General features: G+C 32.6%; 5 protein-coding genes and 1 pseudogene across 11 annotated transcripts; 4 read left to right on the forward strand and 2 right to left on the reverse strand.

Annotated features, from left to right (window-relative positions):
* Nucleotides 1–10,792: 10,792 nt before the first annotated feature.
* On the forward strand, nucleotides 10,793–11,401 carry LOC107899956 (CENP-B homolog protein 1-like). Its single transcript, XM_016825691.2, has one exon. The coding sequence runs from the start codon at nucleotides 10,793–10,795 to the stop codon at nucleotides 11,399–11,401; it is 609 nt and encodes a 202-aa protein (XP_016681180.2).
* A 2,637-nt stretch (nucleotides 11,402–14,038) lies between these two features.
* Nucleotides 14,039–16,867, forward strand: LOC107901110 (cytokinin dehydrogenase 3). Its single transcript, XM_016826986.2, has 5 exons — nucleotides 14,039–14,770; nucleotides 15,333–15,460; nucleotides 15,550–15,825; nucleotides 15,916–16,184; nucleotides 16,355–16,867. The coding sequence occupies exons 1-5, from the start codon at nucleotides 14,173–14,175 to the stop codon at nucleotides 16,650–16,652; spliced, it is 1,569 nt and encodes a 522-aa protein (XP_016682475.2). The 5' UTR covers nucleotides 14,039–14,172; the 3' UTR covers nucleotides 16,653–16,867.
* A 1,561-nt stretch (nucleotides 16,868–18,428) lies between these two features.
* LOC107901105 (CRM-domain containing factor CFM3A, chloroplastic/mitochondrial) lies at nucleotides 18,429–51,251 on the forward strand. 3 transcript variants are annotated; one of them, XM_016826980.2, is made up of 9 exons: nucleotides 18,429–19,511; nucleotides 19,700–20,162; nucleotides 20,252–20,382; nucleotides 20,588–20,938; nucleotides 21,046–21,202; nucleotides 21,281–21,573; nucleotides 21,662–21,721; nucleotides 21,826–21,918; nucleotides 22,327–22,810. In XM_016826980.2, the coding sequence occupies exons 1-9, from the start codon at nucleotides 18,552–18,554 to the stop codon at nucleotides 22,414–22,416; spliced, it is 2,598 nt and encodes an 865-aa protein (XP_016682469.2). In that variant the 5' UTR covers nucleotides 18,429–18,551; the 3' UTR covers nucleotides 22,417–22,810. The 3 variants fall into 3 exon arrangements, with proteins under 3 accessions (XP_016682469.2, XP_040951657.1, XP_040951658.1); XM_041095723.1 differs by lacking the exon at nucleotides 22,327–22,810 and adding an exon at nucleotides 51,060–51,251 and having other exon boundaries at nucleotides 18,476–19,511; XM_041095724.1 differs by lacking the exon at nucleotides 22,327–22,810 and having other exon boundaries at nucleotides 18,476–19,511; nucleotides 21,830–21,919.
* Nucleotides 22,730–25,733, reverse strand: LOC121202967 (uncharacterized). Of its 4 annotated transcripts, none has more exons than XM_041095727.1 (8): nucleotides 25,569–25,733; nucleotides 25,382–25,478; nucleotides 25,140–25,244; nucleotides 24,936–25,018; nucleotides 24,466–24,587; nucleotides 23,881–24,045; nucleotides 23,380–23,473; nucleotides 22,730–23,225 (listed from the first exon to the last, which is right to left on the reverse strand). In XM_041095727.1, the coding sequence occupies exons 3-8, from the start codon at nucleotides 25,239–25,241 to the stop codon at nucleotides 23,024–23,026; spliced, it is 768 nt and encodes a 255-aa protein (XP_040951661.1). In that variant the 5' UTR covers nucleotides 25,242–25,244; nucleotides 25,382–25,478; nucleotides 25,569–25,733; the 3' UTR covers nucleotides 22,730–23,023. The 4 variants fall into 4 exon arrangements, with proteins under 4 accessions (XP_040951661.1, XP_040951660.1, XP_040951662.1 ...); XM_041095726.1 differs by having other exon boundaries at nucleotides 25,140–25,258; XM_041095729.1 differs by having other exon boundaries at nucleotides 23,086–23,293; nucleotides 25,140–25,258.
* On the forward strand, nucleotides 35,285–37,308 carry LOC107901107 (CRM-domain containing factor CFM3B, chloroplastic-like; annotated as a pseudogene).
* Nucleotides 51,252–51,471: 220 nt separating the features above from the next.
* On the reverse strand, nucleotides 51,472–54,480 carry LOC121203139 (uncharacterized). Of its 2 annotated transcripts, XM_016826981.2 has the most exons (7): nucleotides 54,149–54,480; nucleotides 53,886–54,004; nucleotides 53,676–53,758; nucleotides 53,206–53,327; nucleotides 52,620–52,784; nucleotides 52,118–52,211; nucleotides 51,472–51,962 (listed from the first exon to the last, which is right to left on the reverse strand). In XM_016826981.2, exons 1-7 carry the CDS (start codon nucleotides 54,330–54,332, stop codon nucleotides 51,761–51,763), a joined length of 969 nt encoding a protein of 322 aa, XP_016682470.2. In that variant the 5' UTR covers nucleotides 54,333–54,480; the 3' UTR covers nucleotides 51,472–51,760. The 2 variants fall into 2 exon arrangements, with proteins under 2 accessions (XP_016682470.2, XP_040951659.1); XM_041095725.1 differs by lacking the exon at nucleotides 52,620–52,784.
* Nucleotides 54,481–72,089: the final 17,609 nt, after the last annotated feature.

Raw genomic sequence — 72,089 nt, forward strand, 5'->3', positions numbered from 1 at the left:
ATATGAGATGTCATACTTATTTGTATATCATAGTCTACTTAAGATATCAAGGAACATGGAATGGACTATGCAAGTGTGACTATTCCATGACTTGTGTCCAATCCAGAGATAAATGACTTAAGGATTATTGCATAAAAGGTTAATTATAAAAGGTTATGTCAAATCATGATTTCTTGTGACTTAGGTAGCAATGATGCATTGCTACATGCCACTCATTGTTTGTAACATTGGAATTGTTCTAGTATTACTGCTAACGTTACAGGAACCTACAGGGTCACACCCTATAGTTGAAATGAACGGAATAAAACATAATTAGTATTGTGTTTGGTTGTCACATGAATTAAATTAATTATAGAATTAATTTAATTGGGTAATCAAATATCGAACACATTATATGTACAAGGTTGTTGTACACATAATGAGAATATGATTTTTTGGTTCGTATTTAAATAAATATATGGTTTACCGAAATTATATTATAATTAATGTAATTATAATTTTCAGTTTAAAATATTATTATATTTATTTAATTTCTAAAACCCTAAAAAAATAGATATATAAGAATCCCGTTTTTCCTTTGACTGGGTCTAGCAGCCGTCAAAGAAAATTCTTTTCAAAACTGTTTTGGGGATTCCTTCAGTTCATAACCAACTGGGTGGATTACGTAGAGGCCGGGGTCAGATAGATTGCGGCTAGGTTCGACAGCAGATCAAACTACTCGTTGTTAAGGTGTCACTGTCTACTCAGAATAAACATTCGGTAATTTCGTAACCTTTATCACCCCGATTCGTTCCTCACACATGGATCCGTGGTTAGGGTCGCCGATTTTTAATTTTTTCGCTGCGCCTTAGGGGTGTCGGCGATCCAACAGGACACACGTTTTTGTCAACTTTGAATAAAATGTCTCACTTACGTTTTAAAGATTGGAACAGTGATCATATTACTCAATGTCAAGTTTGTCCTTTTACAAAGGAATCTAGATAAACTTTTTCACATGGTAATTCTAGATTTAATTAACCTTTTTCTCTTATTCACACTGATATTTAGGGGACATATAGAATTTCTATACATAGAGGTCAAAGGTTTTTTCAACCATAATAGATGACCATACTTGAATAGCTTGGAATTATCTCCTTAGACTTTAAAGTAATGCTATTATATGTCTTAAACAAAACATCACTATGGTACAAACTCAACTTTCAGCTTGTGTGAGATTATTCAAAGTGATAACTGCTATGAGGTTTTCAATTTCGAGTGTGACTTTTACTATATATCTTTAGGTATTATTCACCAAAGTTCTTGCTCACATACTCTTCAACAAAATAGGGTAGCTAAGGTTTTGAACAGGAGTTTGAAGCGTCAAAGTTGCTTCCATGCAATATTTAGATCCTCAAAGGTGGAAGAAGATTGAATCCTTTTAGAGATGTAATTATTCAATGAGAATTAAAACTACATTCTCTTCTTCAATTCCTAACTTGTTTCTATTCATGGCTGATTATTTTATTGTGAAAATTGTATTTTAAAAAAAATGTAAAATATAAATAATATATGAGATCTTTTTTATCGGGAAGGACCAGACTTGGTTTAATCAACAACTAGAGCTCTCATTTGGACTTAGATAGCACATATTTAAATCCTATCATCTTTTGCCCCATCTTCCCAATATTGTCCAAGGTTTAAACTCACAACTTGATCTCAATAAAGACTTAAGCAACACTAATTATTTACCATTACATCAATGGCTAGTTGACAATTATACATGATAAGTTAACATGGAGGCTACTTAAATACTAGACAAGTCCAAAAAGGGAAAAACGCATAAGTTAAGCAGATAGTTTTTTAAAAGTAAAATAATTATATGAATTTATTAATTTATTATTTTAAATTTAAAATTATTTGTGTGTGTTTTAGTTAAGTTTTGTCATTTGAAAATGGTACTAACTCAATTAAGAGCTTTTTACTCAGTATTAAAATACATTACACCTAAGATGTGGGTGACAAAAAAATCATATAAGAAAATATTTATGAAGTATTTACTAAAACAATTTTAAAAAAAATTAAAATTAGTATTTGTTAAAAACAAATGTTAGTTTTATTTCAAAAGAGAGATTTTTTATAAAGGTGGGTTTGTTTAAAAAGTGGTTTAAGTTATTTTTAATTATATCATATAAAATATTAAGGGTTAATGTATGTTTTGATCCTTAAACTTCATTGCTTGTACTTAGTTGGTACCTAATTTTTTGGGTAAACATTAATACTATACATGAACTTTGATTCAATGTGTAATGTTCATACATGAACTTTAATTTTGTGTAATTTTAACAACCATATTATTATTGTTGTATAAAGTAATTGACAACCACATTTTATGGTTGTCAAAACAAGTTTTTGGTAGTGACATACAGTTGTTGCGCAATGAAATACGTAACCAATTAAAATGTTATCACAAAATAATATTTGACAACCATTATATACTATTACATAAAAAAATTAACATCTAAATTTACCCTGTTGCAAATTTTAATTTGCAAAGAATATATTGTTGTTACATAATAGTTTTTGCAACTGAAATATTTTCGTTGTGTTAAAGATATTGTAACCTATTTTATGGCAACTAAAACATATTTAGAAAAAAAATCAGGTGGATGGCTTGGTCAAACACCTCCTTATGCCATAGTCAATATTGGGTCAACAGTTAATGAGAAGCTGACATGTGTTTGTGTGGTGAAGGGGAATAACACAACGGAAATATTTGGAAACGACCAAAATTGTTGCAATATAGATAGTTAAAAACAAGTTTCTAATTTGTGAAGCCGTATACCTTAAACAACAAGGTATATACAACGACCTAGTAATGACGTTTTGTTGTTACAATAAAATTCCCATCTTCAAAATAGCCATTAACTTTGCTTTATTTTTGCTCAGATCTCTTTTACTTATCCCTCACTTTTTTTCTATACACTGAATACATCATTCATTTCTTATTTGTTCTTATTTTAGGGCTAGTTTAGTATTGCTTTTAAAAAGTACTTTTAAAAAGTGTTAGTGGAAAAGTGCTTTTGAGAAGTATTTTTGAAAAGTTTGGTTTAAGATCCGAATGTTTAGCATTGCTGTCAAAAAATGCTTTTAAGAAATGAAATGTCCATTTTAGACATGGTATTATCAAGTAACAAATATGTATTTAAATAATATTCAAATTAGTTAATATGATTATATTTTAGTAAGAATATAAAAAATAATTTATTATAACTTGTTAATATTTTAATATATGGAATATAAATTTTAAATATTTTTAAGCAATAAATATTAATTATTTATAAAATTTAATTAGAATATATAAACTATATTTTAAATAATTAAATATAACTATTAAATATTTTTAATTAGATATTAACACATTTTTATTATTTTAAAAAAATATTTTTTGGTTATGAATATCTTATTAAGTGGATGTCCATCATGATCAAGATAAAGCTTTAATGTACTTTAAATTCTAATAGTTATTAGAATTAGATCTCTACTTCTTTTATACTTCTTATGCCTATAAATAGAGACTTTGATGAAGCATTGTAATAATCCATTTTATCAATAAAGTACAGTCTTTATTGCTTTCATATTTTCTTTATTCTTTATTCTCTCCATCTCTCTTTATTTTATAACACATTATCAGCACGATGATTCTCTATTTTTTTTTCAAACTCTTTCGAAGTCATCCTACAGATCAAATTCTTTTTCACCTTAAACTTTCACCTTTACAACTTCATCTTCGGGATGTTGAAAGATTCAATCTCAAATTGGATTGTGGTTCTTATTCTCGATCTTTGATTTATAATTGTACAAGCATGGGTAAAGAATAGATTTGCCAAGGTGATGACGATGATGTTTAAGATCTTTAGGTATATTTTACTATATTTTATTTATTATATCATATTTATTATAATTGAAGAATAATCATGACAACATGAATAGATAAATTCTAATTTAAAATCCACGCATATTTGCGATGGTGATTATGAAATAAAGAGTCAATTGAAACATTTATAAATTCGTCCTAGTAAATCTATTGCATTCCTCGAAGTGAATGTAAACATAAAGAAAATAAAATATATACTCATGAACCACTAAAAGTGGGAACATGGTAATAAATAAGAGAACAATGAAAGTTCTCAAGATAACTTTTCAAAAGGTAAAGATAACTTATGTTATCAATGTGATATGAAAGATTATTGGCCACATATGTGGCGTATGCCCAAATATTTTGTTTCTGTTAATATTCTTTGAGGAATGATATGAGAATGTAGTAATCTATCATTATAGATAGAAAATATTTATCTTATTTGGTACTGAAATAAACAAATATTATTCTAATATTTGATAGTACAAAATTAGTTGAAAGCTCCAGAAGAGCTAATATATCACTATCTAAAAAAGACAAAATTTGTGATGGTTAATGCATTATTTTTAAAATATATTTATAATGGATCTCATATTGAGATTGTGAATGAGGAAAATATTATATTTCATATAAATAAAAAAATGATTGAATTGTTAATTTATATTTATTTTATAATATTTGTGATCTTCTTTTGTCATCATCCCTATTAAATGGTTGAAAGTAAAAATATTTGACTATGAAAAATTTACTTATGAGTAATAGTATATGATAATTTTATCTAAAGCTTATTATGGTTGGATGCACCTTAAGTTGTAAGTTTTTTTAAAAACTGTGAGTATACTCTACAGTATTCAGAATAAGTTCTCAATTAAAATTACATGATAAAATATTACTGATGAGAACTTGCAAGAGAGAACTTATGTATGAAAAGTCATTGGTTATGTACCTGTTGTACACCTGGAAAATAAGATCCACTCTCAAAGTTTGCTATTAATGGATTTTTGGGCATTTGAAGATGTTGGCATATTCCTTGAAGCGAATATTGCATATAATTATTTGGAAATTATATTTATTGACTTGGTGGCATTATAGACTTCACATTGATTTAGACATTTCCAATAGTAAATGTCATAATAGTACTTATATGTGGATACAAATTAATAGGAATGATAATAAAATTATCAATTGGTTACAATTTAGTACAATTGAAACACATGTTAAAGTAAACCAAAAGTTTACTAATACAAATGCGTTTACTACTTGGCGTGACTAGTTAAACCATCTTGGATTGTATATGATGTGAAAATTAATTGAGAAATCATATGGACATCCATTAAAGAAATTAAAGAACCAGAAGATTCTTTAATTTAAGAATTCTCATTTGTTGCTTGTTCTAAATAAAAATTGGTTCTTAGAAACTCACTAGCTAAAGTTGAGATTTAATGTCTAGCATTTTTGAAATAAATATGGGCTCATTCATCCACCATGTGGATGGTTTTGATATTAGATGATTTTGGTAGATGCATCTACAAAATAATCACATGCGTTATCAACTTGCAACCCATTGTTTGCGAGATTGCTTGTTTAAATGATTAATTTCAGATTATGCAACTAAAACAATTCAGCTTGCTAATGTTGGTGAGTTTACATCCCAAGTTTTCAATGATTATTGCATGTTAATTGGGATAAAAGTTGAACATCCTGTAGCTCATGTTCGCACACAAAATGATTTAGCTGAATTGTTTATCAAATGCCTCCAACTAATAGCTAAATCATTATTTATGAGAACAAAACTTTCTATTTCAGCATGAGATTTTGTTGATTTACGTGTTGTAAGCATCAAACCAATAAGTTATAAATATTCCACATTACAATTGGTTTTTGATCAAGAGCTCAATATTTCTCATCTTTAAATTTTTGTGCGTATATGTTCCAATTACTCCACCACAACGCACAAAGATGAGTGAATCCTCAAAAAAAGTTGGGAATATATATTAATTACAAGTTTCTTTGTGATTACAATTTTGATTCAATAGTTTTCCCAACATTAGGGGGAGAGAAATAATAACTTGTAATGAGTTAGGGGGAGAATAATTTGAACCAGAAGTTCAATAAGGATAACTCATTACAAGTTAACTGATAGATGTATTTACAAAATTAATGAGAATAACCAAGTGTTATATACCGTCTAATATTTTAATTTGAATCAAAGTCATAGTAGGACAATCAATTAGAATAAATAATAGATTGATCAGTTCCAAAGATAAAAATTCTTCTAGATGGCCATATAGTGGAGATGAGTGCTCTAGAAGAGACCCAAGACATAACTAATAAGTAAACTACAGAAGAGATTTAGGTACCTGAAATTGAAGATTAAAACAATGAAAATAAGAGATCTCGATAAGTTATGTCAATTCGAGAAAATGTGGAACCGAATAATAAAAGTAGTTGACAATGATTTTGCATGCATTATTATTATCGAAATAATAAATAAAAGGAGGATCTTGAATAAATCTATTGAGAAATATAAATATTGAATAAATTGATCAAAATAGGAAGACTTAAGTTAAGTACAATTAAATTCGTGGAGTTTTTGGACCAGTAGTCCAAATATCTAAAGGTAGAAAGCCAATGAAGGTGCAATTGAAGTAGTTTTGCAAAAGCGGAATAAAAATATGAAGTTTTTCGCTAAGTTCTGGCATTGATTATGAAAAGATATAATATTCTTTTGTGGTGGATGCAATAACCTTTAGATATATTATCAAATTGACAATTCATAAAAGATTTAACTTGCGTCTAATGGTTATTGTTACAACCTTTTATGAATCACTATATAGTAAAGTTTATATTAAAATCCTTGAAGGATTTAGGATGCTAGAAGCATATTGAAATTCTCGAGAAATCGTTCATTTATATGAATTGAAATAAGTTGAACATATGTGGTAAATTTGACTTAATGAATAGTAGTTGAAGGAGGATTATAAAATGATCCAAAATACCTATTTGTGTTTTTATAAAAGAATCATGATTAAAGTTTGTTATGATTATTGTTGAAACTCCTAAAGAGATCAAAATATATTTTCCCCAAATTTCTTTTACTCATGACTTTTAAAAGAATGGTAATATCAATACTTAGCAATACATTCAAATAGTCATTTGAAAAAATAGTATTCAAGATTGAATACATAGAATATGAGAAAGTATGTGATATTTTCATGAGGGAGAGTAAATACGCGTTGTACTCTTTTCCCTTAACCGAGGTTTTGTCCCATTGGGTTTTCCTAGAAATATTTTTAAAGAGGCAGCATATTATGCGTATTATAGATTGTGTACTCTTTTTCCTTCATTAGGTTTTTATCCCAGAGGGTTTTTCCTAATAAGGTTTTAATGAGGCACGTTATCTATCAATGGACATCCAAGGGGAAGTGTTATGAATATGTTATTAAGTGGATATCCATCATGATCAAGATAAAGTTTAGGCATACTTAAAATTCTAATAGTTATTAGAATTAGATCTCTACTTCTTCTATACTTCTTATGCCTATAAATATAAACTCTGATGAAGTATTGTAATCACCCCTTTTGATCAATAAATTACATTCTCTATTCCTTTCCTATTTTCTTTGTTCTTTATTCTCTCCATCTCTCTTTATTTTATAACATGTTATCAGCACGATGAGTCTCTATTTTTTCAAAATCTTTCAAAGCCGTCCCACAAATCAAATTCCTTTTCACTTTAAACTTCCACCCTTACAACTTCATCTTCAGAATGTTGAAAGATTCAATCTTAAAATGGATGCCTCCAACTAATAGCTAAATCATTACTTATGAGAACAAAACTTTCTATTTCAGCATGAGATTGTATTGATTTACATGTTGTATGCATAAAGCCAATAAATTATAAATACTCCCCATTACAATTGATTTTTGGTCAAGAGCCAAATATTTTCCATCTTACAATTTTTGGATGTGCAGTATATGTTCCAATTGCTCCACCACAATGCACAAAGATGAGTGAATCCTCAAAAAAAGTTGGGAATATATATTAATTACAAGTTTATTTATATTATTATATGTTTTGAATGTATTTGAGATTCAATTATGACATGATTTGTGATTACAATTTTGATTTGATAGTTTTCTCGATATTAGGGGGAGAGAAGTAATAACTTGTAATGAGTTAGGGGGAGAGTAATTTGAACCAAAAGTTCAAGAAGGATAACTCATTACAAGTTAATTGTTAGATGTATTTACAAACTTAATGAGAATATCCAAGTTTTATATACCATCTAATATTTTAATTTTAATCAAAGTCTCAGTAGGACAATCAGTTAGAATAAATAATAGATTGATCAGTTCCAAAGATAAGAATTCTTTTAGATGGTCATATAGTGGAAGCGGGTGCTCTAGAAGAGACCCAAGACAAAACTACTAAGTAAAACTCCAAAAAAGATTCAAGCACCTGAAACTGAATTTTAAAATAATGAAAATAAGAGATCTTGATAAGTTATGTCAATTCGAGAAAATGTGGAACCGAATAATAAAAGTGGTCAACAATGATTGTGCATGCAATATTATTATTAAAATAATAAAATAAAAGGAAGATTTTGAATAAATCTATTGAGAAATATACACATTGAATAAATTGATCAAAAGAGGAAGACGCAACTCAAGTACAATTAAATTCATGAAATTTTGGTATCAGTAGTCCAAATATCTAAAGGTATAAAACCAGTAAGGGTGCAAATGAAGTGGTTTTGCAAAAACGGAATAAAAAAAATGTAGTTTTTCGCTAAGTACTGGTATTGATTATGAAAAAATAGAATATTCTTTTGTGGTGGATGCAATAACCTTTAGATATATTATTTTGACAATTCATAAAAGATTTAACTTGCATCTAATGGTTGTTGTTACAACCTTTATAAATCACTATATAGTAAAGTTTATATTAAAATCCTTGAAGGATTGAGAATGCTAGAAGCATATTGAAATTCTTGGGAAATTATTCATTTATATGAATTGAAATAATTGAACATATGTGGTAAATTTGACTTAGTCAATAGTAGTTGAAAGAGGATTATAAAATGATCTAAAATACCTATTTGTATTTTTATAAAAGGATCATGATTAAAGTTTGCTATGATTATTGTTGAAACTCCTGAAGAGATCAAAATATATTTCTCCAAAATTTTCCCTCACTCATGATTTTCAAAACAATGATGATATAAATGTTTAGCAATACATTCATAGTCATTTGAAAAACAAGTATTCAAGATTGAATACGTAGAATATGAGAAAGTATGTGATGTTTTCATGAGGGGGAGTAAATACACATTGTACTCTTTTTCCCTTAATCGAGGTTTTGTCCCATTGGGTTTTCCTGATAAGGTTTTTAATAAGGCAACAAATTATGCGTATTATAGATTATGTACTCTTTTTCCTTCATTAGGTTTTTATCCCACATTTTTTTTCTAATAAGGTTTTAACGAGACACATTATCTACCACTGGACATCCAATGGGGAGTGTTATGAATACCTTATTAAGTGGATGTCTATCATGATCAAGATAAAGTTTTAATGTACTTTAAATTCTAATAGTTATTAGAATTAGATCTCTACTTCTTTTATACTTCTTATGCCTATAAATAGAGACTCCGGTGAAGCATTGTAATCATCCCTTTTATCAATAAAGTACATTCTCTATTGCTTTCATATTTTCTTTATTCTTTATTCTCTCCACCTCTCTTTATTTTATAATATTTTTTTATTTTTAATTAATGATTTTAACACATTTGTAATTAAGCACCAAGAAAAAAAATGGAAAATACCATGTTGTTGAAGGGGTAAAAAAGGAATTAAGCACTAAAGTGTTTTTGGTAGAGGAAAAGCTAAAAATTTTAGCTTTTCATTTTCAAAAGTATTTTTCAAAAGCCAGAAATTTTAGCCAAAAGTAGCTTATTTAGCACAATTTTTTTTATAAAAAGTATTTTTCAAGCCAAAAGTGCTTTTTTAAGCAATACTAAACAAGTCTTTAATAATTGTTATTATAATGTCATGATATTTTTTTCTTCTTTGAGATTTTGTGAAATATTGATATGTTAGTATTTGATTTTATATACTTTGATATTTGTGCAATTAAATTTTTTATAAAAATTAAAATATATAAAATTAATAAAAAACATTTTATGATGAATTTGCACAAAAAAGATCATATTTTTTTTACGTGAAATAATCTTTTATAATTTTTAATAAATTTATATATATTTAAAAATATTATTTATTAACATTGGTCACGTGTCATTATTTCAGCCTATCATGTATCAATGCATTATTGGTTGTTAGTGTCACACCATCAAATTCTAATGGCCTTATAATAAAGATATCAAAAGTGTGTGATGGATTCCAAGTTTAAAGACCAACTAGATACAAGTGACCAAATTTAAGGAATAATATCTATTACTTTTTAAAAAAAAGTATTTAAATTTTTTCGATTAAATTAATATCATCACATCAAACTCATACAATAAAACCTCTATAAAATAATACTCTTGGGACCCGAAAAAATTATTATTTTATCGAGGTTATTAATTTATCGATAAATAAATATTTTATTACTTTATCGATAAATTAATATTTATTAATTTAGAGAATATTTCATACTTTATGCATGGTTTTTTTATTATCAAAATCCAATATGCATGTATGTCCAATGAATCAAAATTAATTGGTTCATGTAAAAAAAAAAGAGTTAATTGATTGGTTCATGTAACCAAAAAGAAAAAAAAGTTAATAGTTTCAAAATTCAATACATATATATTCATTGGATAGATTAAAATTTTGTTATAAATAGACACATGTATGTATCAAAATATTGTAATTCATATAATCTTTTCCTCCATGGCTTCCCATTTGAAAGGTGTAAAAAAGTCTACATTGACAGATGAGATGAGAAAAACATTATGTGAGTACAAAAATGAGCATCCCTCTTCAAGTCAAAAAGATTTGCAACAGTGGGTTCAACAAACATTTGATCTCTCTATCAGCCAATCAACAATATCAAATACTCTTAAAAGATCATCTGAATATTTGTCAAAAGATATAAATAATAGCAATGTTAAAATGCACAAATTAGCCAAATATCTCAAATTAGAGAAGGTATTGTATGAGTGGTTTCTCCAATATCAAGAGAAAGTAAACATGACTGGAGAAATGATTCAAACTAAAACAAAAGAGTTTCTGCAGAAAATGTATGGTGATGCAAATTCCGAATTTAACTTCTTAATTAGTTGGCTAGAATGGTTCAAGGCAAGACATGGGATTAAGTCTTATAGAAGATTTGGTGAAAGTGGTTCAGTTGTTATGGAAAATATTGAAGATGCTTTACCTCAAATAAAAGCTAAATTGGAAAATTTTGATTGGAAGGATATCTATAATAATATGGATGAAACAAGCATATTTTATCGTTTGCAAGCAGATCATTCACTGGCTACAAAGCAATTAGAATGACGAAAAAAGGATAAGGAAAAACTTACCGTTGTGGTTTGTTACAATAGGGGTGGTTCAGATAAAGTGCCTCTTTGGGTTGTTGGTAAGTTTGCTAATCCTAAATGCTTTAAACATGTGAATATTGACAATCTTAACTGTCATTATTGAGCCAACAAAAAAACATGGATGACTGGATTACTTTTTCAAAATTTTGTACGCTGGTTTGATGCTAGAATGATTGGTAGAGAGGTGTTGCTTATAGTAGACAATTACCCAACCCATCCCAAGGTTATTGAAGGCTTGAGAAATGTTGAATTATTCTTTTTGCCTCCAAATTCAACATAAAAAATTCAACCATGTGATGCTGGAATTATTAGAGCAGTTAAGATTTATTATCCGCATTGTTTTTATTCTAGCATCTTGGAAGGTTACGAGACAGGAGAAATAAATCCTGAAAAGATTAATGTATTGGATGCAGTCCATTTTATTAATGCTACTTGAAATATTGATGTGAAGCCTACAACTATTGCAAATTGTTTCTGACATTGCAAAATTCGATCCGAGGAGGATATGCCTCTCGAAAAAAAAGTTGGTGATGTTGAAGGCATTCATAAATTAAAAGAAGTAATTTCCGATTTACATTATAGAAATGTCATGGATGTTGAGCAGATTTTAAATTATTCAAGTGAAAATGAATCTTTGATGGAGCCACCTACGGATGAAGAAATTATTCAAGGAGTAATGGATGTGACAATTGATGACGAGCAAGATCGAGATGACAGTAGTGTTTTACCACATGTTTCTCCAAAAGAGGCTTTTCTAGCTGTGGATACCTTGAAGAATTATTTAATACAACACGAGAAGAATATACTAGATTTGGTTTATACCCTTCTAAAAGTTAAAAGATGAAATTGCATTTGATTCACATGCAAAGAAGTAGTTAACTATAGATGAATATTTTAGCAAAGAATAAAGTTGAAAAAAAATAAGAGTTGTTTAGGAAGCACTTTAGTTTTATGTATTGTATATAAAATTTTCAGTATATTTAATGAATTATTATTATTTTATATTTTCATTGAGCCCGTAAGGATTTTTCTAAAAACTATTGTCTTATGCATTTAACGAGATTATTATTTTATCCCCTTGGCCAAGTCGGGACGGAAAAAAACTATTAATTTATCGAATATTCATTTATCGAGGTTTTGCTGTACAATAATTATATGTATAGATAGATAGCAGAAAAAGAAAAAGAAAAAAAAAGGCAGGATAAAGTGTTTGTCAGCAGTTTAATATATTTATTCCAAATTTCAGCATACTTCATAGTCGTCGTCTTCTGTTAGGTATAAAAACCTAACTATAACTGTGTATTGGCATGTGAAATAGGCAAGCTTAGTTGTTTTCATGATGTTAATGTCTCTTCAAAACTTATTAAAAACATTGATCTTAATTCTTACATTTGGGTGGTTGTTTTTGGGTTTTTTTTTTAAGTTAGCAATGACATTTAATATTTTGGACAATACATGAATGTTAGAAAACATCACGATCTTAAATAACAATAATAATAATTAGAATTCATATTTGAGTGTTGAAATTTGGGTGTGATTTGTTATTCCTCATGGATCAGGTATGATCTTTAGGTCAAAAGATTTCCCTTTGAATCTATGTATGTTTTTTTTGGTTAAGTAGAGTGATCTAATTCCTCAATTCCTTTGAACCATTCGAATCTAGGACCTACTTTTTTATTTACTTTAATTAAATTCTCAGTAACATGACTTGTTGGGAAAAAAAAAGTAAATGTGTAATGCTTTAAATGTATATATATATTAGCCTTGATTCCACGAAACCTCTTGAAAGAGTAAATAATATATCTAAATTGGGATTAAAAACAAGTGAGCTTCTAGGGTTTCATTGGATTGCAAATTTGAAATAGGTGGGTGATATTTGTGAAAAGTGAGTTCAACTAATGTTGACAAGTAAGGCAGTGAGTTTGTATTATGGTCCCAAAATGGCTTTATTTGTTTTCCAGTGTCCATATGTTACCTAAGATACAAACCAACCAACCACAAACTCATGTAAATATAGGGAAATTTTGGTTTCTCATTAAAACTCTTCCAGTTTGGCAAATATGAAACCTCCAGTGGAAACATGAAAAATGCCTTCGATTCATAAGACTTCTCCCCCCCCCCCCAAAAAAAAATAAAAAAATAAAAATCTTGAAGAATCCTTTCGATGATTACCTAATTTTGACCAATCTTTTGCAACCATCCTAATAGGGGAGAGGGTTAATATATATTGGAATTTGGTTGGAGCAAAGTTGACCAATGGTTGACTAGTATAGATCGTTTAATCATGATCACATGGTCGAAATGCTCCCATTGAAACAGCCTATCCCCCACAAGAATGAAGAAAAAAAAAATGTGGGTGGGCTATATATGGTAGCTATGATGATGATGATGATTCCATAACAAGGTTAAAATATCCCCAACACAATACAAATATACTAATTAATGACTTATTAAACAATATGTATTAGCTGGATTATTAAATTCCCTTTGACACGAGTCAGTCATGAAATGGATCCCAGGCTTTTTCAATAAAATTTTAACTAGTTATAGCCATCAGAGAGGAACGATGTCGTTTCATTTCACCAACCTTCCTTTCATGCAAAACTTTCTCACCCTATTCGCTATATATACGCACCCTTTTCACCAAAAAGAAACTGAGAAAAATATTTGCTTTTCTTTGTTAATTTTTCACTGCTTTTCATTCACCAGAAAAGCAAAACAAAGAAAATGGCTGTCGCTTTGCCATCATTTCTCACAGCTATAATGATTATGAGCCGTTTGATGGCCTTCATAGGGATAACAAGGAATAATGATATGTCCTCTAAGCTCCAATCCCTTGTTATTGCACCCAAACTCTCTTATGATCCTTCAGCCATTGAATCAGCCTCTCAAGATTTTGGTCACATAGTAAAAGCCGTTCCCCAAGCTGTTTTGCTCCCTTCTTCCCCTTGGGACATTGCTTCCCTTGTAAATTTCAGTTACAGTAATTCGGTTCCTTTCATAATAGCAGCCAGAGGGAACAGCCACTCCGTCAATGGCCAAGCCATGGCAAAAAACGGGGTCGTTATTGACATGACGTCAATGAAGAACGGGAATGGAACCGGAATCAGAATCGCGAGTGACGGGTCTTATGCGGATGTTGGCGGCCAACAGTTTTGGATTGACGTGCTGAATGCGACATTGGGACTTGGGCTTACGCCCGTTTCCTGGACAGATTCTTTGTACTTAACCGTAGGTGGAACGCTCTCCAATGCCGGAATCAGTGGACAAACCTTTCAATACGGTCCTCAGATCAGTAACGTTTATGAAATAGATGTTATAACAGGTAACTAAAATATCCTTTTTCTTCAACTTGTCTCTCATTTTCACACAATTTTCTTTTTCTCTCTGTTTAAAAACAAATTAGCTCGTTGTTAAACTCATAACGTAGGCAACCTAGCTATTGAATAAGTTTTAGGACTCCATGGACGGTCATCGTCGATTTCCCTACCCCTACGTTTCATAGAAATTTCAAAATGTTAGTCTTTTTATAATACTATATTTGATTCATATACATATATATATTTCATGTCAGGACAGTTCCAAGGTAGATTTCATCAAACCGCGTTTAATTAGTCAGAGGGTTTCTTTACCCATCTTCAATTATTTTATATCTTATCTAGAGCTTAATCCATTTGAGCTTATACATATTTTACGTTGTCATCATCAGAAAGTGGTATCCCAGCGAATTTTCAATATTTACATTCCCATAAAATAAACAAAAGATAATACTAAGATTATATGTACAGTTGTATGACTAAGTAATTTTAAATATTATATGTTGCTTTGCTTGCTTGCATGCATGCAGTTGTCATTTACGAACTACGTTTTTGTGTCTTCAAATTCAGGCACAGCTGATTTTGTGACTTGCTCTCCAAACAACAACTCCGATCTCTTCTATGCTGCTCTTGGAGGTTTAGGCCAGTTTGGTATAATAACAAGAGCTAGGATTCCACTTGAGCCAGCACCAAAACGGGTAAATATTTATAAATTTTATATTTGAGCATTATTAATCATCTCCATTTTGTTGGTACTTAATCATTTTTTCTGAAATGGGGTTTGCAGGTTAAGTGGGTACGAATGTTGTACACTGATTTCTCAGATTTTACTAGAGACCAAGAGCTTTTGATCTCCAAGAATGGAAGGAATGACAATAAAGCACTAAATTATTTGGAAGGTTCACTTCTACTGGATCAAGGTTCTTTAGATAACTGGAGATCCTCCTTTTTCCAACCCCAAGATCAACCCAAAATTATCTCCTTGATAACCAAATTTCGCATTGTTTACTGTCTTGAAATTGTCAAGCACTATGATGGTCAAACCAAAACCACTGTGGACAAGGTAAAATTAATCATCTCATTTATTTGTTTTTCTTATATAATAATAAAATAATATATAATTAACCTTCATCTTTTTCCCTTTGTTTTGTAGGATCTGCAGCAGCTTCTGAAAGGCTTGAGCTACTTGCCTGGATTTATGTTCGAAAAAGATGCCAAATATGAAGAGTTCTTGAATAGAGTCCATAGTGAAGAGCTGAAGCTTAAAGCAAAAGGACTATGGGATGTTCCACATCCATGGTTGAATCTTTTTATACCCAAGTCCAAGATATCAGATTTCAATGATGGTGTTTTCAAGAGCATTGTCCTTCAAAGAAACATTACTACTGGACCCGTCCTTGTTTACCCCATGAACAGAAAAAAGTAAGTATAAACTAAATTTTGATGATATTTGTTGAGGGCTCGTACCCCAATTAGTCCGGTTTTACCTAGTTTTTAACTCTGTCTAGAGCTCAGAATCCTTGATAATTTATATTTCATTTTTTTGGCAAATTAATCCAGAAGGCTTATACCATGATATGTTTTATTGGCAGATGGGATGATAGGATGTCAGCTGTTATACCAGATGAAGAAATTTTCTACACAGTGGGGTTATTGCAATCAAGTGGATTTGATGATTGGAGAACTTTTGAGGATCAAAATAAGGAAATATTGCAGTTTTGTGAAAAGGCTGGCATCAAGGTTAAGCAGTATCTTCCTCACTACACAACTAAGGAAGGTTGGGTCAATCACTTTGGCTCAAAATGGAGCACTTTTCAGAAGAGAAAACTTCAGTTTGATCCGAAATTGTTATTATCTCCAGGGCAGAGAATTTTCAATAACAATGAATAAAGCCCTAATTAGGAGAATAAGTTTAATGGTATTTAAAATCCCTTTCCTGGAATTTTTAGAGGAAATGATATTTTTAGCATATGCATATATTTCCCCGTTTCCTGAAGGGTAGGGTTTTTCTTTTTACCCACAATTTTGCTACAAAACTTACAAGTAGCATAATTATCCATGTATTTTCTAATTTATGCAACAATTAAATAACAAATATTCAGCAATGGATTAGAAAATTAAAAATAATAAGAAAAGGTAGGCCACATCGCCTCCAATTCTGCAGGCCCATCAATAAATTATTTAATGGCAGCTTGGAATTTGGAAAATAAAGCTTTTGGTTTTACTAAGAATACGATGATGAAAGAGGCCATTAGCCGTAATAAATAATGAACATTACCTTATTATAATGGTTCAGATTATGTTGGTCCAAAACCAGGAAACATTAGATATGATGCCATCTATCATTTTGGCTGCTGCTATCACCATTTGACTTTGTATGTCCCCCAACAAAACCTCTCATTTTCAGCATCATTAATCATTAATGTTTGTAATTTATTCACATCTTTTTGCAATATTAAATTGAGTTTGGCCCATGCATATTGAGAGCTGCATTATGCTATTTTTTTTATTACACAAATTCTACATCTATTCATTATCTCCAACTCTTAATTCAAAATATAAGATGCACACTTAACCTCGTATTTTTTAGTAAGGTTATAAAATAACAGAACAATGTTTGATGATCTGTTCGATTTTTGTTCGTTTATTAAGTTAAATAAACGAACATGAACAAGATTTTAAAGCTTGTTTATTAAACAAAACTTGTTTAGTTCATTGATGTTCATGCATAAGCTCATTTATGTTTGTTTAAAACTCGTTTATTGTTTCATTAGTATATATTAATATCTATATTTGACTATTTTATATCTAAAAATAATATATATGTGTGTGTGTTTCTTTATTGTATCTTTATTATTCATGAACATTGTTTGTGAATATTAAACAAACAAACATGAATACACATAATTTTAAATAAATTAACATGAATCGAACACACACAAACTTAAAAATAAACAAACGAACATGAACAGAGGTCTATTCGTTCAAGCTCAATTCATTTATAACCCTACCTTCTGGTTGTTTCAATAACAACAACGCGAACTGAGTTAAGATACAATTGATATTTTTATGTATTTATTAAATATATCTCATTCCTTTTATATCTATTATTCTAGTTTATAGCTAATTTATATTTGTTTTGTTAATTTTAGTACATGTCCTCAAATTACGTTTTAGATTTTAAATTTGCTTTAAACTTTATTAGATTCTAATTAAGTTTTTAAAAAATCAATATTGTATAAATTAAATCCTTTTGATAGCTTAATTTTCAGCTTGAACATTAAATTTTAGGTCGGATCTAATTAATTGGAGCATATTTAAGATATGTGGATTAAAATTTAAATGTATTTGTACCTATTGTATAGACTACTTGTATGTCATTCAAACTTAGGAAGGCTATTTTTTTAACATATCGGATCTAGAACTGTCCATGAGATAAGTGAATATTTGTTTAAAATTTAATTCAAGCTGAACTAACACTTCACACAATCTTAATACTTTGAAGATTCAATTAAAATATTTTGAAGTTTAAGGGCTAATTTAGAATCTGGACTATAGTTTAAGGAGTTAGATGTAATTAACCCTTTTAGAAGAAAAAGAAAAAGTCCAAAGATTAAGCTTGGACTGGATATTCATGAAATGCTTGTTTGGGCCAGCACTCCACACCCAAAAATTTTCAATCTGGGAGCATTTATACTGATCGATAATATGCAAGTACTGCGCCATAAAATTCTCCCACTGCTATGATATGAAAAAGGTTTCAGTGTTTTTCTTTACTGGAGTTTAGCCATGGCGCTCTCACCATTTCCTGTAACTCATCAAGCTTGCCCATTATCATCTTCACATTCTCTTTATTATCTTATTTTGCAAACCAAGACCCACAATAACAGTTTCAGAGCACTCAAATTCAAATCTTATTGTGTTTCTCATCAAACAGTAAAGGTTGGTATTGATATAAGTAAGAAGAAGAGGAAGCCCAAGCCAAGTTTTTTGGACCAAATTAAGGATAAATGGTCTCAAAAACCAATCATTTCCACTAGAGAGAAATTGCCATGGCAAGAAAAAGAGGAACTTGAAGAACAAGAAGAAGTTGAAAAAGAGCAGACTTTTGAGGCGACCGCATCTGAGACAGAAAGTGATGAAGACCCACGAGTGGAAGTGAGTGACCCAGTGAGTATTCCTTTGCCGAGTCAGGTAATTGCTGCTCCTTGGTCTCATGGACGCAAATTTAATGAACCCCATTTTGATTTTGTTCCTGAAAGTCCAGAATTTGAGTCTCAAATAGAAGTTAGTTTTGCTAATGAGAAACCAATTGATTTCGTTGGCGACCGAATTGAAAAACCCGAACTTTTAGATGAGGAAATTAGTTTTAATAAGCAAAAGCCTATATTATCAGCACACAAAAAGATTGCAGCTGTTGAGGGCATAAATGAGGTAGTTTCCTCCAGGCAGAATTTGGAGGTTTCTACTAGTGGTAGTAACGAGGGTGGTTCAATTGAAGGAGATGGCAAGAGGGGTAAGAAGAAGAGCAACACAGAGATGGCAGAGAGGATGATACCTGAGCATGAATTGCGGAGGCTAAGGAATATTGCGCTGAGGATGGTGGAGAGGACTAAAGTTGGAGCTGCAGGTATCACACAGGCGTTAGTTGAGCACATTCATGAGAGATGGAAGTTGGATGAGGTGATCAAGTTGAAGTTTGAAGAGCCTCTTTCTCTTAACATGAAACGTACACACGAGGTTTTGGAGGTTAGTTCTTTGTACATTGCAAATCATTTTAATGATCGTATTGCTCCTAGTATCTTTGATGATATACTTGTACTGGTTAAAGTTTTCGTGCTGAAAGTATAATTGAATTAATCCCGAATCTTAATCTAGAGTTGAGTTTGTATAGAGTCTACTGGCAATCTTATTGAATTATGTCTTCTCTACATCAGAAAAGAACTGGAGGGTTGGTTATATGGAGATCAGGTGGCTCAGTGGTGTTATATAGGGGCCTGGCCTACAAGCTTCACTGTGTTCAATCGTATTCCGGGCAGGATCAGGCTGATACAAGTGCTTTGGATGTTTTAACTACTAACACAGAAACTATGGTAGTTAAGGACTCTGTTAGGACCGAGTTCATGCTTTCTTCTTTGGAATATTTGAAGGATCTATCTAAAGAAGAGCTCATGGATTTGTGTGAACTCAACCATTTGTTAGATGAACTAGGTCCACGATATAAAGATTGGTCAGGTCGAGAACCGTTGCCTGTTGATGCGGACTTGCTTCCACCTGTTGTTCCTGGGTATCAACTCCCATTCAGACGCCTTCCTTATGGGGTAAGACATTGTTTGAAGGATCGTGAAATGACTACTTTCCGTAGACTTGCGAGGTCAATGCCTCCTCATTTTGCCTTAGGTAAGTGAATGTATGAGATTGTCTTTGTATCACTAAATATTTCACCATAACTTTTTCTCTTGATGGATTCTGTTCCTTTATTGTTATAGGAAGAAATAGGGAACTGCAAGGTTTGGCACAGGCTATTGTGAAGTTATGGGAAAGAACTGCAATTGCTAAGATAGCCGTTAAACGTGGAGTAGAAAATACACGCAATGAAAGAATGGCTGAAGAGCTTAAGGTGAGAGATTACACGTATTGTTGCATCTTGAAATGTAAATCTAATTATTTATCTGACAACTTAGTTTTCTTATGCCTTCAGGCTACCATCCTTGATTACTTTCTATTATATCAAGCTATTTGCAACTTGCCATTCTTTGGTTTTCCTTTGGATGGTGCTTCATTAGATACTTGTTGCTTATTGCACATGCATTTTGTACATGTAGCGATTGACAGGGGGGACATTGCTTTCCAGAAACAAGGAATTTATTGTATTTTACAGAGGCAATGATTTCTTGCCACCTGTTGTAACAAATACATTGAAAGAGATGCAAAAGTCAAGAAATCTTCGGCAGGAGGAGGAAGAGGAAGCACGAGGGAGGGCCCTAGCCTTGGTTGGATCTAATGTAAAAGCTTCTACACTTCCTTTGGTTGCCGGCACTCTCGCAGAAACCACTGCTGCAACCTCTCGCTGGGGGCACCAACCAAGCCCCGATGAAGTGGAGGAAATGAAGAGAAATTCAGCATTGACTCAACAGGCTTCACTAGTCAGACATCTTGAGAAGAAACTAGCTCATGTAAGTTACAGATGCAGTAAGTAAGAAGTGATAACAAGATTCTCAAACATTTTAAAACTGTGACATACTTTCTGATTTATGCCGTCTTTCTAACTTTGCGGTCCTAGGCTAAAGGGAAGTTGACAAAGGCCAATAAAGCTTTAGCTGAAGTGCAGGAGCATCTTGATCCCAGAGATCTCCCAACTGATTTGGAAACATTGAGTGAAGAGGAGAGAATTTTATTCCGTAAGATTGGTCTGAGTATGAAACCCTACTTGCTTTTGGGTAAGAATGGGAACTTCAATCCTGCTTTACTGTTTCTGACTAGAAGAATCAAATATTAATATGAGTTTTCTTTTTTAGGAAAACGAGGAGTTTATGATGGTACAATAGAAAACATGCACCTCCATTGGAAATACCGAGAGTTGGTAAAGATACTTGTGAAAAGAGAAAGTTTGGCCCAAGTGAAGCATATTGCAATTTCATTGGAGGCTGAGAGTGGTGGGGTGCTAGTATCTTTAGATAAAACTACTAAAGGCTATGCTATTATAATCTATCGAGGAAAAAACTACTTGCGTCCTCTTGAAATGAGGCCAAAGAATTTATTGACAAAAAGGCAGGCATTAGCTCGATCAGTTGAACTTCAGAGATGTGAGGTAACATCGTATTTAACTCTCAACAATTTACAGATTCTTCTCCAAACAATTTTGTTCTTCCATCTAATTCTCTTCCTGCATTTTCTAGGCACTGAAGCATCACATCTCAGACTTACTGGAAAAAATCGAGCTAATGAAATCAGAGCTGGTAATTCTTTTTACTTTTAGATATATATGTAAATACGTTCTGATGTTCAACAAGAGATGACTTGATAAAGTTTACCGTCATTATAATATGTTGTTTTGATCCAGGAAGAAATGAAAGCTGGGAATGAGGTTGGTGCCGTAAATACTCCGCACTCAAGGTTGAATGAAGCTCTACTTTCTGATGAGGATATTGAAGAGGTAATAAATGATCTGCTAAACTTATACATGCTGGAAGATGAAGAACATGCATTTGATTTTCTTCTACCTTGTTATGAGCAATTATACACATTTGAAGTTGCAACCCTCCCCTAGGCCTGATTCCCAGCTAATGAATAGTGCCAACCCTTAAATAATTCTCATCTCTTGATGATCATTGATAATCTATTATTTTGTTCTTCCTCTATGATATCACAACTGGATTTAGTGAATGAATTCTGTACTTGAAACCTGTGTTATAAAGATTCAAAGACCAAGTGTAGGACAGCTTCGAGTTGTATAGCTGACACCAGCTATTATGAGGTTGCATCTCAGTTCGAGTTGCATAGCTTGACATGGTGTGCTTTGCTGTACTGATTCTGATGGCAAATTTATTTGTACTCGAACCAGGAAGACTGGGAAGATGAGTATATGGAATCATATGGCAGCAGCAATGATAATGATGATGATGATGATCAGCAAAAGGAAAGACCAGTTTAGTAGTTGCTCGACCAGATCACAGCCTGGAGTACCAGCTACTGCAAATTTTTGAATAAAGGCAAATGCTTTAACATTCCAGCTTCTAAGCCAGGGAAAGATCATATATAGAAATGGATATCATTGGATGTTGCATTCTAATTATATGGTAATTGTCCTTACGTGCAGCAAATTTTTGAAGGTTGTAGGTGCTTCTAGTTATGTTATAAATACAATTAATGATCCAAAAGAAGTTTTATTCTAAAATCCCATTTATTCTAGCAGACAATTTGAGAGGGAATAGAAAGGAAAACAACAGTGTTCAATGAACCATAAGTACATCAAGTCACTTGCAAGATCTCTGTAATTTACTAAAAAGAAAATAAACTACATAGCATTGTCTTTTAAGAACGAATGGCAATAAACATTATACCAACTGGAAACTCAAGCTTCCATGGAACTTAGTCAAACTAGTCAGAGTGAGCAAAATCCAGCTTGGCATGGCCGTTTAACATATCAGTAGATAACAGGGATCAATTACAGCTGCAGGGGCTTACATTGCTGGAATATTTCAGCTGTCACCAGTATCTCATTTGTTGGTGGAGAAAATTTTAGATTTGTGTTACAGCCTCTACTTGGAAGAAACCTTGTCTTGCTCTAAGGCTGACTTTATAAATTTCACAATAGAAGATGCCAACTCAGTTTGATGCGAGGTGTACCCATGATTTGCTCCTTCTATAATGTGTAATTGGTGATTAGGTATAACCTTGGCAAACTCCAAAGCATCTTCAACAGAAATTATCTCATCAGCAGATCCATGGACCGTCAACACCCTGTATGTTACGGTGAATAATAGCACAAATAACATATACTAGTATTGACGTTCATTTGACATTGCCATCTAAATCAGCTCAATGAATCAGTGAAGAATCAATGATTTCGAAACAACAAAAACTAATAGGCTCTAGTCTAGATTCAAAATCTTACCGACATTCTTTATCAATCTTGAGACAAGCTTCATGCATGTCTGTTCTTAAGCGATCCATCAAAGCTTCCTCAGTCACACGGTATTCAATGCCTCCTACATAAATAAAATGTAATTAAAATTAGAAATGTTTCCAATCAAGTACATAAACAAATATTGAACAAGACTAAATGTTAACCCTTTACATTCCACAAGGAATGTTTTTATTCCCAGGAAATTGTTAAGATAGAACATTTTAAGGCAAAATTTCTACTTCTCTTTCAAGTTCCAAATGCCAAAAGCTATAAGAGCACCGAAAGCAGCTGTCTTTATCACTGATTATGTAGCCATAATTCTATTTGGATACTTTTAAGTAACACTTGAACTGGACAGAAAATCCAATCAGGACTGCTGATTTGCTTAACTTAACAAACAACAAATAGATCCTTGATGGACCATACACAAACGTGAAGAACACAAACTCAGGAAATCATACACATCAAGGAAGCTAAATAAATAACTACCCGTCTTATTCTTAACATCAATGTGGCCATCCTTCTTAATTATTTCCATAAAGTCTTCTCCCAAGCGTTCTGCAATGCCTCTCTTCAAGTCGTAGCGGCCAGAAATGTTTACAACTATACGTATATCTTGATACTTAGAAGCATAAAGAAGCACCACATTTCCCCCTGCATTACATTATTTTAGCAGTATAACACTTGTTGGAGAACTTATTAGACAAATGAAAATCACAGCTGGAAAAAACTAATTGACTGACTTCATTAGGATATCTTGATGCTTCGAAGCATAAAGAAGCACCAAAATTCCCCCCTGGATTACATTATTCCAGTGATATAACACTTAAACAGTAATGTTAGCTTGGTTACATTACTTATTCCGTGTATTAATGATCAAAACATTATAAGAAAAAAGGATATTGCTAAGATCCATCCTGAAAATAACTCAGTGATTAGAATGTAAGTTAAGATATAGTCTTCAACAACTTAGTTTCTTCTTAGAGAACTTACAATTTCTACAGTGCAGAGCAAAACCATTCTCTATTTTAACTAGTTCAGAAAAGTTCGAGTAAGAAACACTGGGATACTCACCTTTACTATGCCCAAGAATTGCACTTACGACATGACTTTCCCCTGAGAAGTGTTGAATTACAGCGTGTAAATCATCAGCTTCTCGGTAATAGTTACCATACTGAAATGAACCTTCACTTTCTCTGAAAAATAGATCCCAAAATAAGTCACAACTATGAAACAAAGTGAACAAAACACACACTCCTGCAGCAGCAATAGACATAGAAAGTAAGAACTATGCTGCATAATACATATTTGCCAATCCAAGAAAAATCATCTCTTAAAATCTCTACATATTTTAACTTTGTTGCTCCTACTCTTCTACCGTGACCAACACTCGTACCCGACCCTTGAATGTGGAGATAATACCAAGAACCCTCCAACTACATTAAAGAAAAACTTAGAAAAATCTAAACATACCCGTGTTGGACATATACAATGTCCGACACTCGCACCAGAGTCCGAGTAACATTAGATTTTAATCAACTCACCCGTTTCCAGCAAAATCGAAACGGAAGACACTGATTCCTTCTATTTCTAAAGCAGCGGCAAGGTTCGTCATAGTATTGTAATCCTGAAGTAGAATTAAGTGAGCTGCTTTCCATAAGTTATTACTATTCCTCCATGAACAGACATTTTCACCAAATATATTTGCTACTGAAAGCAAGTGAAAGAGATGAAATGACCCAACTGACCTTTCTGGATCTGAAACCATGGCATAAGATTACAATCTCTTTAGACTCTGTTTCATGCAATAATCCCACCAGTTTTTCACCATGCTTGTTCGGAATTATCATTCTCTGCTGCTCAATCACTAAAATTTAGAAAGAAAAAAAAAGGGTCCTTTTTTTATTTTATTTTCAAAGTTCTTTACATTAAAAACAAAATGGAACCATAATAAAGTTATAAAAGAAAGGGAATACTAATAATTTGGGACCTGGGTTTTGGGTAGAATGAGAGTGAGCCATCGTCGAGATTGTAGAGTTTGGTTTGGAGATACGTCGACAGGAGGAAGATATGAATGGTGTTCGTACCTGTGGAAAAGGAGATTTAGGATAAGTTATAAATTTGAGAGCAGTGTCAATGAATCAAAGTTAAGGGAAATGGTGGCCATTTCTTTGTACCTCTGGTTGGCCTCTTTCTTCTGTCGTGCTTAATAAGGCAAGTCCTGTAAATGGATTGGGATATAGGAAAGGTTTCAGATTGAATCCGTGATGCCATGAGTTTTAATTAGACCTTCGTTGAGCCATCCGGCTCGGCTTGAAGCTCGTTCAAAATATCATAGGATTTGAGTAAAATATGATAGGATTTGAGTAAAATATAGGCTTAAAAAATGAATTTGGACAAAAAAAAAGATAAAGCCTATTTAAAAAGTAGGTTGGGCCTCAGATAAGATATCGGGCTTGACCTAGCTCGGCCTAAATTCACTAAAGGACAAAATAAAATTACTTTTTTTTATAATGTTATTTTTTTGTTGTTTTCTCCTTATTTTACTACCATTATACTATTATATTACTACTATTTTGTTATTATTATTTGAATATTGTATAAAACTTATTTTATTATTAATTTTGTTATTATTTTAGAGACATTTGCTTGTTAAGTTACATTTATCTTAATGTTATTTAAGTATACATATTTTTTAAATTGTTGAGAAATATTTATTTTGATGTTTTTAGTATTTTTGATGTATTATATATTTTAAAATTATATAAAAATAATATAAAAATAAATATAGGTGGGTCGGGGCAGGCCCGGGTTTTAGCATTTTTATCTGGGTTGGGCTTGGGAAAAATTTTAGGCCCACTTTTTGGGGCTAGGCCGGGCCCAGGCCTAGCAAATAAGCCTGAATTTTTAGTTGAACCCTGCCTGGCCCGGCCCATGCACACCTCTAATTTTAATCTATTCTATTCCATTAAATAAATTATTAAAAAATAGTTAAAATTAGCTTCAATCATCGGGTTCAATTGTGTTTTTTTTTCAATTTAATTGATAGGTACTAATTCTCGAATCAATTGGTTTAATGCCTTCTCTGTATCAATACTCAACTAGTTCCCAATCTAATTAATTTGATAAACAAATTTGATTTAATTGACCGGTCCAATTCATTTTAAACAACCTTAACTATTACATGGTAGTGAAATGTTAAAAGGGAATATCAATTAAAAAAATGTCAAATTTTAAACAATCTTGTGGTTCTCTTGGCTGCTGGTCCTGGAATTCGTGATACGCAGGTATGTTCCTTCATTGTATGGATTTCTGTTTCTTTTTTTGGCCCAAGAAGCATATCTTTTATATTACTAACATAATATATTGAATTCTTTATTAACATTTTCCTGATCTGGAGTTTCTTCATAAAATGCAGTGTGGTTTTAAGATGTTTACTAGGTTTGCAGCAAGGAAGCTTTTTACCAATATCCGGTTGAAAAGGTGATCTCAGAGACACTATTGAACACCTATCCTTAAGCATTACTACTTGCTTATCCTGTCATTAAGACATCAAAGCAAATCTAAACTACATGCTTAGATCACTGTCTTGCCATCGACATGCTCATTTTCGCATTGAATACTCTGGTACTTTTCTGTGTTTCCTGTTTACAGCTAAACATCTAGTAAGGAGAAATAGACAATAGAAGATTAAAAAGTAGTGGATGGAGGTGAACTCGTAATGGAAATTCGGTTTTTCGTTGTTGTGAAAGAAATAATGACAAAGGGAATTAAGTCATCTTTTTAGTAATAGGTATTCATATTCAAGTTAGTTTCATCCTTCCGTATATCCACTGTTCTGAAAAGATTTGCCAAGTAATTTTGTATAGAAAATTTCAATTCTCTTTCCATTGAAACCTGAAGGATTCATGTCCCTCATTTTGGACACACTTTGGACTAACTTTGTTTTCAATTCTCTATTGGTCCTTGCTCTGATCCCTGTGAAAAACTCTGTAACTGAATCGGTCATGAAATATATGTGCAGGTGGTGTTTCGATGTTGAAATAGTTTTCCTTTGCAAATGGTTTGGTATTCCAATGCTGGAGATATCTGTAAACTGGTCCGAAATTCCAGGATCCAAGGTAAATCCATTGAGTATACCAAACATGCTTTGGGAGCTTGCCCTCATGTCCGTAGGATACAGAACTCGAATCTGGAAAATTAACTCCTGATGTCAGGATTTTCTCTGATCAATTGAGCAAAGATGAAAAATTACACACGGTGCAGTACTGATTCGATAACCTTAGGTTTTTCTTATACGTTCTTTGGGAAAACACTTATTACAATCAGATGAAACCAGTTTATCGGAGCTTGTTCTTTCTGGAATCCGCGGCTGGAACATGCAGTATTTTACAGTTGTAATATTAGTTGAGGTAGCATTTTTTTTAACAGTTTGATGATCGAATCGCGAACTTATTTCCTGGATAAGTACTTCATTACAGTATTCCCTACCCTACATTGCTCTGACATTTAATTTTTGAAGTATTCATATTTGGACATAAATATGATATATGATTGATACTATTTAAGGTTATTATTAGACTTGTACTGATACAAGTGCCTTGAAATTGTTCATTGGGGCATTCTGTCTACTTGTATTCACACAAGCCTGACTTGTTGCGAAATAAGTGTGCAAGGGCCCCCAAAACATGTCCGGAACACCTAAAATCAAGCCAAAACCATTACCAATCATTCCCTAATATTTCTAAACATTATAAAACATAAAACACCATCAAATCAACATATATTCCAAATAAAGCTCAACCAAGTTCACAGAGCTAACAAAATATTCAAGATGCGATGAGATTAGTTAAGATAGTAACTTCACTTTAAGTCGAGCCTTTACCTACGCGTTGAAAAAATAATGCGTTAAGCTTGTAAAAACTTAGTAAATAGTCAAGAATTAAGCTTTGCCTTTGCAAGTAATCAATATTAAACATATAAATACCTTGTTTATGATATATTAAAATGGAATTAAGTAGACATTAAGCATTAAGATTCTCAAAACTATTTATTATATGTTACTCATCAATTCACTAATAAATTTCACTTACCATTTCATTTTAGCCCAAATATAGATATAATAGGACATAAGGATATGAGGATAGAACACTGAATCACTAGAACAAATGTAAAAACAACTTTTCCGGAAAATATTTTCAGGAAATCTATCAAACAGCAGAAATTATTTTACACAGATTCAATCAAACACCAGAAAATATTTTCCAGTAAATCATTTTACAGAAAAGTAAAACATTTTCCAGAAATCATTTTACGGAAAACATTTTACTGGCAATCAAACGGACCCTAAAATATAAAATTTAATCTTTGTACTCTACTTTTATTATGTCATTAAGCCACTATCTGTTTTGATTAAAATGCTTACATGAAATTTTTTAAATATCCCTTCTAACCTATCATGCCAATATAGTTTTTTTAATGCTGGAAAGGACGGTTTTAATAAAAATTCAACGTCTAACATTTTTACTTTTTAGTTAATGATTCTAATTATTTTTTTTGAAAAATTCGACTGGAATAGATAAAAAGTTGAAAAAGAACTTTCATTGGGCTAAATACAAATTTGTCCTAAGAAAACAAAAGACAACAGTAAGCATGCCTTCGTCAGTTTAGCCTACCTAAAATCTATACAAAATAAAATAGAGAAAATAAATGAAATTTAAATTGCTTCCAGCCGAACGGTTCAGTTGGTCCTCATAAATGATTCTGACTTTTCCTCTGCCCAAGGCCACTGAAAAGTAAAAGCAAGATCTCCTCAAATCTTTTCCTTATCAATTTGCTTTTCAATCGACACCATTTCCTCCATTTCAAAGCGTCACACCATAATGCCGAAAGTTAAGGTCTTTTCCATTTTCTTTTACTCTGAAGAACCCAGACGATTTTGCTCCGATTCTCCTCTGGTTGATCTTAAAGTCCCTCCCTCCAGGAATCGTTCCTCTCCCTTCTTTAGTGTTTCTTTTGCAAGTCTGTGGGCTTCTGTGTTTTCTAACCTTGGAATGAAAGGGAATCTGATTTCTTGATAGTACTCCTTTAGGTTTTGGATGTCACTGATGATTGCCCCTATTTCTGATCTGTCTCGATTTGCATTTTGACATTTTGTAATCACTGTTTTTGAGTCTGCGATTATATCTAAAGTATGAAAGCACAACTGAATCCCTAACCTTATTGCTTGAAAACCTGCATATGCTTCCGCCGCGAATGGAGATGCAACATTTTCATGAAGGGTCAACTTTGTTGCAACGAAAGTCGAAAGTCGCATCGAAAAATATGGCCTTTTTCGCCCTTTATAGACTTTGTCCAGACCTCACACTGGTTTCCACGTTTAGTACCCTATCTTTAATCCCTTCCAATTCCAAAATGTAGCTTTTTACTTGTTTGGATATATCCCAACTAGTACTTGATCTGCTTTCGTATAATAACTTGTTTCTGCTTGTCTAGATAAGCTAGAGCCCGCAACAGAAACCCCTGCACTGTTCATTTGCCCCTTGGTTGAAAACCCAGGTAAGCCAACTCCAAATATCTAAATGACTATTGTTGAGTACCCATGAAAAATTTAAGTGACTCCATATTTCCTTTGCTGTAGGGCATAGATGGAAAACGTGGATACTATCTTCTCCTTCCTGACCGTATCTCAAACACCGATCCTCAGCCATCACTCTTCGTAGCTTCAAATTGGAGAAAGTGGGAATGTAATTCCACACTGTTTTTCATACTGTAATCTTGATTTTTGAGGGCATATGCAAATTCCATAATTTTCTATAAAAAATTTTAGTATCGGCTTGTAAATAAACACTAGGATCTATTGTAGCCTCCTGTAATAGTTTATAGGCACTCCTTACTCAAAAATCTCCTGTTGCCTCCCCTCTCCATACTTGGATGTCTTCGTGGATTGACTTTGAAAGCGGGATCTGCAGTATTTTCCTAGCAATATCCGTGTTAAAGGTACAGACAACCAAGTCTCTGTTCCATGTTCTGCTTTCTTCATTGATTAAGTCCGACACTACTCTAATATTTTCAATGTTGCTGTTGTTCTGTAATTTTTCTGCATTCATTCCCACCACCCAGAGATCATTCCATACTGAAATGTGGTCTCCTTTACCGACCCTCCAGCATAATCCATCTGTCAAGTTTTTTTGTTGACCAAATACTCCAGGTAAGTGAAGGTAGGTTACTTAAAGGAGCATTTAAGAAATTTGTTTTTGGAAAATATTTAGCTTTTAAAACTCGGGCTAACAAAGAACTCAGATAATTAATAAGACGCCAACCCTGTTTTGCCAATAAAGCTATGTTGAATTTATCTAGACTTCAAAAACCTAGACCACTCAATTCTTTTGCAATGCAAATGTCCTTCCAAGCACACCCATGAATTCCTTTTTTCCCCTTATTTTTTTGCCACCAAAAATTTGCAATAAAATTTGCAATAATACCCTCTAATTCCTTGCAAAAAGATTTAGGGAGTAAAAAACACATCATTGAGTAGGTTGGTATAGATTGTAGAACAGCTTTGGTGAAAACCTTTTTACCTCATTGTAAGAGATATCTGATACTCCAATTGTCAATTCGTTGCTTAAATTTATCCTTAAGCTTTCGGAACGTTGCCTTTTTCCTTCTTCTTACCAGGCTAGGTAGCCCTAGATATCTTTCCACATCATCTGAACTTTGTACTCCAAGAACTCGAGTAATTGTTCTTCTTTCTCCTTGTGTATTGCTGCTGAAAAAAATTGTGGATTTTGAATAGTTAACTTTCTGACCCGAACAAATTTCATATTCACGGAGGATCTGTTTTAAATGAATTGAACTCCTCTCATTAGCTTCCACAAACAGTATGCAATTATCCGCAAAAAGTAAATATGAAACTTGCGGCCCGTTTCTGCTTGCTTTAACACCTCTTACTTTGTTCCCCTGCATACTTAATTTCATAAGGCTAGAGAGACCTTCTCCACAGAACAAGAATAAGAATGAACTCAATGGGTCTCCTTGTCGTAATCCTCTAGAAGGACAGAAAGATTCTCCATTATGTCCATTTACAACCACTAAGTATGAAACTGTAGTTACACACTTTAATAGTAGGGCCACCCACTCTGAATCAAACCCCATCTTCTTTATTATTTCCTTCACAAAATTTCATTCTACCCTATCATGCCTTTTTCATATCCAACTTGATCGCCATAAATCCTTTCTTCCCTAACCTCTTTTGTTTCTACGTATGGATTAATTCATAAGCCAGCAACACATTATTCGAGATCAATCTCTTAGGCATGAAAGCACTTTGTGCAGGATCAATGCATTTGTCTAACACTTTCCGAATACGATTGGCTATAACTTTAGCCATTAATTTGTAGATTACATTACACAAACTAATAGGCCTAAAATGCGATATACCCACTGGATTTGAAATTTTCGGAATTAAAACAATATTTTTTTATTGACTAGGCCTATCTCTATCCTTCCATTCAGTTGATCAATGCAAAAAGTAGTGACCTCCTTTCCGATGATTGCCCAACACTTCTGATAGAATAACGCTGGAAATTCATCTTCCACTGGTGCCTTAGTGGGCCAGAATTCTGCCAAAGCCTGTTGAATCTCCTCCTTTGTATATTTCTCTTTTAGCATTAAGTTATCTTCGTCTGAAATACATCGAGAAACCTCATATAAAACATGCGCATAATTTGCAGATCTGCCAGCGGATAATAACTGTTGGAAAAATGATCTAGCAATCAGTTCCATTTCCTTTAGTTCGTCCGTCCCTCTCCTATCATCATTCTGCATTTTGCGAATCAGGTACCTATGTCGTTTTTGTGTTGCTTGTTTGTGGAAAAGGGCTGTATTTTTATCCCCAAGTTTCAACCAGTTAACCCTCGCTCTTTGTTCCCAATAGCACTCATCCTTTTCGATCTCAAAGTTAAGTTGGATTTTTGTGTCAATCAGATCGGCTAAATTTTCTTCATCTCTTTCAGTTTTTGGTAGTGAAGCCAATTTTGATGATAAGAACTTTCTTCCTTTTCTAGAAAACCGAATTTGACTAGCCCGTCGCTCCAACCCCCTTTTCATACTGTCCAGCTTGCTTAAAAACTCACCTTCGGAATGCTCCCATATGTCTTTAACTTTATCTAAGAACGAGTCCTCCAGTTCCCACCACGCTTCAAATTTGAAACGTTTTTGTATTCTCTCTCTGTACTCCTTTGTATTAACCATTAATGGGCAATGGTCAGAAAATGTATGTGGAAGATGTTGAAGCTGAAATTTTGGAAATAAGTGCAACCAATTTTCAGTCGCCACACCTCTATCTAACCGCTCTTGAATACTAGTTTCAGGTAAATTCTCCCTTTCCCATGTAAACCAGTTTCCAATAAACCCCATATAAGATAAGTTGCATTCCTCCAAAGTCTTACAAAAATCTTGCATTCGTCCTTCCTCTCGCACTAGACCACCTTTTTTTTTCAAAACTATATGAATTTCGTTAAAGTCTTTGCAAACCATCCATGGAAACTCCCTAACCGTTCCCAAGTGCCGTAGTAGATTCCATGCCTCAGCTCTATCATGTGAATATAGAGAAAAAACCTGTAAACCTCTATTTCTATCATTCATCCTCTTCATCAATGATCACATCAATATGTCGTTTTGAAAAACTTTTAAGCTAAACATTTTCATCATCGTGCCAAGCCATACACAGCTCACCATTAGAACCATCTGAACTCACATCAATACCATTTAAAAACCCACAACTCCTTCGAATTCTTTCCATTTGACTACTGTTTATTTTTGCCTCCATAAAAAATACTTCTTGGGGATTATATAACTTCAGCATGTACCGAAGTCTCCGAATTGTCCGTAGACTCCCCAATCCACGGATATTCCAGCTTAAGATTTTCATTGCGCTCAGTCGGCTTGCCATTTGACAGCCGTCGATGATTGATGACTAACTTCCATTTCCCTCCTACACGTTACCACCAAAGTGTTCGTCTCTTCTTTGGCCAAGGCCACCTCAATCTCCTTTCTGTTTCTCTTTTTTCCCTCCTCACCAATAAGCACTTCATCTTCAAGATTATGTTCCATTAATCTATTCTTCAGATTCCCACTCCAATTCCCATTTTCTTCCCATGTTTGAGATCCCCTCCCTACCAGATTTATCCCCAATATTGGATCTATATTTTCACTACTATCCTTATTTTTCGCTAAATCCCTTGAATTATTCCCCATAAATTGCCTTTTCCCATTGTTTCCTTTCCCCAGTCCCTTTCCTTCTTCTCGCAACCATACACTTGTCATCATTTGGGCTCGATGAGACTGTGCCCTAAGAGTTAAGTCCCATCCCATCTTTTTAGTTTCCACTCCTTCCGTCATCCTTTCTTCACAAAAGGAATCAGTGTGGCCCAAACGTCCATAATAAAAGCAAAAAAGTGATAGCCTTTCATATTTAAATCGAACATATGAACACTTAGCACATTGTCTGCTTTTTCCTTTTCAAAGGGCGCCTTATATCAATTTTGACCCTTATTCTCATGAAATTTCTACTTTCTTTTCCCAGACTTGAGCCATCATATTCCATGAACTCTCCTATAAAATTTCCCATTTGAATTGCCAGATTTTTCGAGACAAAACCTATTGGAACATTATATAGTTGAACCCACAAAGGTGAGTAGATTAATGGGATCTTTAAAGGATCCTCCCCCCTTTTGTAACTTATGAAGAATTAGTAAGTGATTGTTGAAAGTCCAAGGTGAACCTTTAATAACCCTTTCAAGAAATGAAAAAATTGAAATAAATACCTTTTTTTCCCCAGGTCTCTAATCTGAACTCCTCTTACGGGGTGCCACAAATTTGCCATTGTACTCCTCATTGTTGGAAAATGAACAATACTTGCCGTTAAAAAACATCCCACCAATTGCAAAACTTTCGTTTCTCTATCTGTGTCTGCTTCAGTTTCAACTTGAAGAATTTTGTCTTCCTCCTCCTCCAGAGATAATCTCGCAAATTTCATCTCCATACTAAACTGGTCCCTTCAATTGCCGGAGTAAGAGATTTGAATAGCAGATTGCCGTCATATCAATACCAGAAAATAAAAACAAGAAAACCCTAAAAAACTATAAGAGATCGCAGATAGAGGCGTGTTAAATTAGCAGACTTTATTGTTTGTTGATGATTTTAATTATTTGGATTAACTAATGACTTTATAAAAGTAGAAAATAATTATGTTAAATTAAAATATAACAACTAAATCTTATAATAGAGAGACCAAAACCTTAAAATTTTTTTAAACCTCAAATTATAACTTATGGGCTAGATGTTCACTTTTCTTAAAAATAGTTTGGGTTTGAATATTCATTGTACCAAAAAAAATCATAATTTAACCATTTAATTGGTTTAAAGTTAATTTAAATTGTAAAATTCTCGATTTACTCTCTCATCAATTTGAGGTTCATTCCATAATGTAACATTAATCGAAAAGATAAAAATGCTCATTCCATAATGTATCGAAATTCCCATTTGTTGCTTAGAAAATAGCAAAACATTAATTATTCAGTCAAAAATGCCAACCCTTAAACTAACCTTAAATTGTCTTGAAAACATGTTCAAACTACTTTCTAGCCAAGATAAAAACATGATGTCCAACAAACAATTCAAAAGAATATTTAAACATAGATAAAGCTTAACAAAAATGACAACTAATGTCCCAACAGAAACATCGAAATTAAAAAATGAAATGTTATCATATATTTTTAAATACCAATTTATGTATAATTAATGTACAATTAGTAAGGCATCATTTAATTGGTTTAAATAATATTTTAGCATTCAAATTAAGAAATAGAGTATTATGCGATGTCTTTTTTTTAAAAAAATTTGAGAAATGAAATTAAATAATTCGGCATGCATTTTATTTATTTATCTACTTATAAATTAAGTATGTAATAGTTTTTATTTTACACAAATAAGTTTAATAATAATCTATTAGTAATTCTATTATATACGTATGCATGTGGGCATCATGAATTTAAAATATATGTATATTTAGAAATAACATTGTAAATATATAATTTGAAATTAAAAATAATAACAATTATCGACGTAAGTTTTAAGAGTAATGATTCGAGCAGTGATCATTGCATTTGGCATTGTGTAAGTTCCATAACTTACCTTATTTGTTAGTATGTCTTACCGAAATATCTTGATTATTAGCTGACATCTTTTTGAAAATATGTTATTGAATTATGTCTTTCCGATATCAGAAAACTAGAGGGTTGGTTATATGGAGATCAGGTGGCTCGGTGGAGTTATAAGGGGTATAGCCTACAAGCTTCAATGTGTTCAATCGTATTCTGGGCAGGATCAGGCTGATACAAGTGCTTCGGATGTTATAACTACTAACACAGAAAATATGGTAGTTAAGGACTCTGTTAGGACTGAGGAGTCCTTCATGCCTTCTTCTTCGGAATATTTGAAGCATCTATCAAAAGAAGAGCTCATGGATTTGTGTGAACTCGAACATTTGTTAGATGAGCTAGGTCCATGATATAAAGATTGGTCAGGTCGAGAACCGTTGGCTGTTGATGCGGACTTGTTTCCACATGTTTTTCCTGGGTATCAACCCCCAATCACACGCCTTCCTTATGGGGTAAGACATTGTTTGAAGGATCATGAAATGACTACTTTCCGTAGACTTGTGAGGTCAACGCCTCCACATTTTGTCTTAGGTAAGTGAATGAATGAGATTGTCTTTGTATCACTAAATGTTTCACCATAACTTTTTCTCTTGATGGATTCCGTTCCTTTATTGTTATAGGAAGAAATAGGGAATGGCAAAGTTTGGCATAGGCTATTGTGAACTTATGGGAAAGAACTGCAATTACTAAGATGGCTGTTAAACGTGGAGTAGAAAATACATGCAATGAAAGCATGGCTGAAGAGCTTAAGGTGAGAGATTACAAATATTGTTGCATCTTGAAATGTAAATCTAATTATTTAACTGACAACTTAGTTTTTTGATGGCTTCAGGCTACCATCCTTGATTACTTCTATTATATCAAGCTATTTGCAACTTGCCATTTTTTGTTTTCCTTCGGATGGTGTTCATTAGATACTTGTTGCTTATTGCACATGCATTCTGTACATGTAGCAATTGGCAGGGGGCATTGCTTTCCAGAAACAAGGAATTTATTGTATTTTACAGGGGAAATGATTTCTTGCCACCTATTGTAACAAATCCATTGAAAGAGATACAAAAGTCAAGAAATCTTCGGCAGGAGAAGGAAGAGGAAGCACGAGGGAGGGCCTAGCCTTGGTTGGATCTAATGTAAAAGCTTCTACACTTCCTTTGGTTGCTGGCACTCTCACAGAAACCACTACTGCAACCTCTCGCTGGGGGCACCAACCAAGCCCTGATGAAGTTGAGGAAATGAGGAGAAATTTAGCATTGACTCAACAGGCTTCACTAGTCAAACATCTTGAGAAGAAACTAGCTCATGTAAGTTACAGATGCAGTTAGTAAGAAGTGATAACAAGATTCTCAAACATTTTAAAACTGTGACGAACTTTCTGATTTATGTCGTCTTTCTAACTTTGCGGCCCTAGGCTAAAGGGAAGTTGACAAAGGCCAATAAAGCTTTAGCTAAAATGCTGGCGCATCTCGATCCCACAGATCTTCCAACTGATTTGGAAACATTGAGTGAATAGGAGAGAATTTTATTTCGTAAGATGTGTCTAAGTATGAAACCCTACTTGCTTTTGGGTAAAAATGGGAACTTCAATCCTGCTTTATTGTTTCTGACTAGAAGAATCATATATTAATATGAGTTTTCTTTTTTAAGAAAACGAGGAGTTTATGATGGTACAATAGAAAACATGCACCTCTATTTGAAATGCCGAGAGTTGGTAAAGATACTTGTGAAAAGAGAAAGTTTGGCCCAAGTGAAGCATATTGCAATTTTGTTAGAGGCCGAGAGTGGTGGGGTGCTAGTATCTTTAGATAAAACTACTAAAGGCTGTGCTATAATTGTACCACCCCTAACCCGTATCCGTTGCCTGAGTAGGGTTATGAGGTATTACCAACACAACATAGTCTAACACAGTCATTTATCACAATTTATGTCTACTAATCATATCTCTTATACGAACCATACTTCTTTTACCAATTTCACAATACAATTCATACACTAAAATTTAACCAAGTCATAACCATTCTACTATTCAAATTTCGAACCAACTAGCATACATCAATCATATTACATTATAACAAAACACATCCACCAACTAAATCATTACTCAAGCCGAATCTTATAACCAAACATTATCACACATATATACTTAGAAACATACTTTCCAAAAGAGTTTATAACATGACCAAATGTACATAATAATTAGTATCTCTAACAAGCCATTTCGTATGGCAATTTATATACAATTCAAAATTAGCCATAGTCTATACATGCCATATGTCATAATATCAAGCTTTCAAAATACCAAAATGGCGATTGATAGTGTAACGACAATCCTTGACGATCCCCGAGCTCGAGCTAGCTTTATATATCTATAAAACAATGGAAGGATGCACAAAGTAAGATTTGGAAGCTTAGTAAGCCATAAGCAAATAAATCATCTCAATGATATTTATAATTCAATTAAACTAAGTCGAATTCAAAGAAATCTCAAACACATACACATTTTACTAACTCATATAAATTCATATTATCACATTAAGTACTAAACTTACCTTAATATTCCATGAACATATAACTTCACACAACTTGAACCATTTAGCTCAAATTCACATTCGGAATTGTTAAGGACACACAGAAATCATATAAAGCTCGTACAATGCCATATCCCAGATATGGTCTTACATGTTAACGCATATTGATGCCACTATCCCAGACAGGGTCTTATATGAATCATATACGATGCCAATGTCCCAGACATGGTCTTACACGTTTTCTCACTTCGATGCCAATTTCCTAGACATGGTCTTACACGAAATCACACCTCGGAAGTCCTAATATCATGACATTAATATCCAATACATTTCCTAAGGTTCATTCAGAGCTTTCGACTTCATAATTAAATCAATTCATGCATGAAACCAGTCATCCAATGCTCAAATCAATTCGACAATATATATGTATACATATACAAATCAATTCGGCAATGTATATCTATATACAAATCAATTCGGTAATGTATATCCATATACAAATCAATTCGGCAATGTATATCCATATACAAATCAATTCGGCAACGTATATCTATATAAAAATCAATTCGGCAACGTATATCCATATACAAATCAATTCGGCAATGTATATCCATATACAAAAAAATTCAGCAATGTATATCCATATACAAATCAATTCGGCAATGTATATCCATATACAAAACAATTCGACAATGTACATCCATATACAAATCAATTCGACAATGTAAATCCATATACAAATCAATTCGGCAATGTATATCCATATACAAATCAATTCGACAATGTATACCCATACACAATCAATTCGAAAATATATAAAACATATACATTTGAATTCAAAAACATTTATGTACTTATGAACTTACCTCGTACGGAAACGAATGGATCAGATCAACTACTCGTCAATTTTCGATTTCCCCCAATCTAAATTCGATTTCTTTCTTTCTTAATCTATATGAATTCAAATTTAACTCATTTAATCACCTATCCAAAAATACCTATTTGGACATTTTTGCACTTTAGCCCCTAAAGTTTCACATTTATTCAATTTAGTACCTATTTCACCAATACACAAAATTCACACAATTCAATATAACCAAAGCTTAGCTGAATTGCTATAGTGCCCCTAGCAGCCCAAAACTTTCATTTATTTCACATTTTAACCACTCAATTTGCATGTTTCACAATTTAATCCCTATTTGACATTTTTGTCAAAAGTCACTTTACAAAACATATTAATCTATCAACAATTATTCATTTTCCATCATCAACATTCAAAAAAATCAAGCTATCATCAATGGAAACTCAAAAATTCATAAACCAATTCAAAAATTAGGGCATGAGCTAGCTAGGACATGAAGCAGCGATATCAAAAACATAAAAATTATCAAAAACTGAGCTCAAACCGTACCTTAATCAAGCTATGTGTGTGTCGAACCCTAAGTGTTCATCAAAGGGGTCTTTCTTCTTTAATATTTGACCAAGGAAGAAAATATGGACAAAATTTTATATTTTGGTTTTATTTATTTTATCATTAATTTACTTATTTACTATTTTACCATTAAAAACATTAGTAATTACACCAAATGCCACTCCACTATCATCCACTAACTCAAAAATGGCCTATTTACCACTTAAGGACCTTTACTTTAATGTTCTATATCTATTAGACACCTTTAGCTTATAGAACACAACTTTTACGCTTTATGAGATTTAGTCCTTTTTACCGAAATTAAGCATTCAAACAGTAAAATTTCTTTATGAAACTTTCACACATATATAATTACATGCTGTAAATACAAAAAATAATATTAAAATAATTTTCTAACCTCATATTTGTGGTTTCAAAATCACTGTTCCTATTTAACTAAAACCGGACTGTTACAACTATAATCTATTGAGGGAAAAACTTGTTGGTGTTTTTTGAATAAAAAACACAAGAGATTGTTTTAGGACCAAAACAAAGAAACAAATGGCTGAAAAAATTAGTCATCATTAGATGTCAAGCTTACATATAAACAAGCAATCAACTTGAGTGAAAAGAAAAACTATTACCTAATACTTACCTAACACCACTAATACATCTTGAAACTCATAAAACAAAACTTGTACACAAAGATAAGCTAATTTTATCAATTCAATCAACACCTAATCACAACAAACATCTTACTAACTTAGTTCAAATGTAACTAAGTAACAAAAAATAACCAAAGTCAGCATGTTGTCGTGCTGCAACATGCATGCCACAAAAAATAGACTTAGTTGCATGTAAGCCATTTCTTAACACTCATTCTTGGCTTTCTGCTGCAAACTCCCAATTTGGATATTAAGTTTCATGTCATTAGCCTTGGTGAACTTGACTCCATAGCTGAGAATCCCTTTGATGTATCTTAAGACCCTTGTTGTTGCTTGTAAGTGAATCACATTACAACAATGCATGAATCAAGACAAAAGACTGACAACAAATACAATATCATGTCTTGAGGTTGTTAAATAGAGTAAACACCCCACAAGGCTTCTATAACTAGATTCATTTACCCCTTCAAAATCACCTTGGCTCATTAGTTTTTCACCAATAGCAACTGAAGTATTAGCTTCTTTGCAATTTTGTATGCAAAATTTGTTCAAGATCTTCAAGGCAAAAGCTTTCTGACCTTTGAAATGCCCTGCTAAGTTTGAGATACCTTTATACTAGGAAAGTAGGTCGTTTCACCTAGATCAGACATTTCGAATACATTTTCCATTTGCCTTTTAAATTTAGCTAGCAATTCATTAGTCCCACTAGTCACTAGCAAGTCATCCACATACAAGGAGGCTATTAGAAGAGTTTCATCTCCAGCTTTCTTCATATATAAAGTTGGCTCACTGATGCTTCTTTCGAATCCCAAACTTGACAAATAACTATCAATTTTGTCATACCAAGCCCTTGGCGCCTGTTTTAAGCCATACAAAGACTTTTTAAGCTTGTACACTTTTGTTTCTTCAATAGCCACCTTGAAGCCATCTAGTTGTTCAACATATATCTCCCCAAACTTCACATCAATTTGATGTATCTTTCACTTCCTTTGAGTTGCCAAGTGATAAGCTATACAAGTAACATATTTTAATCACATTCCTTTAAATTAATGTTTCTATACTTAGGAGAGCATTTGGGAGCGAAAGGAGCGAAAAATGAGCAAAAATCAGACAAGTAGAGCTATTTGCAAGAGTCACACGACATGAGCATTCCCACACGAGCAGGACACATGCCCATGTGTGCCACACGGGCTGTATACACGCCCATCTGCTAGCTTATGTCAATTTCGCACCTTGCTTCCCAAATACACAAAAAAACACAATTTTTAGGATTTTTGAGCATTCTAAAATCTATAAATACTAATTAGAAGAAGACATAAGAGAGCCATCAAAGAAGATTGAAGAAAACACTTGAAGAACACCATCAGAATTAACTTGGAAGCAGATCTCCATCAAGATCAAAGATCTCCTTTTAATTTCTTTCAAAGTTTTATTGGGTTTCTTTATGTCTTGTGGTTTTTCTGACTTTGAGATGTTTGCATTCAGGATTATGAACTAATTCCCTAGATACCTAGGGAGGATGAAACCTATGATGAATCATTTTATTTAATTTCTGTTTTACGCGATAAATACTTGATTCTTGTTCTTAATTATGTATGCTTATTTATTGTTTTAATATTTTCAGGATATTAATTCATGTTTAATGTGCTTAATTCAGTGAAGTAAAAGTCTCTATTTAAGAGTAGATCTAGCATAATTGAATGGAGTTGAATGCAATCCTAAAAATAGGACGACATAAATTTATCAGATTATGGTCAAATCTAATAAGGAAATCCATAGATCGAGTTAATACGACGATAGGGGTTTTAATTAGAAAGAGATTTCAATTAATCAGCCAAGAGTCAGGTGTTCTTACTCTTGAAAGAGATATTAACATAATTTAGGAATTTCTATGGATCAAGACACAAATGAATAAATCGTGTAATTTAGATTCTTAATAATAGGTGAAGTTTAGGTGGATTCTTTCTTAGGTATTGTCTATTTCATTGGTTAATATTCGATTATTTCCTTAATTCATTCTCTGTTGCGTTCTTAGTTAAATTAGTTTAGTAAATTTAGATTAAAACACATTACTCCAAATTGTCGGCTAAATATTAGAAAAACGGTAATTACTAATACTTTTAGTCCTCATGGATATGATATTCTCTACTCACCATAGCTATACTATTGTTCGATATGTGTGCTTGCCTTTTTTGTATTTATAGTTAGTATTGTGACCATCACCAAGGCAAGCAAAAGTCTTATGACATCTAATATTTCCACTGGTGTAAAGGCCTCAAAGTAGCCAACACCATACCTTTGGCTGAAACCCTTCACAACCAACCTTGCCTTCAACTTGTTTAAGGTTCCATCAACATTGTGCTTGGCTCTAAACACCTATTTTACCCCTATGACTTTCTTATGAACTGGCCTTTCAACTAGCTCCCAGGTTTGATTCTTGTGTATCATTTTCATTTCATTCAACATTGCTTCCTTCCAGCCTTGTAATGCTTCTACTTATTCATAATTGATTGGCTCAATAGCAGCTATGTTAGCCCTTTCATACACCTCACTAATTAATTTGGTTCCTCTAATAGGCAAATCATCAAAATCCATTTATTGCTCAAACTGATCAGCTTCATTCGGCCCAGTTGCTAAATTTTTAGTAACATTTTCTGGCTCAAGTTTATCCCAGTTCCATGTTGACTTCTCATCAAACACTATATCCTTACTTACAAACACCTTGTAAGTTAATGGATCAAGTATTCCGTAGCCCTTCTTGACACTACTATAGCCCACAAAAATGCTAGGTTGAGATTTCTTTTCTAATTTGTCCCTCTTAACAGTAGGAACATGTGCATAACAGATGCAACCAAAGATTTTTAAGTGTGCAACTGAAGGTTTGAATCCAAACTAGGCTTCAAATGGAGTTTTATCTAACAAAGCTTTGATTGGTAGCATGTTTTGAAGATAGGCAACAATGTTTACTACTTCAGCCTAGAAATTTTTTTGCAAGTTTCTTTCAAACATGAGACATTTGGCCATATCCATCAGGGTTCATTTCTTTCTTTCACTAACACCATTTTACTGAGGTGTGTAGGTGGTGGTGAGTTGATGTTCAACCACTGACTCTTCACAAAAATTTTGAAACAAATTAGAAGTGTACTCTGTCATGTTGTCTGACATTACAATTCTAAGCTTGCAACCTGATTGAGTCTCAACTGCTACCTTTAACTTCCAAAATAGAGAACCAACCTCTGACTTCATTTTGAGGAAATAAACCCAACAAAACCTGGAATAATCATCAATGAAAAGGATGAAATACCTACTACCATTCAAAGATTAAGTCTTCATAGGACTGTATACACCAGTGTGAACTAACTGTAGTTTTTCAGAGGCCTTCCAAGCCTTGTTTGTTGGAAATGGAAGCCTCGTTTGCTTTCCCAATTGGTACACTTCAAAAATACCTTGTTGCTCAACCATTTTTGTAAAGTTGTCAACCAAATCCTCCTTGGATAAATGAAGTAAAGATCTATAATTGACATGACCCATCCTCCTTTGCTACAATTCAGACTCATCCAATGTAGTTGTATAAACACTAGTAGTAGCTTTATTCCAGTAAACAACAAAGCTCCTATCAGTCAAGGCTACTGACATAAGCTTACATCCACTTGGATTAGTAATCAAGCATTATTTGTTCTTAAACATAATGGAATACCCTTTCTCAAGTAATTGACCAATACTTAGCAGATTTCTATCTATTTCAATTACTAAAAGAACATTTGAGATAAGTTTAGTACCTGAAAAGGTGTTAATCAGCACATCTCATTTCCCTTCTGTTTTGATGTACTGTCCATTGCCAACTTTCACCTTAGAGTTGAAGTTACTGTCAATCCATTTGAAAATGTTGGCATCAAGAGTCATGTGGTTGGTATGGGTTTCTTCAACTACTTGAGCTTGAGAGTTCAGCTTGTAACACCCTATACCAGGTCCATTCGCCGGACCCGAGCTATAGGATGCTACAACAAAAAATTGAAACATTCACAAGCAATTTATTTAATAATACTCAATAATCAATAAATACAAGTTAACTCCATGTTAAACATGCATTACAGTCAAAATTAAGTCTTAATCAGGCTTACAAAAGCCTTTGAACAAGTTTAGAACTAAATTGAGACCAATTTGAAACATTTACAAAATAACAGATAAAAATGTAAAACAGGGGTCACACAACCATTTGACAAGGCAAAGATCTTGTGGTGCGGGGAAATGGCTCTGTGGCAAAACCATGTGGTAGAGCTTAGACCTTGTGGAAGGAGACACACATTCGTGTCTCTAGACCGTGTAACTAACTGATGCCGTATAGACCTAAAATTACCTTGAACGTGTAGCACATACAGCCGTGTCAACCACTTGTATGTGACACATGACCGTTTGGTAGCCTATGTACAACATAAATAACATGTTTTAAGCAATTTCCATTCCATTCATACCAAATGACGTATAATGCCATTTAACACCATTTAGAACTACTTCAAAATATGTACATTACAAGACCAAAATATTAATTTACTAATCATACAAACAAGCAACCAATATGCCTTCATTGACACCAACAATACAACCATTAAACAACAAGGAAACTTTACCATTCTTGACAAGTTAATCATACCTGAACATTCATATGCAATCATTATTTCTTTAACTAAAATATCAATAGGCAAAGTTCAAAATATAACCTAAAACTTTATACCAATTTCATCAAGCAAAATATGCCATAACTACAAATGCTTTTAATCATTTCATATCACAATTCAATTACACCAAATGTAAACATTTAACTAACATACCAAAGTCCATTGCCATTTCATGCTATCATCTAAGCAAATACTTAATACTATCCATGTCTTTGCCATAATCATCTATGTGTTAAATTACCATATGTATATATTTAAATATTTATATTCATTCAAACACAACCGTGCCAAACCACAAACACAAGCTTTACATTTTAATATTTTATCCTCTTAGGTACACACTACAAATAACCCAGCTCGAAACATCAAAAGCCTACGAAATTGGGAGACGAAAGTTGTATGCTTCTCGATCAACACGTTCTGGACAATTCCAAATCTATAGAAAAAAAGCAACCCAACTATATAAAATACTTAGCAAGCTCATACAACATAAAAAAATAACTTACCTTAACCATTTAACAATTACATGAATCAATATGAATCAAATTCACCTATCATTGCATTCAAAACATCAACCGTATGAGATTTAGTCCAAACCGCACATATAATTTCAAATGGTAAAATACCAACTTTAACTCAAAATTCATCATGAACCCATTTTCCAATTTGTCACTTTGCAACACTTTTATCATTAAAAATTTCATCATATATCCTTGTCATATTCATTCATATCATGATATAGTTCAACAATTCTGAATCAATATGTAATTAACATGCAGATATTTAGAGTTCGTATTTCATCCACATTAATGATACAATTTCACACTGTATATGCATTGATTTTTCCAATGGAAATTTGTAAAAAAAAACACAATACACAAGTGTGAGAAACATTTAATGTTCGTTCAAGCTAGTCAAGTACAGAAATATATGTGTTAGGTTACCCGTTCGGGCTAAACCATTGACAACACAGAGAAATAGCCTGACCAAGGCTATGTATACATGTAAGGTTACTAGTCCAGTTTAAACCTTTAAAACGACAACAGATTACTAGTCTAGGCTAAATCTGTGTCACATGTGTATCCGAGTCCACAAAAAATGCTGGAGCTCGGTCTAGAATGGGAATCATTCAGAAATCTCGTGTATGAAACTTTTACTTGGTCCATTAGAACTATCTCAGAATTCACTTTATTTCACATAGTCTAATTCCATTTCAACAGTTTATATATATAATTAACAACATCTAATAACAAACTGTAACCACGAATAGTAGTATGAACTTACCTGTCAAAGTAATTTAACTATCAAGGAGTAATCAACAATTTTTCCTTTTCCTCGTATGTCCTTTGATCGATGAGATTCTTGATCTAAAGTATAGTTTAATTCAATCAAATCAATTAAACCACATAAACAATCAAATTTATGCATTTAAGCCCTTTTAATCATATTTTACAAATTTACCCCTAAACTTTTACATTTTATTCAATTTAGTCCCTAAAATTAGACTTATCATAACTTTCAAATTTTGACTTCAAACTTTAAACCAATTTCAAATACATTCAATTACAACCACCTATTATAAAAAATCACGAAAATTACATGTAAATTTCAATATATTAATAATTTAGTCCTTATGTTCAAAATTATCAAAAATCACTTTATAAAATAGTCCTAAACATTTCATAGCTTTAAAATCTACCATTTTCTATAAAAATATTTAAGATTCATTAATGGAAAATTTTAAAATCTTTAACAGTTTTGAAATTGAAGATACGGGTTAGCTAGACTTAATTACAACGATTTCAAAAATATAAAAATTATAAGATGATTACAGTCGTAAACCAACTAAAAACTTGACTAAGGCTAGTGCACCTATCAATTAATAGTATAGCTACAGTGAGCAAAAATATCGTTCCCACGAAGACTAAAAGTACTAGTAATTACCGTCTCTTTATTATTTAACCGAAAAATTGGACTGATTGATTAAAATAAAATTAATTAAATTAATTAACCAAAGAACATGACAAAGAAAAAAATTAGGAAAATAATCTAGTAAACAACTAAGAAGCGAAACAATACCCAGGAAAGAATTCACCTAGATTTCATCTTTCATTATCAATCTAAATTACGTAATTTTTTTACTTAGTATCTTGATCCGTAGAAATCCCTAAACTATGCTAATATCTCTTTTCAAGATTAAGAGCAACTGACTCTAGGTTGATTAATTGAAATTTCTTTCTAATTAAAACCCCTATTGTCGTATTAACTCAATCTATGGATCCCCCTATTAGATTTGACTCTAATCCGGTAGATTTATATCGTCTTATTTCTAAGATTGCAAGCAAATCCACTCAATTATGCTAGATCTACTATTAAACAGGGTCTATTCCTCATCTGATTTAAGCACATCAAACATGGATTACAAGTATAGAAATATTAAACCAAGAATTAAGCACACATAATTGAGAATAAGATCCAAGTATTTATTGTGTAAAAATAGAAATCCAATAAACATAATTCATCCTAGAGTTCATCTCCCTAGGTATTTGGAAAATTAGTTCATGATAGTAAATAAAAATATCCCAAAGATAGTATAACCATAAGAAACAAAAAAAAAACTCATAATAAACTTCAAAGAAATCAAGAGGAGATATTTAATCTTGATAAAAATCTACTTTAGAGTCGGCTTCAATGGTGTTTTTCGAGTTATTTTCTTCAGTATTTTATGATGGCTTACTCCCCACTTCTTATATTTGGTATATATAGGTCTTAGAATACTCGAAAAACCTAAAAATCACATTTTTTTCGTGTGTTTAGAGTGCGATTTATGATTTTCACACATTCTGACACATGGCTGTGTGGCAGCCCGTGTGGCTCACACAACCGTGTGTCTAGCCCATGTGGAATGGCCCAGTCGTGGCTTTTGAAACTTGCTCTGATTTTTCAGTTTTCGCTCGTTTTTCACTTCTTTTGCTCTCAAATGCTCTCCTAAGTATAGAAACATGAATTTAAAGGATTAGGAGTATAAAATTCACCATTTTACTTCAAATAATCATCTAAAAATGCATTAAGGTTAGGATTAAAACATTTACTTTTAACATCTACCACAAGAAATGAAATTGATTTACTTAACAAACAAGAGGCCGAAAGTTACTTGAAGCTCGTCAATGGCTTCTCAAATTTTCTTTCGTTCCAAGCGGCGGAGTGATGCGATCTTGGCCGCATCATGTTTCGGTACAACTCAACAACCTTAGAATTGGCCTAAGCTTGAGGGGCCCAAGTGCAAAATGAAGCTTAATTTCAACTCAAATGAGCTCAATTCTAGCTTCTTCAAGCTCGTCTAGTTCAAACCATTTTTAATTTACTGGAATAAGTATTTAGTTGCTGGAATAAATTACTCATCTTAGTTAATTGAGTTCATCTTAGTTAATTAAGTTGCTGGAATAAATTACTCATATTAGTTAATTAAGTTCATCTTAGTTAATTTAGTTGCTGGAATAATTTATTGTTGTATGTGTTTTTAAGTTTATTAAATTAAGTTAAGTGTTAAATGTGTTTATTTACAGTTTATCAATTAAGCTTATTAAGTCTAATATGTGTTAAAATGTGTTTAATGTGTTCAATGTGTTTTTAATGTGTTTGCTTGTAGGTGACTGATCAGTTGGTAATAGTTATGTACAAGGGCTGTTACAAAGTGTTAAATGCGACTATTCAGTTGGAATCAGTTACATACAATGGGCTGTTACATTATTTAAAGGAGAGCATTATACATTATTTAAAGGAGAATTTAAAGCTTTTCCTAAACTTTTTGGCTGCTCAAGAATGAAACCTAAGCATTCAAGCTCATTAAATCAGCTGAATTGGAACATTAAATCATATTGATAGTTGCTGTTACTTTGGCCTAGAGATTTCAAGAGTTTGTGCTTAGTGACTAAGTTAATTTCAGCTCATTATTAGCTCATTAAGCTGAACAAAATTGATTATTCGGCTAGGCCTCATCTAGCACTATAAATACTTGTAATCAGCTTATTGTAAAAAAAACTTTTGCTGAATTTATGCTAAATTTGAAACTTGTGAGATTTTCAATTCTTCTTGTTCTTTCGAGATTTAATTGACTTATCAAGTTTTCTTGTGGCGTCATTTTTTCTTTTGTTTAAACCGAACTTATCACCTTTTGGTGTGGCTTTCATATACATTTGGTTCCTATCACTTTTGATAGTGGGTCAAGGTCCTTGCTGTTTTCTTTAAACCGTAAATCACCTAAGAGCCATTTTGAGACTCGGGTCAACAATCCAATATTGTTGGTTCATTCTCGGTCTTAGTCAAATTATCCATTATTTACTTAACCATTTTACTTACTACCATTGTTTGAAGTCATTTATCCTATTTTGTTTCATTTAACCCGAAACGAACTTATCCTTACTCAATTCACGATCGGGCAATCTCAACGACTCAATTACTCCCGTAAGCGAGTTCGTATCACAGAGAAATAGCAAATGGAAGGTGACCACTTTACTTTTATGTTTTATTCTTTTATTTAATATAATTATATAAAATTTAAACTTTATTACTTTAACTTAAGTCATGTAAATTTAATAAATAATTTATTAATAATCATGCACCAACCATCCCACTAAGGTTATTTGGGCCTAATTATAACATAAGTCCATACACATTTAATGATTAAATCTTTTAATTAATAAAATTTAATAGATTAATTTTTACAATTGTTATGATTTAGTCATTACACCTTAATTAACTATTCAAACGTTAAAATTTCTGGACCAAAATTTAATATACCTATTATTAAATATTTACGGGCTCAATTTATGGAAACGAGGTCCTAATACTTCATTTTTCAAAATCACTTTACTTTGAGGACAACCCACTTGCACTTAACTAATTATCTAATTAAATAAAAATTATCAAATAAAATTCACTTTATTATAATACTTGACTTGTAAATATTAAATAATAATATTTACGTACTCAATTGTTGAAATTGTGGTCCTGAAATTACTGTTTTCAACATCACTGAAAAACAAGTTATTACACAACTGTTATGGCTATTGTTGTTTTTGTTGGCTGCTGTTCTTGCAAAATTTTTCAACATGGTCTAACTGCTTGCAAGCTCTACATTGCACATTAGGCTTGAACTAACAATATGCTTCCAAGTGAGTAGTCTTTTTACAATGAGAGCATGGTAGATAGTTTTTCTTTCCACCATCTCTTTTAGACTCCTTTTTATTGTCTGACTAGCTCTTCTTCCCTTTGTAGCTAGAGAAGCTCGAGCTTCCTTTACTTTTGACTTGAAATGCAACTTCATGATGCTCCTCCTGTCTGCTGGCTTTTCTTTGTTCCTGAGCATAGAGTGCATTGATTAGCATAGTCAACGAGATTGTTGACAAATCTCTCAAGTCTTCCAAGGAAGAAACCTTGGCTTCATATCTCTCAAGTAAGGTTGCAATAACCTTTTCCACTATTCTGCTTTCACTGAATTGGTCCCCAAACAGTCTTACATTGTTCACAACAGCCATGATCCGTTTGGTCCCCAAATCAGAGCTGGTAATTCTTTTTACTTTTAGATATATATCTAATTACGTATTGATGTTCAACAAGAGATGACTTGATAAAGTTTACCGTCATTATAATCCGTTGTTTTGATCCAGGAAGAAATGAATGCTGGGAATGAGGTTGGTGCCGTAAACACTCCATACTTAAGGTTGAATGAAGCTCTACTTTCTGATGAGGATATTGAAGAGGTAATAAATGATCCGCTAAACTCATACATGCTGGAAGATAAAGAACATGGATTTCATTTTCTTCCACTTTGTTATGAGCAATTATACACATTTGAAGTTGCAATCCTCCCCTAGGCCTGATTTCCTGCTAATGAATAGTGCAAAACCTTAAATAATTCTCATCTCTTGATGATCATTGATAATCTATTATTTTGTTCTTCCTCTATGATATCACAACTGGATTTAGTGAATGAATTCTGTACTTGAAACCTGTGTTACAAAGATTCAAAGACCGAGTGTAGGAAAGCTTCGAGTTGTATAGCTGACACCAGCTATTATGAGGTTGCATCTCAGTTCGAGTTGCATAGCTTGACATGGTGTGCTTTGCTGTACTGATTCTGATGGCAAATTTATTTGTACTCGAACCAGGAAGACTGGGAAGATGAGTATATGGAATCATATGGCAGCGGCAATGATAATGATGATAATGATGATCAGCAAAAGGAAAGACCAGTTTAGTAGTTGCTCGACCAGATCACAGCCTGGAGTACCAGCTACTGCAGATTTTTGAATAAAGGCAAATGCTTTAACATTCCAGCTTCTAAGCCAGGGAAAGATCATATATAGAAATGGATATCATTGGATGTTGCATTCAAATTATATGGTTATTTTCCTTATTTGCAGCAAATTTTAGAAGGTTGTAGGTGCTTCTAGTTATATTATAAATACAATTAATGATCCAACTGAAGTTTTATTCTAAAATCCCATTTATTCTAGCAGACAATTTGAGAGGGAATAGAAAGGAAAACTACAGTGTTGAATGAACCATAATTACATCAAGTCACTTGCAAGATCTCTGTAATTTATTAAAAAGAAAATAAACTACAAAGCATTGTCTTTTAAGAACGAATGGCAATAAACATTATAACAACTGGAAACTCAAGCTTCCATGGAACTTGGTCAAACTAGTCAGAGTGAGCAAAATCCAGCTTGGCATGGCCGTTTAACATGAGGTAAATAACTGGGATCAATTACAGCTACAGGGGCTTACATTGCTGGAATATTTCAGCTGTCACCTATATCTCATTTGTTGGTGGAGAAAATTTTAGATTTGTGTTTACAGCCTCTACCTACTTGGAAGAAACCTCGTCTTGCTCTAAGGCTGACTTTATAAATTTCACAACAGTAGATGCCAACTCATTTTGGTGCGAGGTGTACCCATGATTTGCTCCTTCTATAATGTGTAATTGGTGATTAGGTATAACCTTGGCAAACTCCAAAGCATCTTCAACAGAATTTATCTCATCAGCAGATCCATGGACCGTCAACACCCTGTATGTTATGGTGAATAATAGCACAAATAACATATACTAGTATTGACGTTCATTTGACATTGACATCTAAATCTAGCTCAATGAATCAGTGAAGAATCAATTATTTCGAAACGACAAAAACTAATAGGCTCTAGTCTAGATTCAAAATCTTACCGACATTCTTTATCAATCTTGAGGCAAGCTTCATGCATGTCTGTTCTTAAGCTATCCATCAAAGCTTCCTCAGTCACACGGTATTCAACGCCTCCTACATAAATAAAATGTAATTAAAATTCGAAATGTTTCCAATCAAGTACATAAACAAATATTGAACAAGACTAAATGTTAACCCTTTACATTCCACAAGGAATGTTTTTATTCCCAGGAAATTGTTAATATAGAACATTTTGTAATGCAAAATTTCTACTTCTCTTTCAAGTTCCAAATGCCAAAAGCTATAAGAGCACTGAAAGCAGCTATCTTTATCACTGATTATGTAGCCATATTCTAATTGGATACTTTTTAAGTAACACTTAAACAGGACAGAAAATCCAATCAGGAATGCTAATTTGCTTAACTTAACAAACAACAAATAGATCCTTGATGGACATACACAGACGTGAAGAACAAAAACTCAGGAAATCATACACATCAAGGAAGCTAAATAAATAACTACCCGTCTTATTCTTAACATCAATGTGGCCATCCTTCTTAATTATTTCCATAAAGTCTTCTCCCAAGCGTTCTGCAATGCCTCTCTTCAAGTCGTAGCGGCCAGAAACGTTTACGACTATATTTATATCTTGATACTTAGAAGCATAAAGAAGAACCACAATTCCCCCTGCATTACATTATTTTAGCGGTATAACACTTGTTGGAGAACTTATTAGCGAAATGAAAATCACAGCTGAAAATAGCTAATTGACAGACTTCATGGGGATATCTTGATGCTTCAAAGCATAAAGAAGCACCAAAATTCCCCCCTGGATTACATTATTCCAGTGATAGAACACTTAAACAGTAATGTTAGCTAGGTTACATTACTTATTCCGTGTATTAATGATCAAAACATTATAAGAAAAAAATATATTGCTAAGATCCATCCTGACAATAACTCAGTGGTTAGAATGTAATTTAAGATATAGTCTTCATAAACTAATAGTTTCTTCTTAGAGAACTTACAAGTTCTACAGTGCAGAGCAAAACCATTCTTTATTTTAACTAGTTCAGAAAGTTCAAGTAGGAAACACTGGGATACTCACCTTTACTATGCCCAAGAATTGCACTTACTACACGATTTTCCCCTGAAAAGTGTTGAAGTACAGCGTGTAAATCATCAGCTTCTCGGTAATAGTTACCATACTGAAATGAACCTTCACTTTCTCTGAAAAATGGATCCCGAAATAAGTCACAACTATGAAACAAAGTGAACAAAACACACCCTCCAGCGGCAGCAATAGACATAGAAAGTAAGAACTATGCTGTATAATACATATTTGACTATCCAAGCAAAGCCACCTCTTAAAATCTCTACAGATTTTAACTTTGTTGCTCCGACTCTTCTACCGTGACCAACACTCGTACCCGACCCTTGGGTGTGGAGATAAGACCAACAATCCTCCAAATACATTAAAGAAAAACTTAGAAAAATCTAACCATACCCGTGTTGGACATATACAATGTCCGACACTCGCACCAGAGTCCGAGTAACATTAGATTTTAATCAACTCACCCGTTTCCAGCAAAATCGAAACGGAAGACACTGATTCCTTCTTTTTCTAAAGCAGCAGCAAGGTTCGTCAGAGTATTGCAATCCTGAAGTAGAATTAATCTAAGTGAGCTGCTTTCCATAAATTATTACTATTCCTCCATGAACAGGCATTTCCACCTAATATATTTGCTAATGAAAGCAAGGTGAAAGAGATGAAATGACGCAACTGACCTTTGTGGATTTGAAACCATGGCATAAGATTACAATCTCTTTAGACTCGGTTTCATGCAATAATCCCACTAGTTTTTCACCATGCTTGTTCGGAATTATCATTCTCTGCTGCTCAATCACTAAAATGTAGAAAAAAAAAGGGTCCTTTTTTTTATTTTCAAAATTCTTTACATTAATTCTATCAAAAAAACATTCTTTACATTAAAAACAAAATGGAACCATAATAAAGTTATAAAAGAAAGGAAATACGAATAATTTGGGACCTGGGCTTTGGGCAGAATGAGTGTGAGCCATCGTCGAGATTGTGGATGATATGAATGGTTTAGAGATACGTCGACAGGTGGATGATATGAATGGGGTTCGTACCTGTGGAAAAGGAGATTTAGGATAAGTTGATAAATTTGAGAGCAGTGTCAACGAATCAAAGTTAAGGGCAATTGTGTCCATTTTTAAAGCTAGTTCAGCAACGATTCGTGCTTTCCGGAAAAAAAAACCATTTTCGGTATAAAATTTTCAAAATTCTCAAAAAATTATTTTTGTGTGAAATTTTGTTAGGAGAAGTATTTTTTTTTTCTTCTAAAAAATAGCTGCTTTTGTCTTAAAAATATTTGTTAGAAGTAATACTAAATACACTTTTAAGACCTCTGGTTGGCCTCTTTCTTTTTTGTGCTTAATAAAGCAAGACCTATAAATAGGGGTGAGCATTCGATCGAATTAAATCAAAAATTTTAGAGTTAATCGAGTTTTCATATCTCATTTTATCATCCTAACTTTATTTAAAGTTTTCTCGAATCGAGTCGAGTGAGATGGAATTCGAATCGAATCGAATCGAATATATTTGTTCAAGTTAAATTTTAAAAAATAATTTTGGGTCCTTTTAACCACTGTCACCCATCATAAAAAAGTTTGTCCACCTTAATCAAAATTTTTATTAACTTTCATCACCTCATAATTTATTTATTAATTTTTATATATTTGTTAGCTTATTTCCTTGCTTAGTTGTTTCAATTATCTTCAGATTCTTGTCACTATATATTTTTTGAATTAAAAAAATATATTAAATATAAAAATATGATTTTTTAATAAAAGTTATTTTAAAAATGAAATGTGAAATTGATACCAATATAAAATGTTAACACGAATATTTTATGACATAATTAATAATTCAATTTTAATATAAATATTCAATATGATTAAACAATTCAATAATATAAATAATATAAAGTGTGAAATTTAATTTAATAATATAAATAGTAGATATAAATAAAATTATTACTATTTATGTTTAGTGATTTTTTTTGGATAATTTTGATTTTTTATTTAAGAGTAAAGGGTGAGAAGTAAAAGTATAGGGGGAAAATAAAAAGTTTTGGGGAATAAAAGTTTGAGGGAAAGTAAATAGGGGGACTAAAATTTTGGAGGGAATATTAAAAAAAAAAAATTGGAGGGGGAGGGTTTGGGGTAGATGGGAGGTGGGAGGTGGGATGGGAAGGGAATAAAAGTTTTATGGGAAAAGTGAGAGGGAGTAAAAATTTTGGGGGAAAATAAAAAGTTTTGAGGGTTTTGGGGGGTAAAATTTTAAGAAAAAGTAAATGGGAGAGTAAAATTTTGGTGGGAAATAGATTTTGGGTAGATTGCGGGGTTGGGAGGGGAGGGGAGTAAAAGTTTTGGGGGAAAAGTGGGAAGGAGTAAAAGTTTTGAGGGAAAAGTAAAAAGGTTTGAGAGTTTTGGGTAAAAATATAAAATATTATAGTTTGATATTCGAATTATTCGAATTCGAAAACTCAACTCGATTCGAACTCGAAATTTGAAAAAAAAATTCGAGTTGATTCGAATAACTTGATTCGTTTAACTCGAAATTCGAATTTTTTTTATTTTTTCAAGTCGAATCGAGTTTTGCTCACTCCTACCTATAAATGGATTGAGATATAGGAAAGATTTTCGATTGAATCCGTTGCGCCATCAATTATAATCTATTATATTCCATTAAATAAATTATTAAAAAATAAAAATATTTAAAATATATTTAAAATTGATTTCAATCATCCAGTTCAATTGATTTTTTTTACGGTTTAATTAGTTTTTATTGATTTTTGAATTAATTGGTTCAATACCCTTCTCTATATCAATATCCGACTAATTCTCAATCTAATTAATTTGATCGTTTGATCCGATCTAATTGACCAGTTCAATTTGATTCAAACAACCTTAACTATTACAGGGTAGAACAAGGCTTTGAGTATCCCTTCTAACCCATCAAACTGATAGAGGTTTTTTCTAATGTTGGGAAACAATGGTTTAAAAAAAAATTCAACGTCAACATTTTTATTTTCTAGTTAATGATTTTAACTATTTAAACTAACTAATAACTTTATAAAAGTAAAAAAAAAACAATTATGTTAAATTAATATATAACGACTAAATCCTATAATAGAGAGACCCAAATTTTAATTTTTTTAAATCTTAAGTTGTGACTTATTGACCAGATGTTTATTTTTTCTAGAAATAGTTTGGGTTCAAATATTCGTTGTTCTAAAAAAGAGTCATAATTTGACCATTTAAATGTTTTAAAGTTAATTTAAGGTTTAAGAACCTAGATTTGCTCTATGATCAATTTGATGTTCAAATTGATGTTTGAACATAACATAGGTAGTACATCAGCGCAAGAAGAAAATCAAGGAGAGGAATAAACACAAATCCACAATGAGAGTCAAAGAGATACGTAAAGAGAGAATTAACGCAATATTTATCAACACAGTCCAGATTCTTCAATCCTATATTTACGAAACTCACTCAGAGATAGGGTTAAAGATATTCAATCATCTTAAAGTCTCTTACATTTTTCTCCAAGTCAATCAAAAAGATAAAAATGCTCATTCTGTTGTGGTGCGAAATTCTCCTTTGCTGCTTAGAAAGTAGCCAAACATTAATTACTTAGTCTAAAATGTCAACACTTAAATTAACTTTGAGTTGTCCTGAAAATATATTCAAATGGCTGGTCAGACAAGACAAAAATATGGTGTCCAACAAACTTTGAGTTGTCCTGAAAACATATCCAAATGCCTGGTCAGACAAGACAAAAATATGTCAACACATATGCATATGGGCATCACGTATTTAGAATACATGAGTGCATTTAAAAATAACCACTAATAAATAATGAAATATACAGTTTGAAACTAATAATAATAACTATGGAGGTATGTTTTGAAAGCAACAAGTCGAGTAGTGATCATTGCGCTTGGCACTGCATAGGTTTTATAACCGGCCTTATTTGTTAGCATGTCTAACCAAAACCTCTTGCTTATTTGTTGGCATCCTTTTGAGGATGTTGTGCAACCAATCTCGTGATTATAATTGAAGAAGAAATTGGATTAAATAAGATTACTGTTCAAGGATTTTAATGTGATCTACTTACATTATATACTAGGATATGTAATCCAAGCAAATATAAGTTAACTTTATGAAAATTTGTCTCAATTCTTTGTATCCCTATTATATTAAGGGTAATTGATTTGATGAGATTTGAGCAACTCAGGATGGATTAAAGTTTACTTTGTGAAGTTAGCTTCATGCTCTATCTATGGAAGTCATGTTGGAATTTGATGAGGCAATTATGTGAGCAGTGCTCACTGCACTTGACACTGCGCAAGTCACATAACTTGCCTTATTTATAATTGAAAATCCTTTGTACCAAAACGATTGGGTTGCGATTATTGTTGATATCTTAGATGTATAATACCCCATCTTTGAATGTTAATCTATTTGAAATAACATATCTTGAAGATTGGATTGGATCTGATCAAGCAATCGAATCCCCTTAAACGAGGAGATTGGATCGAGGCAACTTGAAGACTTATCTCTAAAGATCTCTTACCACTCTTGTACAAGTATAAAAAAAAGGAAAAAATATTCATAAATTAAATCACGACTATACTGTAAGCGTACAATGTCAAATTGTAATATAGATTTTGTTTACAATGAAATACCATGGTAGTCCAAGGATCGTACTCAAGGGATTGATAAGGGAAGATGAAATAGTCAAGTCAACCAATAATAAAGCAAATACTAATCTAATCAACTCAAAGATAATTAGTGCAAAACCAAATAGAAATCATGTCACAACTAAATCTAGCTTACCAATTGAACATACTAACCTAACCTTCCTCTTTCTTACCTTAGATGATGCAAACGATCAATGTGATGGTCAATTGGTCCACTAATTACTTACTAGGCTAATAAACATGTCTCGATTGCATCATTTGTCACTCCTAACTAGGAATCTCCTCTTGGTCTCATCCTAAACTAGAAGTTACCACCTAAGATCTTCTATCGGTCTTACCTAGGCACATAGTTCTCCTCTCGATCTTACTACTCGACATAATTATATCAAAATTTTACATGATAGATGTTGGAAAAATCCCAGTTTGAAAACGGTTTTCTTGCACAACGAAAAATTAAAAATTTCAAAAATTGACCTGATTTGTGATATTTATAGCAATAAACCATAACCAAATTCATACCTATATCTTTTACTTAAAGGACATTCATTGTTCTTGACTTTCAACCAAATGATATTCTCTACTATTCTCGTGCCACGAACTGCTTCGAGTGTGAGCTCAAACCAATTGAATCGAAACATAGAACTAGAAAAATTTCTCTCTTTTATTTTGGGTGAAAACAAAAATTTTATCTTCTTAATAGAATTCGGTAGAATTGTTATTGTAGAAAAATATATTTAATAGTTGAGAACAAACTCTCTCTATTTGTTGGCAAAGTAACAATCTCTAAAAGTTGTGTAAATAGCTTTATCGGTGCCATCTATTTATAGGGAGAGAAGGTAGAACCCTTATTGAATTGGAGATGTTTATTTCAAATAGAAAAATAACTTCCTAGTTCAACTAGGAGAGGGAGAAAGGCTAATAGGGTGTGCTTCCCCTCATATGTATTATGATGGGGATTCAAGCCTCTCATTGTATTGGGCCAAATTATATGTGCTTTATAGACATTTAACCTAACACTTTATAATTTAATCCAACTTATACATATTTTTCTATTTTCATGCAAACATTACATATGCCACATAATCACATAACATGATAATGAGATCTACATCTTTCTCAAATCAATAATAAGCATCAATATCACACAACATGCTTTTCACAGCTTATACGGTTTGGGGAAGTACTTACTTGATAAAATTCATATCGACGGTTTATCTCTCTTTATGGATACATAAAGTATCCTTATCAATAACATTATTTAAATAACAACATTTTTATAAATATAAATCAAAGACTTAATTTAGTTTAATGTTAAAACCCACACTTGATCGTAGATCTGATGTGCAACAAATCTCTAAGAACACCCACACGTGGGTCTAACAATTAGATTACCTATTCAATCAACAATAGTGATCTTACGTTAATAAAAATCATCAATAAGGTTGATACAATAGTGGTGTTGATTTTTCCATTATCATTTACCCTTAAAATCATCTCTCGGATAAGTGATTTAAATGCCAACATTTAGTGGTCTCTTGGGTCGATGTCGATCGGCCCTTTAGTAATACATGACATAAGAGATGTTAATACACGAAGAAATTATTTACTAAGGCTCTTTAAAATATTCAGCGAAGGGAAGAAAAATAAGGAGAAGAAAAATATTTCTTCACAACCCTTACTATTATACTTACTATGTTGAAACATAAGGTTTGACAGATCGTAATAGTCAAGAATCGGAGGGGAAAGAATGATCTAAAAGGAGGATTATTTGAAAATAAGGCCAAGAAAAATAGATTTTAGAATTAGGTATTAAACAAAATATTTAGTGTAGAATTTTTGACTATATAAAAAAATAATTAACATTCAAAATGAAGAAGAAAAAGAGAAAGGATCTCCATCATCGGTGGCGGAGGCAGCGATTCGGCGGAGGAGAAGGAAAGAATATGGGTTCGGTCACTTTCTTAAAATAGGAGAAATGAGAATAGAAAAAAATAAGAAAAAAGGAGAAGTTGTGCGATGGTGCGCAGTGGTTGCCACGATGGTGGAGGGCGGTGCAAGAGGCGGCATTTGGAGAAAAATGAGAGGGGAGAGGTGGAAAAGTGGTGGTCCGGCGATGAGGTGATGGTGGTGCAAAGCTAGGAACGAAAAACAAAAAAGAGAGGTGTAGATCTAATCAAAAGAGAAAAAAGAAAGAGGAAATGGGTGGTGTAGCAATGTGGGGAGGAGAGTGAGAGAATGGATGGCAAAAGTGTGCTCAACCTTGTCTAGCTTCAATGAACCATACATAAGAAAAAAATGGAGAAATTGGCAAGTTAGGGTGACAAAGGAGTAAAAAGGGGATCATGGTCTCCACAATTATGGTATGTTGACCAAAAGAAAAGGAAAGAATCTTCCCCTCTTATGGCAAGCTAGGTTGGACGGCAAGGGATTTAAGCTCATAGGAAAAATTACAAAAAATTTAAGTTAAAAGATGTAGATTAGGACAATTAGGAAACTTTTTAAACTTTTAACCACTAGGCCATTTCACTTCCTTGTGATCATTTTAACAAGAAAATAATTAAAACATGGGATGATCTTTGCTAAGGGTTTAAAAAAAATTTGCACCAAACAAAAATTAATGAAAGGGAAGGGATTCGAACTCAGATAATTAAGGACAGCTCCACCACTACTCAATCACTATAATTGATATTTATTTATTATCAAATGAGAAAAAGATTATCTAAATAGAAATTTGGTCGTGACCACTCTCAATCACTAACCTGGTTTTTTTGGATGTTATACTTCTTTTGTTGTGTTGTGACATCCTAGCTTTGTGTTACAACATCACAGACAATCTGCATGCCTCCAAATAATGTCATGCACACTCACTGGTCATGTTAGTCTACCTTTAGACCTTTCTTGGCCCACAAGGTCATATAAATAATCAAAATTGTTAATTTTATTATCTAATTAATAGAAATGAAAACTAAACAAAACCATAACTAAATTTCTCTCCTATGAGCTCATTAAGTACAAAAAATAGTTTAATCTGCTATAATGAATAGTAGCAGATCAAATTTCCCCACACTTAAGTCATAATTTGTCCTCAAGCAAGAAAACATAAAAAGAAAAACATAAAACAAATTACGACCCTTGTGCAAGTATAATACATGGATTAGTTTAGGAGCGAAGCAAATAGGAATAATCGTAAATACACATAATTCTAGCATGATATGTAAATGACTTACCACTATCAACCTCAAACGTCTAAGTTTAGTATATTACAAAGTATATAAACAAAAATATTATCAAATATATTTTTCCATCAAGAAATTACGTAAGGCTTTTGATTATTCTAGTAAAATACAAACAACTATTATCACAATCACTTAATACAATGTCCACTCACAAATAGATTTACCTAGGTTGTATAGGACTTTTCGGCTTGTAACGTTCTGAGGCTTAAGATTGATATGGATTTGAAGAACATGGAGCATCAAAATGAGGTTCAGGCATGGAATTAGTTTGGCACATCATATTATCCCCTATCACCCCCTTATAGTCCCTTTCCTGCTCATTGCTTTATCTCTTCTTCTCTTACCTTCCTTATTTCTCCATGTAGGAAAAAATAGTGTAATAATAGCAATTACGGTTAGCTTACGAGTTCTTGTGCACTAATGAATAAGTGTTTTTATTTTTTTGACATTGTTTTTGAGTCACATTGACTTTTTCAATACATTATCACTCATAATGCTTTTCTATTGATTTGTTCTTTTTTACTCGTTTTGACTTTCTCTGAATTTTTCCTTATTCGCACATTTTTAGCTTAACCTATAATCACTATACCATACTGTTTCTTCCTATTTCACTCTATTTTTACAAAATTGTTATTATATCTCTACCTATCCCTCAATACATATGGCCCGACGTCTAATATTCGTGTAGTTTAGGGACTAAAGAAAAAGGATAAGTACAATATATATTTGGGCTTAAGGTTTTGTATAAACGTTCTTCAAGAAGTGTTTTGTGGCTCAAATATAGGTACTAAAGGTCGATGCATAGGGTTGGCTTTTTGGCTCTTAGTTTAGACCAAACAATACCTTAGGTCATCCGTAAGTATCTTAATATTTATGAATTTAATTAACTAAGTAACCACAACTCTAGTCATCTATTATTCATACTAGCATGCTCGTTTTCCTATATTTCTCTATCATTTGTGTGACACCCCAAACCCAACCGGGATGGACTAGCCCGAATTCAAAGCGTTACATTAGCCACCTAAGTGACTCTCTAGCTAACGACCACCCAAGGCACACCCTGACCTTATAACACCTCAATCTTATTTGATTATTAGTTATTTATTAATGTAGAAGCAAATTATGAGCCAAATTTAAATTTTTCCTAGGTAATTTAACCTAAGGGCATTTTTTTTCATTTTACCCCATATGGTAAAACTAACCCAATTTTATATCTAAATGTTTACTAACCTTCTTTTAGTCAAAACTATGTAAGCCTATAAATTTCAGGTTAAATTGAGTTCGTTTGCTATGTCTAATTCAATTTTTACTCTTAAGGACTAAATTGTAACAAATACAAACTATCAAAACCTATTCCGAATTACATATTAAGTGTGTTTCTATCGAATTTTACCCATTACAAGACTAATCCTGAAATTTTACCAAGTTTCCTTATCATCTAAAGCTCTAATTAGACTAATCAATTTTCAAGACTAAACTGTAACTTAAACAAATTAGAATATCAATTTAAAAAGACAAATTCAAACCCCAAAAAACCCACACGGCCGTGTCCTCTAAACAGTGTGTCATTAAATGCCCATGTTCATGTCGTGAAAAACTTTTTGGCTGATCGCACACGCCCTTGTGGAAATCCCACACACCCGTGTGTGATAGCTCTAGTTTCCAAACGCCCGTGTCACTTACCCATAGACCTATGTGTAACCCCTCACAAGCTCGTGTGGATAGGCACACGCCCGTGCGAAAACTATTGAACCTATTTTTTTCAAAAAACTTGTTTTAAAACCCAATTTTGCATATTTTAATGGTTAATTAAATCCTATTTAACTACGATTAATTAACATACATATACATACACCTTTAATTGAATTTATTGACATCAATTAAGCCTCAATTAAATAGAACAATCAATTTCATGTACATCAAACACCGAATAAATCAAACAAGTGGCATACCTTAGTCGCTAGTAAACCACTCCATGGAAGCTTCATTTGAACAATCGTTAGTATAAATTTCATGCTTCATATATTATGTTATCAACCATCTTGTTATCAAGCAACAATACACCATAAATCATTTAATAATTAAACTCAAACATGCCTCAAAATTATTATAAAGCCATCCAATTAAAATGTCCAAAGTCCAAAGTCCAATTACAACCAAAATCAAACTAATTCTCAGGAGTACCATAATGTCCGATTACAGTCTCTAAAATGTGAAATAAAGTCTCTACCAAACCTAAATATCTTGGAACTCTCTTGCTCAGCTCCTCAACTCCTCAATCCCGAAGATTACCTGCACAAATTGTGAGGTGTGAGCTTTAAAAAGCTTAGTGAATGTTAATAAAAATGATAAGTAAGTTAACATCCAATTCATGCTTAATTCACAACCAACCAATCACCAATTATCAGCCAAAATAATAAAACATGGCAATTAAATTTTCCATAAGCATTTTCAATACCAAAAATCAATTATTCATGGCTTTCAATAATCAATTGATATAGCAACAATCATACATAAATATATTGGCATACACTTCTCATGGCTTAATCGGGTGATCATACATCGAATAAATAATAAATACAGTCCATCGAGTTTAGCAGGCCGAAGCACGCGCTCACTTATAGCGCCTCAAATAACCCATTGAGAGGAGACTCATGCTCAACACTCCCTTATCTACTCCAAACAAATCAATCCACCTAAAGCCATATGCTCACAATGTCACAAATAATGGCGAGTACCCACAAATCCTATGGCATGTCAACTATATCCAATGGATCCACCATGCATGTTGCAAATGTATTAAGTCAAACATAGCATATAAATCAGTCATTATTGTGCTCAATTTAATTTGACAAGATGCTTATGTGTAACTTGTAACATAGTCATTTAGCATCCAATTAAATCAAACAATTCATTTACCAATTGTAACACCAACATATCATGATTAAAAATTTCTATACACATGCTTTAAACCATCCTTAAAATTAATCTAATTAAATAACATAAACACCACCCAAAAGCTTACTTACCATTTTTTTCAATACAAATTTGATTTTTGCACATTTAATACTAATCTTGCAAAATCGACCATTTAACCATAATTAAATAATTGAAATCATTAATTAAACTACTAATTAAACATAATTGAGGGTCAATTTACCAAATCGCCCTTAGAAACACTCACCACAGTTTTATTCTATCACAACAAGTAATTAACTAGGCAATTTCAAGCTTCAATTCCGGTTATCTCGGTCCACTTCAAGACTCGAAGCTTCAAAAGAGGTAAAGTAGACATTACCACCTTTCAAATGCTATGATAAACATAAATTTTAATTAACTATGTTAGTCGAAATTCTCTCACAAAGATACTTTATCAGATTTGTAACATCAAATCAAAAACTCGATCCCTCACAAAATTGATCTCTTCAGCCCTCCTAATCACATCCAAACATCAATACTAAACCAAATACACATAAACTAAGCATCAATTTCACATTTAAATCAATTTTACAAAATTCTAGAAAATCAGTTCATGAAGATGATGAAATTCGAATTTATTCCAATTACCTCACAAAACATGTTTAATCTTGATAAACAAGATCAAAAACCTTTTAATAGATCCATTGTTAGTTGGAACATCCATTGATTTGTGGATTTCCTCTCAAAATTCAAGATCTACCATTAAAACACCTTAAGCTTTTGAAGAGGATGGCATTGATAAAAAAATATGTAATTGACTCTCAAATCATGTAAAAATGTTTCTAATCATCATAAAAACAAGTTTAGGATTGAAGATTACCTTTGATTCGATCTAAATTCATTGATTGAAAATCTTGATTGAAAATCTTGATTTAAGAAGCTTGAGAAATTTCAGAATATTTTTAGTTACTTTTGAGAATAATTTCGGGTGAATTGATAGAGTATTTTGAGAACAAAATTGGTTGGATCAATTCTCTGAGATAGATCTTTAAAACTATGCAAAGAAAATAAAATTTATAGCACTATAATATGATGTAAATGGTGTGAAAAGTAGGTTAGATGCATTGTGTTTAAAACTAAAACAACCCACCAAAAATTTAAAAATTGGGGAATTTGCCTAACTCCCACTCCCACATTTCCCTTACTTTACCATTTAATCATTTCCCTCCAAAATTCTGAATTTTAAGGTTTATTTTCCAAATAAATACTCCAAAATTTCTCTTATTTTACAATTAAATCAAATTTAATTAGTATTTAAATTTAACTAAATTGAACCCTCAATAAAAATTATTTTAAAAACTTTTTTCAACCCAAATTAATTGTTTTCATTAATAATTATTTAATTAATTTAAAATAAATTTTCTAAAAATATTTTTATTTTTTCAGACTATTTTTTAATCGATTTTAGATGAAATTAACCTCTTAAATTAAATTAATAATTACTAGAAACCCCAAAAATTCCTAGTTTCACACTTGGAACCCGAAAAATATACCCGAAACTACTAGACCATGTTTAGGGATATTACAATTTGGTACATTTAATTACTTAATGTCTATTTGCAGTGTAATATATATTAATTAGTCTAATAATTGATAATTTAAAATCTTTCACTATCATGCCAAATTTATAGTAAATCCAATCAACTTATATACACGCTCCTAACCAATCACTTGCATTCCTATAAGCTCAAGCACATTTTAGACAAGAAAAATAAAAAAAATTACAGCATTAAAAATTTAAACTTCCTATGTTAACCCCTACACACTTTAGATAGCACATTGATCCTAATGTGCAGCCCTTAAGAATATAAGAAAAAAGTTATCCAATTAATCATGGCGTTACTGTATTCTTATGATAGGTTTCTCCTTCCTTGTTCATTTAAAGCTCGTAAATGTAATGCTTTCCTCATGTAGGGTGCTTGCATAGAAAATTTAAAAACAAAACACACACACAATATATATACTAATATTATCCCACTCCTACGCAAAAACAAAAATAAAAATCATCCAAATTAATTGTTTACACATCCCAAAAATAATAAAGTTTTAATCATCAAATTGGGGTGGCTGCCACCCCTCCACTGGAGCTTTTTCCTTACCCAATACGTGGCCTCAAGAGGAGCCCCCACTTGATTAATGTGCATGCCGAGTTAGGTTGTGGATGACTTACCCTTTCTGCATAGATCGTTGTGATTGAAATGTCACCTTATAATCATCGTCATCCTCTTGGGAGTCATGCTCCATATCTTCCTCCTCCTCCTCATCTTCCTCATCATCATTCCCTTCGTCTTTCTAGCTTCCTTCCACCTTGGATGGTTGATGGAATTGTGTCAGGCCATATTTATTTGGAGGTAGATCGAGTATTCTCATATCGTTCTGTCTTGCAAATTCCTGCCCCACTGGTTTTATATCCTACATCCACCGTATGGCCCACCCTAAATTCGGGATATTACTTCCCTCTGGCCCTCTCTATGATGTTGATAGTGTTTTTCTTTTCAGTGACGCCCGGACATCCATCTTTTCTTTTCGGTGTTGGTTCCAATCCTTAATTTTCTTTTTTTGAAGCTCGACGCATTGTGTATACATTCAATCTTCCATCAAACACTTCGTTGGCCTCATGAACTGCTCGTTTGTTTCCATTGGAACCTTAAGCTTTTTACATAGTGATGTCACTAGGTGGGGGAAGAAAACCCCAACTTTTTGGCCCTTTTTGCATCTTTTTATGCTATGATAGATCCATCGCCCAACATATATCTATTTTTTTCTAAAAAATACCATACAATAGTATAGCTTGAAATGTATTAACTTTAGATACATTTAAAGCAAGTGTAATCTGAGTGCATAAGAATTGAATCCACATTTTTTCAATAGGAAACATAATTTTTTGATTAAAAGAAGTGGGGACATTGATACCTGGTCGGTGCTTCCATTCACCTCGACCTTCGGTTAAATATTTTACAAATTTATCCATATCTATGTATTTAAAATATGTCAAATCAGTGTTATCAATAAAATCATATTCATATTAAGCTAAATTATAGAATTCAAAAATTTCTCTTAGGGAGACACACACCTCTTTACCCCTAACTATTTTTGTTTCCCAAATGGCATCATAGGGTCGCCTAGACTCCTGGTCCCTAAATGATGCATAGAATTCTAGTACCACAAGGATCATAGCGGGGTCTTTGAGGGTTACCCAAAAATTTTTTGACCTATGGTGTCGGACCAATGCCCATATTTCTTTACACAAGATCATCAATGGCTTGAAACCCCTCTCTTATATGAACATCTTCCCTTGAAGCTCTAAGAAAAATTTTTCAATGTTCGAGTTTGAAAAATTAAAGGGATTTTTGCTTATCGATGCTTATTGTTTAATAGTTTTTCTAGCTTTCCTAAGAGGCATTTTCTCTAAGATGTTCAACTAGACAAACTAATAATCAAACAATGTCTCAACTAATGCAATGCAACAGTAAAATAGACAAAGGAACCCTTAACCTTGTTACACCGAATGCTTGTTGTTTCATGGATAAGTTGGTTACAAACTCCATGAGAATATAACATTTCATACTTGCACAAATTAAGAGTAAAAGAGAAGAAAAAGAAAAAGTTGCAGTAAAGAGAATTAAAAGCAAAGAAAGAAGGTATAAAAAATAAGTGTTAAAAAGAATTTTAGGAGAGTTTGGGAGGTTTTAGACTTAGATAGTATTTAAGATTAGTTTTTAGGGGTATTTTTGTTTAAATAGGATTCTATTTTTAGGTTAAAATCTAGGTAAGAATAAGGAATTAGTCGACGAATTTTGCAATAGGTCAAGTCGACCCTGCAATTTTTCGCAGCGATGTCGCAACACAGGGGTTCCATGTTGCAACACCCCTGACAATCTCTCATTGTCACGACATCAGGGTTCAATGTGGTGAAAAACCTTGAAGTTTTGAGATCCTGAGGCCACTGTCTCTGATGTTGCAACACAGGGATACCCGTGTCATGACATCGAGCTAAATTTTAAAATTTTTTGTGCCTGGGCTCGATTTTGCGACACGGAGGTTCCGTGTTGCAACACCAGCCCTATTTTGGCATTATTTCTTAAATTTCAAGATGCTTGGTACATACATATCCTAATTCTAAACAATTTTAAGAAAATTAAATCCTATTCTACCTACGTAATCCTATTCCTATTCAACTACAATAGGATTGTTGAAGAGCGAATTATCGCGTGGTGGACGAACCACAACAGGTGGGTTATTGTACATCTATTTTTGTTGATATTGTCGACGATTTCTATTTATTATTCTTACTGGATCAATGGTTGGCTCTATAAGTGTGCCTCTACTCTGAGTCATACACTAAAATGCACAAAGTAAGAAAAAAAAAGTTAGTAAATTAAACTAATAAAAATAAAAGAAATAATTTAAGAATTTCCTAACTATCCTATTAAACACGAAAATTAAAATTAATTCAGTGGCATTGCCTTCTCGGCAACGACGCCAACTTAACTACCTTCGAACTTACTAACATGTAGAGTGTGAATATTGCAACCAAATATAAGCGTTAAGTGGTTTTCGCAGGTATACGGATCAATTTATAATATAGTTATACAACGAAGTATAGAAGTATTCCGAGGATTGTACCTAAGGGAGGTGAGACTAACCTGATCCTAATTTCTACATAATGGGTCTAGTTAGTATTTTAATTAAACTATATTACGATAAATCATAATGCAGTAATAGAATCTATTTTATTAAACTAATTAAAGAATACAAAAACAATCGGGAAACCAAATTATAGATTTAATAAGATCTAAACAACAGGAAGAATAACTCACTTCAGTGTTCATAATTAACTCTTATTTCGGGTTCTATCCAATCAACAAGTCATTAACCTAGCAGGGTCTCTCGGCCTTCCACTAATCTAATGAGTCGACAAGAACTACTTATGTCTCAACCTCACAGTCCAGACCAGATTGGGGTGAGGTTTTTATGGATAGGTAGTATCACTTTTAGGTTAATTCTTACCTATATGACTTCCTAAGGTTGTCAAGCCTACGATTTTAAGTTCTTCCTATCCCAACCGTTAAAAACCCTACATAGAAGCCAATTAATCACACATCCACTCGTTAATCTCTCGTTAGCGGATTAGTTTGACACACATCATAAACTTGATTAAAAAAATAAACATTAAAAACAAATCAAGAAAACATATTAGAAGAATCTTGATATATTAATAATGGCGCGAACGGTAATCCGTCGAATATTTCGGTGGATCCACAATCTGAATTTCGTGAAGAATGAAATAAAAACTAAACTACGCTTACAACTGAAAAGAAACCTAAATTACAAGTAAAAATAAAACTAAATAGAAAACGGGAAAATAAACTTAGTAAAAAAGTGTCCATAAACTATGCAGAGCAATCCTATTTATAGGCCTAAGTTTAGTTGTCAGTCCTTGACCGAATTTAGCTGACTAATCTTTGTTAAAGTTTGTTGTACAGACAAAAATACCCTTGACTTATTAATTAGACTCGTCACGTCAGTCTCACGACACCCTTTAGCTTGGGTCGCGACATGGTTAGCAGCCTACTGGCTTGGGCGTGTCTTTAGGGTTGTGTCGCGACACCAAAGGCAGTCTTCTCCCTTGATACTTCTTTTTTGGTGTTGCGACATCGTATCTCTGTGTTGCAATATTACAAGTAGTTTACTAACTTTGTGCCTTCGAATAATGTCCTGCACACTCACTGGACATCTTAGTCTACCTTTAGGCCTTTGTTGGTCCACAAGGTCCTATAAATAATCAAAATTGCTCATTTTATCATCTAAAGACTAAAAATGAAAACTAAAAAAAAGCATAACTAAATTTTTCACCTACGAGCTTATTAAGTATAGAATATAGTTTAATATGCTATAATGAATTGCAATAGATCACTCTCTCTGAAGCTCAAACATCCAAAACTTATCTCTAGTCTAAACAAAATGTGTCTTCTTCCCCTCCCTCCAGTAATGGCATAACTTCGTTGATTCTCTTCCTATTCCTTTTCATTTGACTAAATCGGAGTCTCAAATCACTCAAATCCTCCAGCATAAAAAATACCCAAATTAACTCCTATCATGCATGGCTTATTGATTTTTCTTTGCCTCTGCCTCCACCTCCCTCGGTGCTTCCTTTACTCAAAATTTGGGTAATGTATGCCTCATTCCTTCCTTGGCTAACAAGTGCACTACTTCATGCACCTATCTAGGTACATGTCGAAACTCAATCGAGAAAATCTCTTGACTCGTTTTTTATTTCATTGATCAAGAAACTAATTTTTGATTTGTCTTCCTCAAGAGAGTTTACCTTTTCTATAATTGTCAGCGCATCCCCCTCCACCACAATTTCTTGAAACCCTAACTCCTCCATAAAGATGAGAACTCGTAAACAAGACCTTGGTTCTGCCACTATTGAGTCTGCCACGTGCTCAAATGGGTAAGTGCATGCTACCATTACAAATGCCTCATTGATTCTAACTAGAATCCCAGTTGTTGTAATTTTTGTAACTTAATAAAATGTGGCACCAAAGTTTACTTTCATGACATATCCTGATGGTGGTTCCCATGTGTAAGAATTCAGTCCCTGAAAGACTAGTCTTACCATATCCAGATTATCCAGTTCTTGCATGTAGGCTATAAAATTTGGTGCGTGAAGGGACACTTACTAAACACATGCTTTACAGATTCTTCAGCCTATCAAAAAATAGGATAACTACTTACCATTGCAATTCTTCGTGCCTGAAGATTTCTTAATGTAGGCAAATAGTCATTAATGATTCTCCAGCATGTAATCTTTATCTTACTAGCAAAACTTAGGTTCCATAACTTTGTATAGATAGCCTTTAAGATTGTATTTTGAGTTGTCTCATCGATATCTGTTGCATCCGCATTGTGACCTCCCCAACTCAACTTCGACGTTAGACCCAAATTCAGAAGATTACATCAACCACCGAAATGGCCCAATAAGCTATCAAATTTTATAAAATAGTTATTTAAAAACAATTGTTTATCTTAGAAGCAAACTTAGTGACCGCCTTCGAACGTACTAACATCCAGACTATGAATACTGCAATAAAAATATAGAAAGACAAGGCGATATTCGCAAGTATACGGGTCGAGTTATAATATATTTTTACAACGAAATAGGTGAGTAATCCAATGACCGTACCCAAGGGAGACAAGTGCTAGATCAATTTTAACCTAAACACTAAAATAACTAATTAGTATTTTTAATTTAGTTATAGTAAAAAGAATATAAAATAAAGGATTTTGGGGGTTTTTATAATAATAGTAATAAAGACAAAATAACATAAAAAGATAAAATTCAGGAGATTAAAAAGGAAGAATAAATCAAATCTGAGTATGGGTTATTAGCTCGCTTAGGTAATCTCCATCAACTGACATTTCGAGTTTCCTCATCAATCAACTAGTCGCTACCCTAGCAGGATCTTTCGATCTTTCACTAACATAATGAGTTAGCAAGAACTACTTATTTTTTGACCTCACAGTCCAAATTGGTTTAGGGTTAAGGAGTTCATGAATAGAAAATACCAATTTTAGGTTAACTCCCACCTTGATGACTTTCGGGGGTTGTCAAGCCTAGGGTTTGTTTCACGTTCTCTCTTTCCTAAACAGTTGATCCGGTGAGTAACCCTACAAAATAGTTAACAGATCTTACCTCTACTCACTAATCCCCTATAAAAGGATTAGTTCCTCATAACATTCATAAACAATATATAATCGATGTAAGGAGAAATTATTCTAATTAAATCGACTAGATAGAGTAAATGAAAGACCCTGATTGTATTGAGATTAAGCGCCAACCCACAGAGTTAAATGATTCCACAGTTCAGATCTCTTGAAATCGACAAGAACAACTAAATAAACCTAAAACTTAAGAATGAAAATAAATACTAAAATAAATTTTACACAAAGAATCTAAGCTGAAAGGAATAATGTCTCTA

This window comes from Gossypium hirsutum, chromosome D06 (genome assembly GCF_007990345.1).
Source record: "Gossypium hirsutum isolate 1008001.06 chromosome D06, Gossypium_hirsutum_v2.1, whole genome shotgun sequence".
Lineage (NCBI taxonomy): Eukaryota > Viridiplantae > Streptophyta > Magnoliopsida > Malvales > Malvaceae > Gossypium > Gossypium hirsutum.

Coding starts and splice junctions, on each gene's coding strand:
- LOC121202967 (XM_041095726.1), bottom strand. CDS start 25,412: ATGGCTCACTCTCATTCTACCCAAAACCCAG. Junction 25,259..25,381: donor TCATTCTACCCAAAACCCAG/GTCCCAAATTAT, acceptor TCTAAATTTTAG/TGATTGAGCAGCAGAGAATG. Junction 23,474..23,880: donor TGATGTTAAGAATAAGACGG/GTAGTTATTTAT, acceptor TTATTTATGTAG/GAGGCATTGAATACCGTGTG.
- LOC107899956 (XM_016825691.2), top strand. CDS start 10,793: ATGGCTTCCCATTTGAAAGGTGTAAAAAAGTCTACATTGACAGATGAG.
- LOC121203139 (XM_016826981.2), bottom strand. CDS start 54,332: ATGGACACAATTGCCCTTAACTTTGATTCGTTGACACTGCTCTCAAAT. Junction 52,785..53,205: donor AATTCTTGGGCATAGTAAAG/GTGAGTATCCCA, acceptor AATGTAATGCAG/GGGGAATTGTGGTTCTTCTT. Junction 52,212..52,619: donor TGATGTTAAGAATAAGACGG/GTAGTTATTTAT, acceptor TTATTTATGTAG/GAGGCGTTGAATACCGTGTG.
- LOC107901110 (XM_016826986.2), top strand. CDS start 14,173: ATGGCTGTCGCTTTGCCATCATTTCTCACAGCTATAATGATTATGAGC. Junction 14,771..15,332: donor TGAAATAGATGTTATAACAG/GTAACTAAAATA, acceptor CTTCAAATTCAG/GCACAGCTGATTTTGTGACT. Junction 15,461..15,549: donor TTGAGCCAGCACCAAAACGG/GTAAATATTTAT, acceptor TGGGGTTTGCAG/GTTAAGTGGGTACGAATGTT.
- LOC107901105 (XM_016826980.2), top strand. CDS start 18,552: ATGGCGCTCTCACCATTTCCTGTAACTCATCAAGCTTGCCCATTATCA. Junction 21,574..21,661: donor TTGAACTTCAGAGATGTGAG/GTAACATCGTAT, acceptor TGCATTTTCTAG/GCACTGAAGCATCACATCTC. Junction 21,919..22,326: donor CTGATGAGGATATTGAAGAG/GTAATAAATGAT, acceptor TACTCGAACCAG/GAAGACTGGGAAGATGAGTA.